The 64474-nt window shown below is 36.9% G+C and overlaps 5 protein-coding genes across 9 annotated transcripts in view; 3 read left to right on the top strand and 2 right to left on the bottom strand.

The window, feature by feature from the left end:
• The window catches only part of LOC127941685 (protein NLRC3), a 5048-nt gene extending 4711 nt beyond the window's left edge, over window positions 1-337 (bottom strand). The window contains exon 1 of the mRNA XM_052537035.1: window positions 77-337. The gene's annotated coding sequence lies outside the window, so the exon portion shown is untranslated. The remainder of the gene's footprint in view (window positions 1-76) is intronic.
• A 3433-nt stretch (window positions 338-3770) lies between these two features.
• On the top strand, window positions 3771-40195 carry LOC127941681 (connector enhancer of kinase suppressor of ras 2-like). Of its 3 annotated transcripts, none has more exons than XM_052537027.1 (22): window positions 3771-4226; window positions 14759-14922; window positions 19808-20010; window positions 25555-25642; window positions 27527-27568; window positions 28205-28324; window positions 28702-28761; window positions 28915-28983; window positions 29569-29715; window positions 30336-30469; window positions 31469-31659; window positions 31886-31975; window positions 32575-32765; window positions 32865-32916; window positions 33598-33773; window positions 33902-33975; window positions 34074-34145; window positions 34363-34430; window positions 34748-34851; window positions 35953-36466; window positions 38096-38295; window positions 39311-40195. In XM_052537027.1, exons 1-22 carry the CDS (start codon window positions 4163-4165, stop codon window positions 39359-39361), a joined length of 2874 nt encoding a protein of 957 aa, XP_052392987.1. In that variant the 5' UTR covers window positions 3771-4162; the 3' UTR covers window positions 39362-40195. The 3 variants fall into 3 exon arrangements, with proteins under 3 accessions (XP_052392987.1, XP_052392986.1, XP_052392988.1); XM_052537026.1 differs by having other exon boundaries at window positions 25537-25642; XM_052537028.1 differs by lacking the exons at window positions 3771-4226; window positions 14759-14922; window positions 19808-20010; window positions 25555-25642 and adding an exon at window positions 25992-26790.
• Window positions 40196-43958: 3763 nt separating this feature from the next.
• LOC127941692 (spermine synthase) lies at window positions 43959-49997 on the top strand. The gene is made up of 11 exons (XM_052537046.1): window positions 43959-44150; window positions 45399-45519; window positions 46080-46167; window positions 46852-46916; window positions 47043-47218; window positions 47324-47480; window positions 47576-47663; window positions 47975-48089; window positions 48176-48255; window positions 48337-48452; window positions 49081-49997. The coding sequence occupies exons 1-11, from the start codon at window positions 44105-44107 to the stop codon at window positions 49109-49111; spliced, it is 1083 nt and encodes a 360-aa protein (XP_052393006.1). The 5' UTR covers window positions 43959-44104; the 3' UTR covers window positions 49112-49997.
• A 2874-nt stretch (window positions 49998-52871) lies between these two features.
• Window positions 52872-59476, top strand: ppme1 (protein phosphatase methylesterase 1). 3 transcript variants are annotated; one of them, XM_052537897.1, is made up of 14 exons: window positions 52875-53170; window positions 54443-54537; window positions 54669-54760; window positions 55443-55500; window positions 55929-55980; window positions 56061-56215; window positions 56906-56996; window positions 57641-57706; window positions 57799-57955; window positions 58410-58539; window positions 58620-58664; window positions 58774-58838; window positions 58920-58986; window positions 59087-59476. In XM_052537897.1, exons 1-14 carry the CDS (start codon window positions 53088-53090, stop codon window positions 59095-59097), a joined length of 1167 nt encoding a protein of 388 aa, XP_052393857.1. In that variant the 5' UTR covers window positions 52875-53087; the 3' UTR covers window positions 59098-59476. The 3 variants fall into 3 exon arrangements, with proteins under 3 accessions (XP_052393859.1, XP_052393857.1, XP_052393858.1); XM_052537898.1 differs by having other exon boundaries at window positions 52876-53170; window positions 57817-57955; XM_052537899.1 differs by lacking the exons at window positions 58774-58838; window positions 59087-59476 and having other exon boundaries at window positions 52872-53170; window positions 58920-58992.
• Window positions 59477-61842: 2366 nt separating this feature from the next.
• On the bottom strand, window positions 61843-62849 carry LOC127941319 (odorant receptor 131-2-like). The gene has a single exon (XM_052536263.1). It carries the CDS (start codon window positions 62809-62811, stop codon window positions 61843-61845), a length of 969 nt encoding a protein of 322 aa, XP_052392223.1. The 5' UTR covers window positions 62812-62849.
• Between the last annotated feature and the right edge of the window lie 1625 nt (window positions 62850-64474).

The following is a 64474-nucleotide window of genomic DNA, read 5'->3' as shown; positions in this document are numbered from 1 at the left end:
AATGAGTTTTAAAATACAGAATGCTATTAAAATAGCATCAAAGAGAGACTGGAGTGTAGCTGTCTAATGATTTCACCTTTGTTTATTTCTGTAGCAATGCTTCTGACTCCGCAGTCCTCTCGATCCACTCCTGGCTTCACATAAAATCGCGGAAGGTGAAACAAAACCGGTTGGTTAACTTAAAGTTAATGGTTTTGCATAAATGCTTGTCCTTTATGATTAATTCCTGGGTCGGTAAGTCAACTGCAAACCCGTGTATATTAAACGTAAACAGCGAGCCTACATCTAGCTAGCAAACGCGCACCTACAGTGTCTGATCAGGATCAGAATCACTTTCGGTTTGAAGTTGTGTACTTCCCTGTTTTCTTAAAGAGACAGCAATAAGAATATTTAGTGACTTAGATTTTGTAGTTGTTAGTAGAGACCGTATAAAATAGACATCTGTCACCTGCTAGTCTACCTTAAGTGTCTCTGATATCAATGTATTATTACAATTATTATATTTACATTTAACTTGCATAAGTTTGATAGCCTGTTTGGGCTCCTTATTCAGTAAATTTGTATTCATTGTGTAATATTATAGTTATTTCTTTTATTTTAAACTTGTTTTCCATTTTTACTTACATAATTCTGGCACATGTTTGAAGAAATCTACCTATACCAGAAGTATTTAACAGAGATTTGACAATTATTTTTTTATGGAGAATAAAAAATGTCAAAAGCTACAAAATATTTGATATATAAAATCGGTAACAAGGGGTCCCTGGTCTGTCTTTCTATGCACTAGAGGGTCATTCGTTCTGAAAAAGCTAGAAAACTCTTGACATACCCTGGGTTGACTCTTTTTGACACTGCTGTGGTGAAGGATCCCATGTTGAGATTGTTTCTATGTTTAAAAGTCCTGAATTCCCACTCTGAAAGACACTGATCTCACATCCTGCAGATTTGTTGTAGTTTTTTAGGCCCCCGAATCTAGCTGCAGATGGTGAGTCTGAGTCTTAATGGAGCAGCTCTTGAACCTTGATCCCTTCTCCTCCCCTTGTCCCTTACAAGCCTCTTCTCAATACCCCCCTTAGGCTGTAAGGAATCTCAACATCTGTCAGCAGCATTGCACACTGCCCTTATGTTCACGTGAGATGTGAAATCAACATAAAACACTGTGAAATGCATCTCTTTTTATCTGTTTAGGTAATGATTTATTTTATGTCTTAGATTGATCCATGTTTAGTTTATAAGTTTGTTTTCATTAAATTAGTGCTATACATACAATAAAGATATTTTTTTTCCAATAATCACATTTCAGATCTGTAGTCTAATTTTAATCTAATGCTGTAATGTAAACAAACATACAGTCATGGCCAAAAATATTGGCACCCTTGGTAAATATAATCAAAGAAAGCTGTGAAAATGAATCTGCATTGTTAATCCTTTTGAGATTTTATTTAATTGGATAATAAGAATTTAAAATGGGGAGAAATAAAATTATGAAAGATTCTCTAATACACACTGGCCACAATTAATGGCACCATTTTATTCAATACTTTTTGAAACCTTCATTTGACAGTTTAACAGCTCTAAATGTTCTCCTATAATGCCTGATGAGGTTAGAGAACACCTGACAAGAGATCAGAGACCATTCCTTCATCCAGAATCACGCCAGACCCTTTAGATTCCCAGCTCCATGTTGGTGGTGCTTCTCTTCAGTTCACCACACTCATTTTCTATAGGGTTCAGGTCAGAGGACTAGAATGGCTATAGCAGAAGCTATATAGCAGAACCCATTTTTGTGTTGGGATTATTGTACGGTTGGAAGATCTAAACATGGCCCATTATAAGATTTCTAACTGAGTCAGCCACTTTTACATTTTTTTTCAGTTGGTATTTGATAGAATCAAAGATGCCATTTGTCTGAACAAGACGTCCAGGACCTCCAGCAGAAATATAGGCCCACGACATCAATAGTACAGTTGTATATTTCATTGTACACATGGGGTAATTTATATCCCTGTGTGCACCAAACCCATCTTGAGTGTTTGCTGCTAAAAAGCTCATTTTTATTTTCATCTGACCACAGAAGCCAGTTCCATTTTAAGTTCCAGTCATGTCTGATAACTGAATATGCTTTAGTTTGTTTTTAATGAGCTAGGATATTTTTTCTTGAAACCCTCCCAAACAACTTGTGGTGATATAGGTGCTGTTTGACAATTCTTTTAAGGTTTTCTGACCCAGAGACTCAACTATTTTCTGCAGTTCTCCAGCTATGATCTTTTGAGTCTTCAGCCACTCAAACCCTTCTTCTCATCGTGCATTAGGATGATATAGACACACGTCCACTTCCAAAATTGTGAATATGAATGGGAATATACTGTTTTACTCAAAATAATTTCTAGGGGCACCGATAATTGTGTCCAACATGTATTTGAGAAAAACATTCATTTCATAATGATATTTCTCTGCATTTTAAATTCTTAATATCCAATGGAAGTTTAGATTTTTGTGATTTTTTTTTTAAATAAAAGATTTTAATTTTCACAGCCTCCTTTGAACATATTTACCAAGGGTCCCGATATTTTGGCCATGACTGTAAATAAAAAAATAAAGGTATAGGCTCCTCCCAAAAATTATGTCATAACTCTCACCCTCTTGTCATTCTAAAATTGTATGACTTTCTCTGTTTCTGATAAACACACACACACACACACAAATATATTTTGAAGAATGTAACCAAGCCATTTTGGCTTTGAATGGGCAAATGTACACTATGATATATATATTTTTTAAATAACTTATTTTATGTTCTACAGAATATTTTTTTTATATAATTTTTAAACAACAAAAGGGTGAGTAAAGGATGACAACATTTTCATTTTGGGGTGAAATATTCTTTTAATGAATGGCTACATAAACCAAGCTGATTTGTCTGCACATCATGGGGATTTTTCTTTGTTGAGCACCGTGTTTCTTTTAAGAAAGAAGCTTAAATGGGACAAACTAGTGGCATGAAAGTCAGCCGACGGCATTGGATGTTTCCCCTTGAATGATCATGCACAAAGCCCTGACTATAGGTCACTTCAATTTTGAGGACAGCAGGCATTTAAATCACCTTAAACATGCATTTTTATGTACATTTTCTTTAGATAAAGATTTTTATCATGCATTCAATCAAATGCATATCTTTCTAAAACTAAATATGAATTAATATTTAGATTGTGTTAATATGTGTGCATCTAATCTCTATATGCATGATGGGTTAAAGGGATAATTCACCTAAAAATGAAAATATTCATAATTTATTCACCCTCATGTTGTTCCAGACCCATATGACTTTCTTTCTTCCATTGAAAACATGAGAGGGGTTTAGGATGGACAGTATTAGTCACCATTCACTTTTGTTGCATCTTATTTCCAGTAAGATGGCAACTGAGGCTGTTATTCTGCTCAACAATTCCTATCGTGTTCCACAGAAGAAAGAATCTTCACTATTGCTTTAAATAATGATTGGTCTTTTTTAAAAAAAATACTCTTCACCCAAATATTGAAACAAAAGATGCTTCCAAATAAACTGTGACTCGTTTGATTCTACAAACACAATAAAACAATAGAGCATTCCAGTCCCAATCATTTAATACTATTTGTAAGGGTGTATTTAGTAATTCTCTCGTTTGCACACAGCTCAGTTATGGAGATGTTTCCGCTGCTTGGCCCTCATGACGGCTTATTTACCAGAGCCAACGACTGGCGAGAATGGACGAGGCGCGAGTCATACGAGTGTGCGCGAGGGGCGCGCGTGCAGACCACAGTTTGCTGGTAACAGCTGCGTGAATTCACCGTTGTCTGCCTTCTACGACTCGATATAAATGGGATGAGAAACTGAAACAGTACATGCATCGCAATGATAAGGAGGATAAAACCTCGCGCGAGACCAAGAGAAATCTAACGTTATTCTGACAGCTTCTCTCTCAAAGACTACTGCGAAGGAATGAAGAGCAATGCTTTGAACTCGAAAGACCACCGACGCTTCGTTTGCAAGAACCAGAGCTGAATTTGCAGGGTAAACATGCAGCGGATGAAAAACGGGTAGAAATCTGCCTGAGTGGATCTGAAGTGTGCTGAAGCGCTTCTTTCGCACCTTTGTTTGGCACCGTCTGCAAAAACTTCCACAATGGCTTTGGTCATGGAACCTGTGAGCAGGTGGTCAACAAGCCAGGTGGTCGACTGGATGAAAGGTGTGTATTTTGCATTAGTATGTAGAATAATGGAGAAAATACTATATAGCCTATGCAGTTAGAATATCATGTGAAAAAAAATTAGTTTATAAAATGCAAATGTTACATATTTGTCCACATTTGCGAGCGTGCCAGATTTAATTGAACTCGTTTTAAAGAAACGTCACTGCGTATTAAGGCGCGCGAAGCTAGCGCACTTAAACTGTCATGCAGTTAAGATTGTGGTCTATCATATATTGAGCTTCTTGCAGTGAATGTTTTTGACAGATGTTGATGTCGGCAATACACGTAAAATAAAGATGATAGAATTCGTTTAAAAATTATAGGCCTATTCATGAATGAAGTTGGTTGAGTGGTCACGTCATCTCATCGAACAGAATGTAAAGTGACGGGTCACGTGGAGGCTGAGAGATCAGCTGGGGCCCCTCTGGCAGTCAAAAGGCTCAATGGGCCCTCCATGGTCACTTAAAGTTCACGAATGGGTCTTTTCATGAACGTTGGCTAAAGAACACAGTGTTGCTCACACACAAAAACTCACCACTATAATAATGCATGAACCATACACTGTAACATAAACACATTTCGTCCCCTTGGAATTATAAGGTTCTATCTGCGTTCTGAGTAGTTTTGAGATATTGAGCTTTAAAGTGTTTGTGTTCCATAGACTTCTGTAGATAGAACCTTTTTGTTTTTTCAAAAAAAAATCCCAAAATGTACATAACTTAAAATAAAACATCACATAATGTAAATAAATTGTCACAGAATAAGAATATGTGAATAACTCAATTTTGACAAAAATGTCAGATAGAACCTTATAATTCCAAGGGGACGATTTGTGTGCATACATGGTAGCAAAACTAAGAACGTAATTAAATAATACAAAATATAACCAAATTATTTTTACAATTTGTCTGTTGTTTTATTTTAGCTTTCACTGTAAAACAATGTGTATTTTCAACTATACACTGATTTTTTTAATATAAACAATTATCTGAGTATGTTTTACAATAAAATACTATTTTGTATTACTATTTACTTCAATATTTCATGTTTATATCGATGTGTTGCTTTTTACTTGAACAGTTACTTGTTTAACTGTTTACAAGCAATTTCTGAGTGAAAATTGTTTCTAGCCCAATTGTTTTCAGTGCATGATGATTGGAATATTTCATAGTAAAATACAAATGTTGTCCTGTTATATATATATTACACTGGCATATAAATTATGATTACCGTTTGGGTTTTTATTGTAAGATTTTGAATGGTATTTTGTGTTTAATTTAAATTAAATTGATTTATTTTTACAATTAAGCTTTTATGCTTAATTAAATGGCAAAATGGTCAAATCCATAATGCAGCCTTTTCTGGCCAAACAAAAAACAGCCAACTTATACAGACAGAAATAGACATGTCGACAATGCATCCACATGTCCCGTTTTCTGTTATACAATAATATGTGAGGGGAGTGAAAGGCAGTCAAATGATCCATTTACTATAAATTGGTTATACAACATTAAACACAGTCATACTGTCCTTTGGTTTCATTTAAGAGGATGTGATTGGAAAACAGTCTCATTATAGAACATGTACATTAGGTCTATAACAACACAAAAAATCTTTTGTATTAGATATGGTGAACCTCTTTGAGAAAGATCATTTGAGTGTAATTGGATGGTTTATTTAGCTCAGGAGTTTTAGATTGAAGTGAGAAAAGAAAGGATTCAAATGAGGAAAACGTTCCACTTGGATGAATGTTTTGCCTTTAAAGTAATTCTGTTTTTGAAAAAGGGAGATTAGCATCTTGATCTTATTACTCCCTGTGAGGATTCACAAGATAGGAATTCGGTCCTCAATGTATACGCTTGTGCAGGAATGACTGCAGGTGTGCTTTTCAGAGGTAACCAGCTTCAATAAACATAAAACAATGTGCACTTGTTTGCCTGCACGTGTTATCTTGTTGTGTGGATGTCTTGGCTTGAGTTTTGTTTGTGTCAGATGGCGTGTGATGTGTCCGGGAGTGTAAATAAGGTCATGGCTCATACGGACAATAACGTGCTTCAATGTGTTATTCACTTATTTTGCTCATACGCAGGAACATGGCTGATGCACATTAGATCACAGTTAATATGTGCAATAAACACATGTAGTCCAATACCAAAAGGTAAGGAACTGTTTAAAGTACAAACATCCTTATATTTGGGCACAACTAAACTGCTAAGGAAGGGTAAGCGAGATACGAGATGAAAAGGCAGTGTAGGAATCATAAAGAATTATAGCAAGGCGGCGTTCCTCCCTAAGGGAATGCCAGAAAGGCTTTCTCATGCTGTTTGTACACTAAAAGCATGCTCACAAGTACACACCGTCGCTGTAAGTTAATGTCTCCTGAGGGTCGCAAAGAATTTAAAGAATCTTCAGACATCTTGACATGGCCGATGCTTGGCTTCTAAAAAGCTGGAGAATTTTATCGGCATCTTGTCTGTTATGTGCCGAAAGGAGCTGTATCATCTGCTGAGACACACTGAGGAGCAGAAGATAAAATATTCATGTGTAAGGCTGTGTTAAAGCCCCTTTGGGCTATTGGTGTTTGTGTGATCATTAGAGCCTTCTGATCAGCGGCGTGCAATAATGTGCTCAAAGTTTCACACAAAGATATCAAACCTTGCACAACAACAACAACAAAAGACAATTCTGTTATCGTTTGACTTATTGGTCTGTTTCATATACATTTTATAATACTTTTATTGTGCTTTTTTGTATAGCTGGGTGTTTACACAAATTTCATGATTTAAAGTGCCCCTATTATGCCTTTTCGACTATTACCTTTCATTCACTGTGTCATGTAGCTGTATGTAATCATAAACTATCTGCAAAGTTGTGAAGCCGACAGTACACAATAGATAAATGTATTATCTGTCAAAAAAAAGAGTCGGCTCGTAATCACCAAAACGAGTTGTCAGGAATTTGAATCTTAATCTATAGGTCGCCAACTTGCCTGTCCAAAAACACAGTAAAATTTCTATGTGGTTAACATCATTTTGAGAAGACGCTGGATCCTGCGCTGTGAGAGTAAATTTGTTTGATCACATCTCATAATTACCACAAATTTGTCAACACTTGACACTTACCACTGAGAAATTAAGCACCTTTGGCGGTGATATATATATTATATATATATATATATATATATATATATATATATATATATATATATATATATATTATGAGGATTGTCAAACAAAATCGATTCAAGAATTTGAGTGAACTTCACAAGGAATGGACTGATGCTGGGGTCAAGGCATACAGACAGACGTGTCAAGGAATTTGGCTACAGTTGTCGTATTCCTCTTGTTAAGCCGCTCCTGAACCACAGACATCGTCAGAGGCGTCTTACCTGGGCTAAGGAGAAGAAGAACTGGACTGTAGCCCAGTGGTCCAAAGTCCTCTTTTCAGATGAGAGCAAGTTTTGTATTTCATTTGGAAACCAAGCTCCTAGAGTCTGGAGGAAGGGTGGAGAAGCTCAAAGCCCAAGTTTCTTGAAGTCCAGTGTTAAGTTTCCTCAGTCTGTGATGATTTGGGGTGCAATGCCATCTGCTGGTGTTGGTCCATTGTGTTTTTTGAAAACCAAAGTCACTGCACCCGTTTACCAAGAAATGTTGGAGCACTTCATGCTTTCTTCAGCTTTTTGAAGATGCTGATTTAATTTTTCATCAGGATTTGGCACCTGCCCACTAGGGGTGCTCCGATCACGATCGGCCGATCGTTAATGCGCATCTTGTCAGTAAAGCCGGTTCTCTAGTCATCGGTTAATCGCATCAGGTGCGTGGTTTCACACAGAGCAGCTGTTACTACACAGAGCCGTTGTTAATAGAGAAGATGCACCAAAAAACGCTGGAAATGAAGTGGATTTGCGCATCTTCTCTATTAACAACGGCTCTGTGTAGTAACAGCTGCTCTATGTGAAATCACGCACCTGATGGAATTAACCACTGATTAGAAAACCGGCTTTACTGACGAGATGCGCATAACGATCGGCCGATCGTGATCGGAGCACCTCTACTGCCCACACTGCCAAAAGCACCAAAAGTTGGTTAAATGACCATGGTGTTGGTGTGCTTGACTGGCCAGCAAACTCTTCAGACCTGAACCCCAGAAAGAATCTATGTGGTATTGTCAAGAGGAAGATGAGAAACAAAAGATAAAAAAATGCAGATGAGCTGAAGGCCACTGTCAAAGAAACCTGGGCTTCCATGCCACCTCAGCAGTGCCACAAACTGATCACCTCCATGCCACACCGAATAAAGCAAAAGGAGCCCCTACCAAGTATTGAGTACATGTACAGTAAATAAACATACTTTTCAGAAGGCCAACAATTCACTAAATTTTTATTTTTTTATTTTTTTATTGATCTTATGGAGTATTCCAATTTGTGGTTTTTGTTAAATGTGAGCCAAAATCATCACAATTAAAAGAACCACAGACTTATAGGTTTGCTCCACCCCAAAATTTAAATTTTGTCATTAATCATTTACCCCCATGTCATTCCAAACCCGTAAAAGCTCCCTTCGTCTTCAGAACACAATTTAAGATATTTTGGATGAAAACGTGGAGGCTTGAGACTGTCCCATAGACTGCCAATGAAATAACAGGTCCATAAAAGGTATGAAAAGTGGTCATCAGAATACTCCAAATGCCATCAGATGTGCAATCTGGGTAATATTTGAAGCGACGGGAACTCTTTTTGTAAGTGAAGAAAAGTGTATTTAGCTTTAATTTGAAATAATACAGTGCATTCTTACGGTGCGGAGGACACATAAGAGCACACACAGCATGGTGATATGGAGTGACACAGGAGACTGTTCACAAATTATTTAGTTATTTTTGTTTTCTTTGCTTACAAAAAGGGTTCCTGTCACTTCATATAACCTAGATTGCATGTCTGATGGCAGATGGAGTATTCTGACGATGACTTTTCAAACCTTTTATGGACCTTGACACTGTTATTTACTTGGCAGTCTATGGGACTGTCTCAAGCTTTCAAGTTTTCATCCAAAATATCTTAAATTTAAAATATAAAATATCTTAAATATAAAATATAAAATGGTCTAATCAGATTCCATGATCTATGCTAAGCTAAGTTAAAAGTGCTTCCACCAGACTCAGAGATAGGCTGAATAGATTTGAAAACAGTAAAACTCAACTGTTTAACTGTTTAAGGGGAGTTGGAAAATGAGCCTATTTTCAAAAAAAGTGGAGTGTACATGTGTGCTACCGCAGCACCACGGCTCTAGCGAAAGATTTGTTCTATATAGTAACTGTTGCGGTTTTGAATATTTCTGAAGACATATTCTTTGTGTAAATCCATGATCTAGACAGTGATTCCTGTACCCTTATTCACAGGTTTCCTAGAACACTGCAATTACTATGTTGCAGCTCTAACATTAGCATACGGTTCAGTGATGACCCCGAGGTGATGCCGCTGAGGGCTGGACAACAGCCTTCCCAGTTCAGAAAAGCCCTGTGACCTTCCCTCAATGCTCTTTTTTTTCTGCCCCCCTCAATGCCTCCTGTGACTCACTCCTATGCCCCCCTGAGAGTGGTGCCATGGGCTTTCTGAGCACAATAATAGCAGTAAATCCAATAAAACTGCAAACAATAAAGCTTAAATGTAGCCTTGATTAAATGCACGTTGTACTTATCTATTTAACTGAGCAGTTCAACACGTATTTCACACATATCGGCCAAACACCGACTGTTTTGCAGTTTGTTGACAGACACTGTAAAATAGCTACAGTAGCTGTGCAAATGTTAGACAGATTCCTGCATATTACCCCAGAGAAATTATCTGTCTTGAAATGGGAAAGCAGTGTGTCATCAATAAAGGGATAATTCATCCCAAAAATTACAATTCATGTAGTTCCAAACCTGTCCTGTAGTACTTTCCTTTGGACAATTTTGAACAAGTGTTATGGTCAATCAGGTTGTATTTTTGAGTTGGATGAATCAGTAAATTGGTTGATCCATTTCACAAAACCAGTCTGAATGATTAATTCAGGAATTAGAAGGATCTGGTTCTTGAGTTCAAGTGATCTGGTTGCATCAGCTCACTGGATGGGAAGATTATTAATGAATGACGTGGTAAATTTCGGTCTGTTCCTTACACAAGTACATTAATATATATAAACTTTAAATATGGTGTAAAAGTCATATTTAAGGGAAGTCGTGGCCTAATGGTTAGAGGGTAGGACTCCCAATCGAAGGGTTGTGGGTTCTAGTCTCGGGCCGGACGGAATTGTGGGTGGGGGGAGTGCATGTACAGTTCTCTCTCCACCTTCAATACCACGACTTAGGTGCCCTTGAGCAAGGCATCGAACCCCCAACTGCTCCCCGGGCGCCGCAGCATAAATGGCTGCCCACTGCTCCGGGTGTGTGCTCACAGTGTGTGTGTGTGTGTTCACTGCTCTGTGTGTGTGCATTTCGGATGGGTTAAATGCAGAGCACAAATTCTGAGTATGGGTCACCATACTTGGCTGAATGTCACTTCACTATATTCGACTGATTTTAATCATGCTTTTATTGTGCTACCATTTCGAATTTCCATTCAAGTGTTATTTAATATCATTGAGATGCTAGTTTTTATAAAAATTTTGAATTCATTTTATTATTGTTTTCTTCTGTTTTAATTTAATTTTAATTAAAACTGTAGTCATTTTTTGGGGTGTTTTGTCCTTTTTAAATAAAGTTTTAATAGTCTACATAGTCTATTAATTTTTATTTAGGTTTAGTTATTTTAGTACATCAAGTTAAAATAAATTAAAATGAGTAATGTTGCCTTGGCAACTGGCTGAAATAATAAAAACTAAATATTTTCAGTTGCCATTTTTTTTTCCAAGTAACATTTTTAAATGGTTTTAGTTTTAGATAACTGGTAATGCTTAAGATTATGGAACACTGTTCACTATTAACTATTTGCTGATTGTTTATTAGTACTTATAAAGCATGTATTAATGCCTTATTCTGCACGACTACCACTGCAACAACAACTTTACTTAATATCAAGCAGCAAAATGAGTTTATTGAGGGAAAACTCTCTATATCTCTAGTAAGCATGGCTTGCTTAGAGAGTTATGAAGCTCTTGATCCCTCTTTTGGTTCTGGGCTACACATTTTGCCAAAGGATGGATTCAGGACAGTTTAGAGGATTTCAGGTCACAGCTGAAGTGGACCAGTAAGCTGCTTTAGTCAATGTACTGTAAAGCTACAATCAGATTTTCTTCTTCAGCACAAGTTTGTCTCCTTACTATTCCTTAAGCTACTTCACTCTCACCCTCTCGCTGCATCTTCCTCGGTTCTGACTGTTGGCCGATCACTCGCTTTACTTGACAGAGATTAATGGCCCCAGATGAATGTGCGGTGCTCTTCTTTGTAGTATCTAATACAACTTAACCACAGCGGCTGCAATTAAGAGCAGATTAATGTCCTCCTAATCAATGAGTTTACTGTTTGTGTACACAGCCGCTGTGTGAGCTGGACTGTCTCGCTCAGCCGCAGGAAGAGCAACACTCTCTTAGTTCAACTGCTGAAAAGACAATTGATTTCATGTTGCTATTTCTAATTATTGGGGAAGTTCCTCTGACAAAAACAAACGCTTTGCCTTTCCTGACTTGTTTCTGTTGTGAATCGGTCATGGTGAAATATATCTACACCATTTCTACTCAGAACAGTTATTGAGAGTCTTGAAGGGGTGGTTGATTGCGATTTCACTTTTTAATGTTAGTGTGTAATGTTGCTGTTTGAGCATAAACAATATATGAAAAGTAGCAGGGCTGAAAGTTTATCAGAGATATCTTTTAAAGGTCCCGTTCTTCGTGATCCCATGTTTTAAACTTTAGTTAGTGTGTAATGTTGTTGTTAGAGTATAAATAATATCTGTACAATTCTAAAGCTCAAAGTTCAATGCCAAGCGAGATATTTTATTTAACAGAATTTGCCAATCTCGATCAGTTTAATGCCGGATTCACACAAAGATTGTTCTTGAAAAATCTCAGCCCATCGTGTATTTCTGAGGGAGGGGCTTCATAAAAACGGAAATAAATTGAGGCGCTTGTCAGAGAATGGACAGATTGGTGTGGAATAAAGGTAAATTATGTGAAAAATAATGCGTTTAAAAAAACAAAGCATAAACCCGTTAGAATGCACCCCATAATAAACACAAACAAGCCTAGAAAAAAAAAAACAGTCAAACACCGCTTTAATAATAATATTCCTATAATATTTCATTAGCATAACGATGCAAACGCCACACAAAAGCTGATATCTCTGAATAGTCCATTGATGTATTAGATGTTTCTTTCTTTATTTGTCATATATAAGCTTCTCATCTCATTGCCAGGTTTTTGGTTTTGGTAATGAGGTCCTACTTAAACGCTCTCCCCGTCCTTATAGTGTCTCTATGGCAACGTACAGCAATGAACGTGATGATTTCTTTCATTTGGAGGGAATTTAGATCAGCATGGTTAAGAAGCAGATTTGTTAAGCCCTCAAATTGCATGCAAAGCCTTGAAACCTTCGCTTTCAGCAGTTTTGAATCATGCCGATATCTGAACTTTCTCCTCACAATCCATTAGATGTATGCCACAGAGAGATGAATATCAGGGATTTGATGAAAGGGGCATATTACATGCTCTGCAGCCTTGTCTTTTGTTGTGAAATGAGCATGCAGATAATAATATAAAGGAGTCAGAAAAGGAGTATTACAAGTCTGTGAGGGAATTTAAGGGTGGTGGAGAGGAAATGAATAGAGCTGAGGACAGAAGGAGGGAGCTGGATGTAGTGAATATGGAAAACGCTGAGGTAAAGGTTCTTAATAAGTTAATTCGATTTAATAAGATTTAGGAGCCAAATTACATTTTAGTTCTCAAATGACCATTATTTAAAAAAAAAAAAAAACATTTGTGAAAGATTTATTATTGTTATTATTTAATAATTAAGTGTTAAAAAATAATTAAGTGTTCCTGTAGCTCAACTGGTACCAAGAAAGCGCAATGTTGGGGGTTCGATTCCCCAGGAACAAATTATATGTAAAAATTGATAGCCTGAATGCACTGCAAGTCGCTTTGGATAAAAGCGTCTGCTAAATGCATAAATGCATTAATTGATTTATTACACATTTTGTAATTATAACGAGTCAGTTGTGAACGTGATATTCAGCTCACTGACTCTGATCTTTTTAAACTGACTTACCAAAAATAATGGGCTCATAAGAGTCTTTTCATGAATCAGACATAACTTGCATTATGCTTTTTGTTTTTGAAATGCTGGTGCATGCTGACAATAAACCAGATCATACATGAAGAGACAACACGTGGATGTTTGCAAAGTTTTTCTGATGAGAGTTTGTATAATTTTATTATTACTTTTATTTATTCATTCATTAATTGATTCATAGCATTGAATTAATTGTTTGTTGCATTGAATTTGCAGCCTTGAGCCTTGGAGCCTTTCCAAAACAAAAGCCTTTGCAAAATATTTAATTAATTATTCTAAATATTATTTATTAATTTATTATATTTTATATCTTTAATTCAGTGAGGGAGTCAGTGAACCCAGTATGATTTACTGACTGAGTGAATCTGATTCAAATTGCTAGCTCATAAGCCAATATGAGACTTTTCGTGGATCTTTTTGCCTGACTCATAAAAATAAAAATAATTGGTTCATAAAAGTCTTTGTGAATCGGGTATTATGGTTGTTGAAATGCTGATTTATGCTGGTAAATGCCACTGTACTCTATATGGATGCTCACAATGTTTTCTTAACAATACTTTATATGTATTATTTTCAAGTTTTTTTATTTTTTCATCTGAGAACATTTTATTTGCATATTTTGCAGCCTGTAGTCCTAAGAATGGTTGAATCACACCATAATAGTATGGAAATAACTACCTGCTTGTTTGTACATAAATGATCTCAAAACAAAATGTATCTTTTGGTTAATCTGAATGTGTTAAAGAATTTCTGCCTCTCTTCTATAAATACATTTTGTTTTGTGTGAATCTGTGGGAGAAGAAAACAATTGCAAAGGATCAGTATAGAAGGGTAGGGGGCACGGGGGAGGCATGTGTTTCCCAGACAACAGCTAGCTCTTGCCAAACAGGTCTTCCCTTATTAGTGACAATAGTGCTTGAAGTCCACTGACGTCTGTTGATGACAGCAAAGCATTTCAAAGTTGTGTGTCTCAGTCCCTGCCGGTCCACAAAATGAGGCCTGTTTAAACAGCTGTGTGCCAAGACTTTCACAATCTCTCACTACTGTCCTTTAGAGATCTTTTTTTATTTGTGCTATACATACATAAACACGCAATGGGCTCCCACACTCCTATGTTGGGAGCTGCTTATAATGTCTGTTTTAGTCTCATTTCATCAGATTGTAACCAAACGTATTAATAAAACTGTTCTGTGAATGAATACATGCTATCCAAGATGCTTTAGCAACTTGATTGATGTTTGATTTAGCTGTGCGTTGCTCTTTTAAAGGTTTGGATGACTGTCTGCTGCAGTACATTAAGAACTTTGAGCAGGAAAAGGTGGGCGGTGAACAGCTGTTGAGAATCACCCATCAGGAGCTCGAGGATCTGGGTGTTTCTCGAATCGGCCACCAGGAACTCATTCTGGAGGCCGTGGACCTGCTTTGTGCACTGGTGAGCACATACGCACACAGCACACACACAGGTGCATTGTGTTCTCACCACACAACATTTTTCTGCTTTACCGAGTAAGTGTGTTTTATAACGTTTTGTTTAATGGCAGTGTATTCTTTTTATAATAACATAAATGAAATGGCATAATAGAAATTATAAAATGCATAGTTACAGTTCTGGATGCACCTGTTTAATATTCCATGGGTGTATTATATATGATTTATTATTTATGTTCACAATATATGACATCCACCTAGTTCTATAGATCAGGGTTTTCAAAGTGTAAAAAAAGTGACAATTTAGAATTATAATTTAAATAATATATAATAATAATAATCATTTATATATATATATATATATATATATATATATATATATATATATATATATATATATATATAAATCCTTATCATTGCGCATAACAGACTGTAAAATAAAATGTAATACAAACAAGGTGATAAACAAATCATGCATGCACATAAACATAAAAATGTTATACATGTGAGTTAATTATTATATGGAAAATATTTTGAAAAATATATAGGAAGGCAAGGGGCATTTAAGAAAGAGGATCATCATATTTGAGGGTCTGTGTCATCTCTCTTGTAGAGATTGGTATATTAAAATGCACAAAATGATCAAGTACTACATGTTTGTCTTTATTCCTGAAGCACCTGACCCTGCACGCTGCCTGTATATTTATGGTAATTGCATCCTGTGCAATTAATAATTGCCAAAACAAACACTTTAAATCCTTGAAAATCCTCCGGATTATCCCTCCATTTCCCACTGTCATCCTGCATACGGATTCTAGGCTGTTCTGACGGGGTACAAGAGAAATAAGAAAGCCGATGCAGAAGAAGGGAAAGAGAGGCGGACCAACCGAAAGATTGTGTGGGCAGAGTCAGTAGAAAATTGGCAGCAGTCGGGTGAGAGAAGGATAACAAATTAAAACAGGAGAGAAAGGCTCAGAGGGAAAGCGAAGAAAAGTGTGTCCTGAGCGAATGAAGGAAGAGGGTAGAAAAAGGAGGGCGAATGGGGAATGTTAGCCAATATATTTGCAAACTGGCCTCTTTTTTGTTCCCACCATTTGTTATGTCATGTGCTAAAGCCCAGCTAGTGCCTTAAAGCCTCTTATATAACGCTTCTCTGGGTTTGTCCAACATGGAGCCCTGCTGCATTTAATATGATTACTCATTTATCTCTCATGTGGGTTCTTTTACAAGACAGACCCTGATCCTCAAGACTTGTATATTTTCAGCATTGTAAAATATTGCAAAAGTATAATTTTACAATATTCCTGTTTTTAATATATTATGATCTAATAAATGCAGCCTTTGTGAGCATAAAGAAAAAAAACTTATTTCTAAAACATTTTAAAAATCTTACACTGAACCAAACCTTTGAACAGCATGTATATATTTATATATTTATATATTCATATATATATTTCTAGCATGGTATTTGGCCCTATGACAGTGGCTATGTTTACATGCACCCAAATAATCTGTTTGTAATCGGATTGATGGCTCAATCTGAATGAAAATCATTCATATAAAAGCCTTAATTGATCCGATTGAGCTCGATCCGAATAAAATTTCGATCAGATTGAAGGGGTTGGTTTATTCCTCTTCTAATACGATTGACCATGCATGTAAACACTCCATCGGACTGAACCACAAAACTGAAAGAACTGCGCATGTGCAATGATGCAAGAATAATGTAATGACATATGATACAAGGAGGATTGGCTCTTCCTTTTGAATATAATGTGGTATGAATGCGTGTCCTGTCATTATAAAATCTCACAAAAGAGAGCTGCATGTTTAGAAAGCCATGTAAAATTTATGTAAGTTCAACATTTTAAAAACATATCTCGATACTTTTTTTTTTGGGGGGGGGGGGGGGGTTTGTTCCCCATCCAACTGCATCTCATGTTTTTAAATTAAAAAATGTATTCTGTGTGACTGGCTTTCCGCCCTTTGTATTTAACTATGCATGCATACCTGACGCTGTTTTCTTTATAGATTTTTAAGCAACTTAATTAAAATTGGTTTATAAACATTATTGTAAAGATGATGTATTTTTTTTTCCACAGTCATGTTTTCTTATGTTTTAAATAAACGTGCATTAGTAATATTTTGCTCGATGCACTCTCTTGTGGCCTCAGGAGTGAAGCCAAAAGCTTTTCTTCACCCTAACTGAAATTATGCATTTTAAATTTGAATATAATTCGAATTTTGATAACATTTAAGTACAAAACTCTAATTTCATTTTTCAGCTATTTTGACAGCCCTACTGTGAAGTGAAGCAGGACAACCTAGTTTTGGATACTCATCCACAGGCAACCCGTTTTGGGCATGTGGAGGGGCTTTTTGTTTTGTTTTCTTTTTTTCTTTCTGTGATAAATATGAGCAGCACAGCACAGCGGTTTATATGTATATTTATCCATAAACTGTTAAATATTAATTCAGCTGTTTAAAACTAAAGAAACCGTTTAGGAGAGTGGTTATTACAGTATTGTTCAAAATAATAGCAGTACAATGTGACTAACCAGAATAATCAAGGTTTTTCGTATATTTTTTATTGCTACGTGGCAAACAAGTTACCAGTAGGTTCAGTAGATTCTCAGAAAACAAATGAGACCCAGCATTCATGATATGCACGCTCTTAAGGCTGTGCAATTGGGCAATTAGTTGAATTAGTTGAAAGGGGTGTGTTCAAAAAAATAGCAGTGTGGCATTCAATCACTGAGGTCATCAATTTTGTGAAGAAACAGGTGTGAATCAGGTGGCCCCTATTTAAGGATGAAGCCAACACTTGTTGAACATGCATTTGAAAGCTGAGGAAAATGGGTCGTTCAAGACATTGTTCAGAAGAACAGCGTACTTTGATTAAAAAGTTGATTAGAGAGGGGAAAACCTATAAAGAGGTGCAAAAAATGATAGGCTGTTCAGCTAAAATGATCTCCAATGCCTTAAAATGGAGAGCAAAACCAGAGAGACGTGGAAGAAAACGGAAGACAACCATCAAAATGGATAGAAGAATAACCAGAATGGCAAAGGCTCAGCCAATGATCACCTCCAGGATGATCAAAGACAATCTGGAGTTACCTGTAAGTACTGTGACAGTTAGAAGACGTCTGTGTGAAGCTAATCTATTTTCAAGAATCCCCCGCAAAGTCCCTCTGTTAAAAAAAAGGCATGTGCAGAAGAGGTTCCAATTTGCCAAAGAACACATCAACTGGCCTAAAGAGAAATGGAGGAACATTTTGTGGACTGATGAGAGTAAAATTGTTCTTTTTGGGTCCAAGGGCCACAGGCAGTTTGTGAGACGACCCCCAAACTCTGAATTCAAGCCACAGTACACAGTGAAGACAGTGAAGCATGGAGGTGCAAGCATCATGATATGGGCATGTTTCTCCTACTATGGTGTTGGGCCTATTTATCGCATACCAGGGATCATGGATCAGTTTGCATATGTTAAAATACTTGAAGAGGTCATGTTGCCCTATGCTGAAGAGGACATGCCCTTGAAATGGTTGTTTCAACAAGACAATGAACCAAAACACACTAGTAAACGGGCAAAGTCTTGGTTCCAAACCAACAAAATTAATGTTATGGAGTGGCCAGCCCAATCTCCAGACCTTAATCCAATTGAGAACTTGTGGGGTGATATCAAAAATGCTGTTTCTGAAGCAAAACCAAGAAATGTGAATGAATTGTGGAATGTTGTTAAAGAATCATGGAGTGGAATAACAGCTGAGAGGTGCCACAAGTTGGTTGACTCCATGCCACACAGATGTCAAGCAGTTTTAAAAAACTGTGGTCATACAACTAAATATTAGTTTAGTGATTCACAGGATTGCTAAATCCCAGAAAAAAAAAATGTTTGTACAAAATAGTTTTGAGTTTGTACAGTCAAAGGTAGACACTGCTATTTTTTTGAACACACCCCTTTCAACTAATTGCCCAATTGCACAGCCTTAAGAGCGTGCATATCATGAATGCTGGGTCTTGTTTGTTTTCTGACAATCTACTGAACCTACTGGTAACTTGTTTGCCACGTAGCAATAAAAAATATACTAAAAACCTTGATTATTCTGGTTAGTCACATTGTACTGCTATTATTTTGAACAATACTGTATGTGCAAACAGTGAGAAACTCGATGTTATCTATATGTCACTTTCACTTTTCACTTTCACTATTTGAGCCGTGTGCTCATGTAAAAAAAAAAATCTATTCCGATTTGAAGCTCGTGACATATAAATGCACACATCAACCCGATCACTTTATTTAGCTTTCATGTAAACACTACAATCAGATTCATCAATCGTAATGAATTCAGTCCATCTGAACCAAAAAGTGTGCATGTAAACATCGCCAGTGTGTTAACAGAGTGTGAGTTGTATGGCTCTAAATAATCCTTTTCTCCTCCTCCGTTTTCTTTCCTCCATTATTTAAAACCACTCAAGCAACTTTTTTCCCAGAGAACTTGAGGCTCTATCACAGAGTGCCTCTGACCTCCCTTTTACCCTAACTCTCTAACTTGCTAATACAATCCCTTTCATTGTCTCCCTCCGTTTCATTTAGTTCTGCATGTTTATTTAATCGTTCAGCAGATGCTTTTATCCAAAGTGAATTACAAATGTGGAACATCACAAGTAATTTGTAACACAAGACAAGAGCCAGAAATATATACAGTGCCACATTACAGAGTTTCAAATGAACACTACAGTATTACAGAAACTGGAGCAGAAATTAAACTTCTATAAAGTAGATAAAATATTTTTTTTATTGTCATAGTTTAGCCATGCTTAAAAAAAGTTGTCTTTAGCTGTTTCTTAGAGATCATGATGTGTTCACTTTCTCTTTTCTTATTCAGAACTATGGACTAGAAACAGAGAACCTGAAGACTCTGACCCATAAGCTGAACTCGTCAGCTAAGAACCTGCAGAACTTCATAATAGGCCGGCGGAGGGGCGGTCACTATGACGGCAGAGCCACCCGAAAACTTCCTAATGACTTTCTGACCTCTGTAGTGGACCTCATCGCTGCTGCCAAGAGCCTGCTGGCTTGGTTGGATAGGTTAGAGACACAAACACAGATATATCTACAGATACATTTTCAAATTTATTAAAATGTACAGCTGCATATATATAGTGGCCCAAATAGGATTTGAACACCAGTACTTTTCATTTTTTTATTGTGATAAATATTATTGTTTAATTATTGTTAATTAAAACTAAAACTATTAAAATAGTTTTTGTTAATTGAAAATAAAATATAAATATTCAATGAAAAATTTGAAATGTTGCATTGGCAACTAACTGAAATTAAAAAAAGTTACTAAAAATACTCAAATTACTTAAACTGATATAAATAGAAAATAAATTTGAAATATTAAATTTTTGTAAAATACAAAAAATATTAAAATTCAAGCTAATAATAAAAGCTTTAGCCACACTCAATTTTGGATGTTATTGCATTATTTCACAAAATATTAAATATTAAAATGCCATTTAAAGAAAGATAGCACAAGCTCATATTTTTTGCAAAAAAACAAAAAAAAAAACATTATTGATGATAAAACAATGGATTTATCATTATTCACAAATTCATTATTATTTGATGTTTTGAATCCATAAATTCACAGCGTCCAAAAGTGTCTTTCAAGGGCTCCTGTATTTAGCAAACACAAAGTTCCGATCAAAGCAGCCTTAGTGATCCCATTCCTTTATCTACCATGCGTACGGTCACATGACCCCTCATCTCATCTAAAAGGATCCATTGTTTTGAACTCATCAGTGAGGTCATGCGAGAGGCCACAGATGACACGATCACAGTGATTTCCTTATGTAATATCCATGAGCAATCAGCTGAAAAACAAAAGATGAGTAAATTGCTTACGTAAGTCTCTTCTGTTTCAGAAGAGCTGGCCCTGAAAGCAGCCAGCGTGCCTGCTAAGCGCTTCTGTTATTCTCTCAAGTGTGTGCGCGAGGTCTCATTTTGTGGGTTTGTGTTAATTCCTTCATCAGCTGATGCTTTTGCTGGCCACGCCTCCTCGTTAGTACAGTACGCCAAGTCTACTGTGTAACCGCACATTCATAATTCCAGAGTGCAATTAATCTGCCGTTGTATCTCCCTGGCCTCTGGGTCTCTCTCATTTATTCTCCCCAGACACGATGACAGCAGGAGTGCAGTCCTGGGTGATCCACTTTCATTTGTTACAGTCTTATTATAAAGTGTAAGATAACAACCCCGGAGTCAAATATGTGCGCTCAGTGCACTCATTAAAATAAAGGATGCTTATGTTCTTTCTTCTGTAGTAGAGAAGATTTCAGTGATACTGTTTGCAACATGTAGTCGACTAGTTGATTAGTGCTTTTGCTAGTCGATGTCTTAGGTCAATCACACTAGAAATATCAGAAATGGTTCATTTTGAAGTTTCATGTGAACCAATCTGGAACAAATTAAGTTGTTGACTAAAACTGTAAGCAGTAGATGGGTTTGCACCATTTATGACACTGTGTCATGACAAACATTTGGGGGAAAACACGCACATTTGTTTTTTCTGTTCTCTATTTTAATATATTTTCAAAACATTAATTCCCGTGATGGCAACGCTAAATTTTCAGCATCATTACTCCAGTCTTCTGTGTTGCATGATCCTTCAGACATTATTCTAATATACTGATTTGGTGCTCAAGAAACATTTCAATCGGTGTTGAAAACAGTTGCCATAATACATTTTGTCAAGATTCTTAAAGGGGGGGTGAAATGCTCGTTTTCACTCAATATCCTGTTAATCTTGAGTACCTATAGAGTAGTACTGCATCCTTCATAACTCCAAAAAGTCTTTAGTTTTATTATATTCATAAGAGAAAGATAGTCTGTACTGATTTTTCCCGGAAAAACACGAGCGTCTGGAGGCGTGACGTGTGGGCGGGGCTAAATAATAACGAGCGCCAGTAGGCTTTTGAGTTGAGAGCGTTTGGAAGCTGTGACATTACCGTGAGGAAAAAAACATCATCCAAAACAATCCACTGCTAACAGTCAGATTCAGCCATTTATTTATGATCCAGAATCAGATCCAGAGGCTGAAATTTAACAAGAGCAGCATCAGCAACGACCAGTGGTGGACAGTAACGGAGTAGCTTTACTTTGTTACTGTACATTTTTCAAGTATCTGTATTTTACTGGAGTAGTTTTATTTTGAGCAACTTTTACTTTTACTTCACTACATTCCAAAGCATAAAATCGTACTTTTTACTTCACTACATTTCATAAAACATATCGTTACTCCCTATAATATCATGTGCTCCGACACGCAGAAGCGGTGTCTGATTCATCATGAACGAGTCTTTTCAAAATAAACTTTTAAATCGGATCGCGAATCACACCAAACAATTCGTTTACGAATTAGAATGATCCGATTGCAGCTGTTCTGGAGTCGACCACTCACTGATTCAAATGAACTGTTTAGTGCGAGTCTCCAGAAGTAAGAACCGGGAGATCTTGTGAGCGCGCGTGCATCTGATGTTGCTAAAAGTAAGTTATTAATATCTAAATTTTGGATTAATTATTGTAACTGAAAATCATATTTGGGTCAAAACTGTCAGTTGTTTGGGAACTAAATCCATTGTAAAGAGTGATCTATTTAAGCCCACTCAAATGCTCGAGTGCAGACGATGCAGACACATCAATTCTAGGTAAAAAAAACCAACAACAACAAAAAAAAACATAAAATAACACAGATTAAATACAATAACTTGTGCACGTTCAAATTCACCGCTGCCGTAATGTTAACAGTTTAATTAAAATGTCCTTTGTGACGTCTGTTTTTATATTGTTTATCGTCAGTAACGTTATACATATGTATATTGTTTGGATTAACTAGACGAGTAGACAGACATGAATGTTCATCGTACTGAAAATAAGTAAATATTGTTAGCTGATGCTAACTGTCTAGCTAACAAGCTTGTTGGTGCTAAGTTGATGTAATTTTTATAAATAATGTCCAAATATTTTTATTCAGCCACCTATATATATATATATATATATATATATATATATATATATATATATATATATATATATATATCTGGTTAGAAAAGAAAGGATGTGATGTTCAGAACATGGTAACTACAGTAATTATCAGTGGGAAGAGATGCACCCCATTTGGCCATAGGTGTTTTTAAACCACAGACAAGATTTGAGAAGGAAAAAATCATTATGAAAATTCTTTTATTATTTTTTTCCTTAAAATGTTCTTTCTAACTTCAGGCCTTATTATCATGTCATATTTACAGTACAGACCAAAAGTTTGGACACACCTTCTCATTCAAAGAGTTTTCTTTATTTTCATGACTATGAAAATAGTAGATTCACGCTGAAGGCATCAAAACAATGAATTAACACGTGTGGAATTATATATGGAATTATATACATAACAAAAAAGTGTGAAACAACTGAAAATATGTCATATTCTAGGTTCTTCAAAGTAGCCACCTTTTGCTTTGATTACTGCTTTCCACACTCTTGGCATTCTCCTGATGAGCTTCAAGAGGTGGTCACCTGAAATGGTCTTCCAACAGTCTTGAAGGAGTTCCCCGAGAGATGCTTAGCACTTGTTGGCCCTTTTGCCTTCTGTCTGCGGTTCAGCTCACCCCTAAACCATCTCGATTGGGTTCAGGCCCGGTGACTGTGGAGGCCAGGTCATCTGGCGCAGCACCCCAATACTCTCCTTCTTGCTCAAATAGCCCTTGATGCCTTCAGTGTGACTCTACAATTTACATAGTCATGAAAATAAAGAAAACTCTTTGAATGAGAAGGTGTGTCCAAACTTTTGGTCTGTACTGTAACTTTGATGTTCTGTAAAACAACTAACTTTAAAATACTTTGTTCTTACTGGTAAAGATCAGATGGTCAGCTCTGTTTTCTCTCAGGTAAATCACAGTGTAAGCTTCACAGTGAACATTACTCTCATCAGCGTAGTCCATATCAACAACAAAAATATATCTTGACTCCATATAGTGGTTATTTTGAAAAAATCCAAGGTATTTTGAGCAGTAGGATTATAAAAAAATGTGCTAATATAAAATTAAATGAAGTAGCCTATATAAAATTGCAAACATCTATCTTGCAGTACTTTTTTACTTAAGTACATAAAAAATTGAGTACTTTTGTACTTTCACTTGAGTAAAATTGAAAAAGGAGTACTTTTACTTTTACTGGAGTAATATTTTACCATATGTATCTGTACTTTTACTCAAGTACTTGATTTGTGTACTTCGTCCACCACTGGCAACGACGTCTCTATGTGGTATGTACTGAAACTGTATAGATTTGCTTAGCGGTTTTGGAAAATGACTAAGTTCCACTTTGTCGTCTTTTTTTTTTTTTTTTTTTAAGCTGTACATGTGGAAAGTGCAGTTTGATGACAACATCTCATGTTGTTTACTTGATGTGCTTACACGCCGATAGCTAAGTTAACAACACAGAGATATTTGAAGCCGTTTTACTCACCGCATGCGGTTCCAACACACGATCGTGACCCTTTTTCGTTGGGACTGCATTATCCTTAAGAAATAAACGATGTGCAAATCCGGCGTCAAACTGGGCCTTGTTTGTAAAACAAGCATCTTCGAAATGCAGGGAACAAACAAAAACACTTGCACAACTCCGTTGATGCTCTGTAAAAATAAACTCCATCCACTGGTCCCTTAATGCTGTTTCTCTTTTGGTAATCTGTGCAGGGTTGTCTTGCCCTGGCAACCAAAAACACACTCCTTTTGTGACATTTCGCGACGCTCTCGCTCTGATCAGTGAAGTCTGTTGTGCTCTCAGTGCTCTGCTATACGGGAGCGTGCGCTCTTCCAGCAGAAGTGTCCTCAGGACCCATATAAGGAAATTCTGCTCCATCTAACGTCACACAGAGCCATACTCGAAAAAAACTTTCCGAAACTTGTGACAAACTGGAAGGAGTATTTTTGGAACAGAAATACTCCTTCAAACGTACAACTTAATTTTTGAAACTTTGTCCATGTTTAGCATGGGAATCCAACTCTTTAACAGTGTAAAAAACTCAGTATGCATGAAATAGCATTTCACCCCCCCTTTAACAAAAACATTTATTTGAAATATAATTATTTGCTGTAACTTTTGGACAAAAATGTAAATACATTACTAATATAGAAAAATAATAGAAAATAAAATTTTGATGAAAGATAAAAATTCAGTGCTCTATAAGTTATTATGGCCACAGAAGGGAGCAGCACGGTCTAATTGAAAGACTGTGGTAGTGATAGAAAGACAGTGATCTCTGCAGTCTGTATGATGAAGCACGTGAGCAGAGCTTCCTTCTGTGAATTAGTGCATTGGAGTGAGAAATCCACTCTCTCCTCTCGCTTTTAACTCTGTCTGTCTCTCTGTTTTTGTTCATCTTCATCTCCCTTTCTTTCCACATCCTTCTTGGGTCACCTCCTTTAAGCTCTCATTCATCATCATGAATCTCCTGCATTGCCTGATTTAGACACATTTGGCAGTGCAACGGAAGGAAGGTTAGACACAAAATGTGGTTGTGATTAGAAGTGATCTAATGGTTAATGGCAGGTGTTATTTCTTCATCAGGTCTCCGTTCGCTGCCGTGGCAGACTACTCCATGACCAGGAATAATGTGATTCAGCTGTGTCTGGAGCTGACCACAATAGTTCAGCAGGTATGGACTCAAATTTTTTATTAAAAATGTAAACAAATATTTCACTCCTGAATTTAAATTTAAATTTTCTTTCTTTCTCCCGTCTTGTTTTGCTTTCAATTAAGTTTCTCTTAAATGAAAGTGGATAGTGATTTTGTTATTTTTTTTATTTAATAATTTACAAAAGTCCATATCTAGGACTATTAAATATCTCACTCTATGTAAATATATATAAAAATATTACAAATATATATATAAAAAAATGTATGTATGTGTGTGTGTGTGTGTGTGTGTGTGTGTGTGTGTATATATATATATATATATATATATATATATATAGATAGATAGATATTTATAGTGGAAATCAGAACGACATGAAGGCAAGTAAATGATGACAGAATTTCAATTTTGTGGTGAACTGTCCCTTTAAGTCTATTTTCTTCATTTCACCCACACCAGTGTCACGCCATATTTTAGCACTCTAGGACTGAAATGTCTTTTTTGAGAATGCTTGGAAAGCAGGGTAAAGCTTCTAAGGCAGAAGGTTCTTTAGAATGAGGTCATGGAGGTTTTTTCACCTTCTCAATTTTCTGTCCTGGATTGAAATAGTGCCGCTCTAGCATGGGCCATTGAGGGCGAGGACAGACTCTCCCAGGTGGGAGAAAAGCGTGTCCCAGAACATATGAAAAACAGAAATATGAAGGCTTGTAGAATGTGCTCTTAAAGATACTTGCTGTGAAATTAGTCTGTGTGTGTAAAAATGCCACGACTTGCATGTCTCATGTTGTATCTTCTTCACTCTGAAGAGCCTTTCACACATTCAAACTTTATATAAAGTTATTCTCTCTTAATTAAACACTCAATTTCATATTCGCTCAAGCTATATTTACTCTCTTTTTAATCAGCCTGTGATGTGTAGGTTGCCTGCTGAAGGAGATTCCCAATATGTATAATATTAATCATGTGTGCGGCCAGTCGAGCTCCCCGAGCTCGTTCACCCACAGACTGGAAATCTACTGTTAATCATAGTGATGGAGGGTGGAGGAAATGAGCAAATGAGAGGAGGAAGAGGAAAAGCATTGCACCAGGTTCAATGTGGGAGGATGACTCATCTTCTCCTCATCTGTCTGCTCAAGACAGAAGATGCTGCCTTTGGCTATTTCAGACAGGTGCAAGACACGGTGCCAAAAAAAAAAAAAAACATGTTCCCTGTGTCCTACTAGCAAGGCTTATCTTCCCATTTGAGATATCCCAAAACTCTGCTTACCAATTAGAGCAGAAATGATATAACAAGCTAGTATAACATAACTGGGAAGCATTTTATCACTTTTGTTGAAATGCCATAAGCAAATATTATGTAATAGTACTGATGATTAAAATTTGAATATACTGTATATTAATCAAAGTTTCGTGACATGAATGCACATTAACTATAAAGCGTTATATAATCATTTAGTTTTATATAACACTACAGGGATTTTTTTTTATCTTTCTCGTTTTCCAGTATAAATCTAAACAAAATTGCACCAGGAGGCTTTTTTTAAGAGAATATATATGTTACGTTTTTTTTTTTTTTGTGTAGTTGTTGTTTTAGTAAGCATAAAGTGAAAATAATTTAGTGATTTTATGCTTAAAACAAAATCTTTTTGCATTGGAGTAAGAAATATTAAAAAATCATAGTAAATATAATTTTCATGTGAAATGCCATATATAAAATGTACTGTTAAAATATTTGAAAATATACAATTATTATAGTTAATATTTTAAGGCAATATAAGACTATGTATTTAAATCAAATAATACTTAATACTTAAAACGTATTATGAATTTAACTTCATATCTGCAATGTAATTAAAATGGTTTTAAAATGTAATTGTTAAAACAACATTTTCTCTTGTGTTTTAGGATGGCACGGTGTATGAGACAGAAAATAAGATACTGCATGTGGTAAGAGTGACATTTATATTTTCACACAACCTCTTTATTCATTTACATAAATCTCCTTATCTAGCTCCTCTGTTCAAATATAGAAATCTGTGTCAAAGTGAGAAAAAGAGAGCAAGCAAGCGTTTGTGTGTGTGTGTGTGTGTGTGAGAGAGAGAGAGAGAGAGAGAGAGAGATGTGAGAGAGAAATATTCATATTTGATTCATGATGCTAGCCCATGCTGCAGTGTCAGTCAGAGTACAGCTGGCTCTCTGCTATAAATACCAGGAAAGGCCACATTTCGTCTCAGAGAGAGAGAGAGAGAGAGAGTTTTAGTTTGCAACAGCCGGAACACATCTTCTCTGATTAGTCACCAGCAGCAGATTGAGGCAGAATTGTGATTGGACGGATGAATTCAAAGAAGACAGCAAGATCATAGAGTATTATGCTTATGAGACCTCATCATAATATTGTGCATGCTGGCGACACTCAGTCCCAATGCAGATGGTGTTTATGAAGCATCACAGTGAACATGCAACAAAATCATCAGCATACTGAAGCCCATTAGTAGCTTCAGCTAGGAGATGCTTACTGTGCCTTTCTTGGTCAAGATATCTAAAATTCTTTATTCTCGCTTTTCTTTTTTTCTCTGTCCTAAGTGTAAGACACTGTCAGGCGTGTGTGACCACATAATTTCCCTCTCTTCGGACCCCATGGTGTCCCAGGCCGCCCATCTGGAAGTAGTACAGCTGGACAACATCAGGTCCACAGAGGGACTGGTGGGTATCAGGATACCTAGGTCTCTCCTCTTTATGCATAAACCTCATGAGATTCAAAGCCATTTTAAAGGAGTTCCTATATATTTGTCTAAAAAAACGACTTAAAGATTGTGAAAAGTATATTATATATTATTATACAGAGAGACAGACAGATAGATAGATAGATAGATAGATAGATAGATAGATAGATAGATAGATAGATAAAAATAAACATTCACACACCCTCTCTCTCTCCCCCTTTATCTCTTCTTAATAAGACTGTGTGTCAGAGAGGATTTGTGCTTGCATTTCATGTCAACACGATTTTTCAGTGTTTTCCCAGAGTGTGTCCGATATTTTCAGGCAATGGCTCTAAAGTGTCTTTCTCCTTGCCCTAGGGCATGTACATCAAATCAACATATGACGGCCTACATGTCATCACGGGCACTACAGAGGGAGTGAGTGGTCATTTTCAATCTTTCAGTAGTATCTCAATATGACATGCATGGACAGTTCAGCTGAAGAAAGGACATTGGTAGTGCAAGTAATTATAAAAGCAGTTGTGTTTTGTCATGTGGAATCTAATGGCTTTCTTTCTCTCCCTCTCTCAGTCGCTAGCTGACCGCTGTAAGAAAATCCATGCTGGTGACGAGGTCATTCAGGTCAATCATCAGACAGTGGTGAGTGTATTAATTTTCACACAATAATTTTACCCAATGAGTGATAACATGGCCAGATCATTCCTGGTCAATGAGGGATCTCCTTGAAATTGATATGAAAAATAGTAATAATATAAGTTAGAATAAGCAGCACAACTGTTTTCAACATTAATAATAATATGTTACATAAACACAAAATCAGCATATTAGAATGATTTCTGAAGGATCATTCGCTGAAGACTGCAGTGATGGTTGCACAAAGTCAGCTTTACTAGCATGATATTTTAAAATATGTTCAAACAGACAATTTATTTGACATTATATTAATATTTCACAATATTACTATTTTTACTGTATTGTTGACAAAATAAATGCAGCCATGTTGAGCATAAGAGACTTCTTATTAAAAAATCTCACTGATCCCAAACTTTTGAATGGTAAAGTGTATAGTTTTCCATCTCTTTATTGATTTGACCAGTATATTAAAACGTGCAGTATAAGGTGGGGACATGAAGAATGACCCCGTTAACAAGACGACATAATGTTTTGAATTCTTTTCTGACTGTGTTGTGTTAAGAGGTGAACACGTGTGTTTGACTTGCGTAGGTGGGCTGGCAGCTGAAGAACCTGGTAAACTCTTTACGCAGCAATCCTGCGGGTGTGACCCTCACGCTAAAGAAACGACCTCAAAGTACTCTCACGTCAGCCCCAGCCTTACTCAAGAACATGAGATGGAAGCCCCTCGCCCTGCAGGTACTGATGGGATGTGTGCGGTACGTGGATTAAGTGGTGTGTGGGAAGTGATGATATGCCATGGCATAGTCCCCCGGTCTGTGCCTGTTCTTTTTTTAGCAGCATTAAGAGCACTCTTCCCCTCCCTCAGGGCTTTGACCAACTGTATTGCATGGCAAATTTTCGCTTCACTCTTCCCCCACACACCAACCTCCCTTTTTTCTCTTTCATCTTTTTACCTCTAATCGGGGGCTTATCCCTCTTTCCTCAATCTCCTCTGCTGCTCCACTGAAGCCCCAGCACATCAGGATGCTTTACTTGGGCCCTTAGAGGAAAATGTGGAATGTCATTTTAGACGCTTGACTGTGCAGTCTATAAATTGCACATATTTATTTCATCTTTTCCGTTTTGATTGCACAGCTGACATCGAACAAGACACACTGTGTGTCATGACAACTTCAAAGTTGAAGACACTGATAAGAAATTTTATTTACACAAAATCAAAGCCATGTTTGAGTTTTGAATACATAAACTAATACTAAACTTTTGAAAATGGCCTGCATCAAAACGCAAAAGCATATTTGAACAACTTTCCTAAAGGATATTAGAAATGCTAAAGCTAAGTGTACCACTGTTTTTAGCCCATCATTCCTCCCAGCCCCAGCAGTGGTGTGGCCACACCATCAAGCACCCTCAGCACCCCATCCAGACGGGACAGCTGCGCTCTACAGGACCTCTTCATCCCCCCTCCCCCAGATGACCCATACACACCCAGGTACAGTATTACAACACAAACCAGTAAACAGATGCACACTGTATACATATGTTAAATATATGTATGTGTGTGTGTGTGTGTGTGTGTGTGTGTGTATGAAAACACTTCAACATGCACTTTGTCAACATGTCAGTAAGACTTTATTTTGTTTTTTAATAAGTATCTGATGCTCACAGAGTTTGCATTTATTTAATCAAGAAAGTAAAATAGTAATATTGAGAAATATTATAATTTAAAATATCTGTTTTCTTTTCACTTAAACGTGTCAATGAACACACACAAAAACAAAGATAAAGATAAGCTGTCTTTAATAAATCCATGTATAGGTAAATTCAAGCAAGAGAAGGCAGGAGACACTCATAACTTTGAAGATACCCGACAAAGTCAAACTGAACAGGCAGGAACTTAAGTATACAGACCAAACTAGAATTAACATACTAAACACACCTGAACACAATGAAGAACTCAAATCAGAAATTATGACAACTAGACAGAAAAAAGGTGCAAAACAAAGTCTAAAAAATGTGATATGGTGATATGTCTATTTGAATATATTTCAAAATGTAATTGATTCCTTTGATGGCAAAGCTGGATTTTCAGCAGCCATTACAGTCTTCAGTGTCATTGATCATTTTAATATGCGGATCTGTGCTCAATAAATATTTCGTATTTTTGTCGATGTAAAAAGTTCAAATTAAAAGTTTTTAATTAAAATAGAATTTTGTGAAATATTTTAAATGATTTTACTGTCACTTTTGATAAATTTATTTCATCCTTGCTAAATTAAATTATAAACTTCTTTAAGAAAATCTTACTGACCCCAGACTTGACCATATCATGAGACCATTTGGAGAGGGAACTTTTTGGTTTAACCAGTAAGCAACCAGAAACACCTTAGCAAATGCACTGTGGTGGTAATTTTTGCACCGGAAATCATTTATCTTTTTGGAACAGTCAAAATCTAGTTTGCATTTAAGATCATTTCACTTACCATTGCAGAGACAACATAGGAAATCTTACCAGCAACTGCCAGCAGGCTGCTAAAGGTTCTGATTCGCCCAACTCCTTCCTGGATCAGGAGTGCCGGAGGCAATTCCCCCTGTTAGATGAGGATGCGGTCCTGTACTGTTATGAGTATGATCAGAATCAGGGCCCTCCACCCTTACACAGGGACAGCACTACTACATATGGTACATGCTTTTTTACATGATGATGTTTGGTCTTTGCAGGCTGTTTTTATCTGCAACACAGTATATGCTGTATATACAGATATACATTGCATTCAAATGGCCATAAATCATTGCAGTAAACATAAAAATTGAGTTATACTTAATCTTCTACTCTTGGCCCAATATGTGTATTGTGCTGTAATGTATTATTTGATTTTGTTTTGATTTCTCTGTGCATGTGTACTAGGACGGCTGAGGCCTATTTCCATGCCTGTAGAATATAACTGGGTTGGAGACTATGAAGATCCCGCCAAGCTGACAAAAGAGATCAGAAGAGGTGTGTGTGTGTGTGTGTTTGTATGTGGGTGGGTGGATGAGCATTGAGTAGGATGTTGCTTTAATATATTTTCCTTAGGTTATGCTGAAGCAGTGATTTCATCACTTTAGCCCTGACCTTCCCATTTGCACATTTTAAAATATTTGGCCATTGTTAGGCCAGATTGTCCCTGTCTCCCCTACATTTACCTCATTTGTGCTAGGAACTCTCTGCCAGTATCTCATGGGCTCTTTGAGATTTTGTGATTTTTGGGTTTTGCATTGCCATGGTAACTCCAACATAGAGGTCTTGCCAAGATGCTGGCTTCTCATTGGTTGAGGCCAGGCTCTGTTGCTGAAGGAGTGGGAGCAGAGAGAATGTTTTCTTTAGTCACGCTGGCAGAATTTATATCAAATTTGTACATGTGCAACGCAGCATCTTTTAGCAGTATTCTTTGAGACCTCTGAATAATTTGTTTTCAACTCTAACCATTATATTATTTAAAAGACAGAATCAAAACTGCTTTATTAAATTTTAAAAACAGCCAGTGTATTGAAAATGTGATTTGTCCTGTTTTATGAACCGCATGTAGTTTCATAATCCCACATGTTTATTAACAGAAAACTCCCTGCTGCGATATGTAAGTGAGGACAAGGCAGGGACAGAGGAGTACCACACTGGACGTCGCAGTAGTCGGCGTAGTAGAAGGAAAAGTGAGAAAGGTGCTAGCCCCGCCCACTACGCCCTAGTCCCCACCCTTCAGCAGGAATCGCTGGCCACACCCACATCTGAAACCTCATCTGTCTATCTTGTGAGTGTGCTGAAGACAACTTAATGTAGATTTAATTTAAGATTAAGGGACGTGGCATGAAATAATTTAAATCTTGTATTTTTATTTAATATCTTTCAGACATTTGATCGATCGTCCATACTTTCCCGGTCTAAGAAAGTGAAGTTAAGAGGTAAGATGGCAAATGTTGAATTCTGCTAGCTCTGAAACCTCATCTCTGGATTTTCCTCTGGCATGTAGTTATTACATTAAAATGCTTGACACATTGCAAAAATAATTGTATTAAAAAAAGTTTGTTTTTTTTCAGGAAAAATATTGAATCATTTTTCAAATAAGACATTTGTAAACAGTAGGTTTTGATTTCAGATAATCTAAAAGAATTCGGGGTAGGAAGAATTTTTTTTTTTAAGATGTATTATTTGGTATTTGAAATAATAATTGTTAAATTAGTAAATAAAAAAAAAGATATATATCTACATATATATATATAAAACATTAAAGATTATGTTATCATATTTTTAATGAAATAAAGTGTTATTTAAAGAAATGTAATTTTGAATCCATTTAAAGTAAAATGTCATTTTAAGAATGTTTTTCAGAATCTTTCATATATATATATTATTTTTTTTTCTCAAAATTCCGATTGAGAAAAGATTTTTGCAGTGCAGTTTTTTTCCCTACAGAAATCCAATCACAGATTCTCCCTCTGAATAATTGTTATGTCAAGACATTTCTCTGCCATTGTATGGCAGTACATCAAAAAGTCCCTGTTTTGATACTATTCCTGCCAGTCCTTTCATTTATATTGCCCACGCTGACGTCTCTGATCTCTCTCTCTCTTTGTCCTTCTCAGCTGGATCCCTGCCCTCCATTAGTAAGCGGCGAATCTCCTGCAGGGACTTGGGTCAAGGTGATTGTGAGGGTTGGCTCTGGAAGAAGAAGGATGCAAAGAGTTACTTCTCTCAGAAATGGAAGAAATACTGGGTTGTGCTGAAAGATGCCTGCCTATACTGGTACACCAATGAAGAGGTGAGGGCACGAGGTCATTCATCTTCATGATGTAAGCACAAAATGGCCCATTAGACTGCCTGCATAAACTCACTGCTTACCTAGAACACATCAGTATATCTAATTTTTTCATCTCTGTTCTTTCTCAGGATGAGAAGGCAGAGGGCTTTGTCAGCCTACCTGAGTTCAACATTGATCAGGCCAACGAATGTCGCAAAAAGTTGTGAGTAGTGGAATAAACTAGAAGTGAAACAGTTCTCATAAAAAAACTTTAATGCAGCTTTGCATACAATGCTGACTTTTTCTCTTGCCTGTTTTCAGTGCTTTTAAGGCTTGCCATCCTAAAATCAAGAGCTTCTACTTTGCTGCGGACAATATGGATGATATGAATAGGTAAGATGAAAAGAAACTTCCCAGGATGCCTACAGAAGCAAAAAAGACTCATAATGTAATCTGAAACATTGTGAATTCCTCATGAATGCATCTCATTTAATTTTCCATGAGCTGATCAAAGCTACTAATTTTAGCGACATCCCGAAAGACTATTTCAGCTTTGCATTTCAGCAGCTTGAAGAGCTCCCCAGGTAACTTTTGGTTTGTTTTTTCGCAGGTGGCTCAGTCGACTGAACATGGCGGCAACAGCTCACTCGGAGCAGAAGAGGATTCGACAGGATCATGGTGAGAAGATGCCTTCATGCTTCGCTAAGCCTGTCGGATCAATTACTCTCCCACTCTGACTTTGTGTGGTCTGGTCTGCAAGTCCTAGAAATATATGCATATGAAGTACATGTTGGATGCATGTATGGGGCGTTTCAGTAAAAATAAAGGAAGTAATTTTTTATCCTTTGATGAATAAATGCTAAAATGAAGACAAGAAATGTACCCAAACATCTTTCAAATGAATTTACTTCTACTGCCTGCTTTCCACATCATTCAAATGTCATTATTATTGGACTCCTTATGTGTTTAATGGATATTTGCTGTCATTTCCTCAGATTACTGGAGCGAGAGTGACCACGAGGACGCTGATCAGATGTCCTCAACACCCAAACAGGATAGCCCTCCACCTCCATATGACACTTACCCTCACTCCACCTCAGTAAGTCTTGTCTGTCTTTCTTTTTTTGTTGTTGTTGTTTCTTGGGTTCCTGTGTTTGCACTGTGTTTAAGGTGTGAGTTCTTGCTGACATGTAATTGTATTACTAGCCAATAAGTGTTACTCGCCCCATATCGGACTCTCTGATTTTGTTTTTGAATGATCTAATGCTCACAGATTGTATTGGGACAGATAGTAATTTGCATGAAAGACACTGGGGAATGGCACACCCACTACAGTAAGCAACATATCTCTGAACTCTCAGGATCTGTTTTAGCTTTTAGTCTGCTTATTGCGAGATTGAGACCATTGTACCAGTCAGAGAGACAATTCAAATGATACCAGACTTGCATCTTTCATTTTCTGCATCTTCTCCCAGTGAGATTGGGAAACAGATGTCTTTATGTTGTTAATACACTGTTCTTTGTATTGTCCGTATCTCATAAGATCAAAGTGTCTGAGGTTCTTCAAGTATAACAAACATTAATGTACTTTTTAAAAATCTTTGATCAATAGAAGTTCAAAAGACCAGCAGTTATTTAAAATAGAAATCATTTGTAGCATGACTTTACTGTCACTTTTGATCAATTGGATGCCCTCTCGCTGAATAAAAGTTTTAATTTCTTCATAAATAAAACTAAGACTGAAGGAAACGAATGAGGGGAAACAATAAAGGGGAAAAAAGGGAGGGAGAGCAGGGTGAAGAATGAGGTGTGAAGGGGTGGATAGAATGGAGATGGAGGACACATGAATTATTTAGACCCAGGGGATGATTGTGGCCACTGTAAATTCATAGTCAAAAGGCACTTTTTTTAAAGTGGTCTTCTGGCTCCAGCTCTCTGTAATCTTAATGAAGGGAGTTGTGTGTGCATAATGTGCTGCTGTCTTAGATAATTCCTTCCAGGCAGAGCATAACTAAGGGTGACAGCGGTGAGTTTGTAAAAGAAAACAGCAGAGAAAATGGAAAACAGGGATATAAATGCCCCTCTTGTTATAGTTGTCCTTCGTTCTGGATTTATGGTTCTTGATGCACCAAACTCTAAATGTCGTTAAATAAACAGACTACCAACTACTGTGCATGTTGTCCAACCCTATTTGTTACAGGCAAGTCCGTTCCAGGAGTCCCAACATATCCGCCCACCCTCCACAGAGACCATCCAGTCCCGCTCTCCCCTCTACGAGACACATGGGGGCAGCGTGAGCAGCGCCAGCTCCCCTGGCCGAAAGTCTGCTAGCCAGCGGCGTTCATGGCAGGACCTCATCGAGACACCCCTCACCAGCTCTGGCCTCCATTTCCTCCAGACTCTGCCATTGGATGACTCCGTGTTTGTCGACCCCAGTCGATCCATGCCCTTCGAGCTCCGCCGCCAGTCGACACTCCCTGCCCAGCACGGGCTGCCGCCAGAACACTACATCCAACCCACTACACCCACCCAGCCCAGCCAAAAGCCCATCACAGCTGTAGGAAGAGTAGAAGGTGGTGGAGTAGGAAGCAAGCACCGCAGTTTCACCTTGCCCCGTGACAGTGGTCTTCATGCCATCCTGGCTGCCACCAACACAGCTGAACACACAGATGCACAGTGCTACCACCTGGGACTGGCCCATGCCAGACACACAGGTCAGGAAACTGGGAACTAACTTTGACCAGATATACAGAGACAAAATAGTGGTTGGGTTAGCATATGTAGGAATATAGGTTATGAGTAGTTTTATTAAGGGGTGCCTGTTTATCATGACATTGTTAATTTCCCTCCAGTTTCAAACATGTTTTTGATAGTGGTAAACTGATATGCATTTTGAATACATTTTATGAATACTATAATAATAATAATAATAATAACAACAACCAAGTTATTGTTTACGTTTTTTATCTCTTAATAGAACCAATATGCATTTTTAACATTTAATTATTATAATAATCATAATCAAAATATTTTAATAACTACTGTGATTTATAATTATTCATAATTTATCCCCAAAATTTAATTATTTTTAATTAGTATGCAGAATTGGTTTTAGCTCTGCTTAATAATTTAAAATAAATATTTTATGATGATTAATAATAATAATAACAACTTATTATTTATAATAATTTTTTGAATCATTAATAATTTATCTGATACTGATTATTTTAACACATTATTTTAATTCTGTATTGATATGAATATTATTTGAATAATAATATGAATATTTTATTCAGTTTATTATTGTTATTATTTGAAAATGCATCTTGTTTATTATTTAATAGTAATAATAATTTTGTGAATAACTTATAACTTTTAATAATTAATCTGATATCAATTATCTTAACAGGCCATTTTAATACAGTATTAATAATAATATTAATCTAATAATACGTATTTTATTCAGCATTAATGTTATTATTATTATTATAAGTACTATTATATTTTTTTGAAATTTATTAATTTATTGATTGTAATTTACTAGAAGGCATTACAGTCACAATGAGAATCATGCACTTTAAAAAAAAACTTGTAGTTTAAAAAAATGGCTTGATAGCAACCTGGCAATATCTCTATTCTCATTATATTGCTTTTTATTAGGTATTATGTTAGATTTTTTTATTTTATTTTTTTTGTGCAAAATGTCATTCAGAGGATGCTGCATTTTGCTCCAGTCATTGGTATTTGTAGCCTGTAATGCTGAACATATTGCTGCTTGATTCAGAAGCACTATAGCTGCAAATCTCAGCTGAATACCCATCTCCCTTAAGACCTCCAATAGCCTCATATTAGGTGCAGTCCTTCTAATCCAACATGACAGCTTTCATCCCTGTCTATCCTTTTTCATCCCTCCGTTCTGTTCCACACATTCACTGTTCCTCAGAACACAAGTGTGCCTCAAAGCACACGAGGAGGAGTCCCTTCAGTCCATGTTAATGTCGTCTCAGGATGGAAACAGAGTTATTTGGCTTTAGGGCTGCTCTTTCTCTCTTTTTTTACCCTTGGATTCCTGATAGTCATTCTGAAGTGTAACTCCTTAATGCAAACAGCTAATAAGATAATTACAAGTTGTACTATAGCAAGGGATTTCAATCCTGAAAAGACAGAGCTTGATGAACAGACAGAGCTGAGAATTCCTGTCATATACTGTACAACTGAGTGTTGTAGAGTTACCATTACTAATATACTAAACCATATAATTGGGAATTTTTTTAATCGTCAAAATTTGAGTTGTTGAGAAAATGATGGTGTGATTGTAAGTAGCTCTTCACTGCCCTCTGTAGGTCCAGAGCGGGAGCGCAGGCACCAGGCTGACTCGTTGGTGGATTTGTACAGGGCTCTGGAGAGGACTAATCTATCACCTGTCAATGAGCACAGGTCCTCTTCTCGATTAGAGTACAAGCGATCATTCGTCCGCCGCTGCAATGATCCGTTACTTAATGAAAAGCTGCACCGCCTGCGAATCCTTCAGAACTCATTCAAGGTACAGTTTATAGCGGTTGATGACCACAAAACATAGTTCATAGCAGAAGTGTAAGATGTTTTTTACATTTTTAAATCCCTAAATCCTAACCTAACATTTATAGACTTCCATTCAAAAGGGTCTTTTTTAAAAGAAGTCACTTTTTGTTACCAAAGCCGTATTTTGATCAAACTAAGTAAAAACAATTGCTTTATATTGCTATAAATGCTTTTTATTCCTGTGATGGCAAAACTGAATTACTCAGCATCATTACTTCAGTCTTCAGTGTCACATGATCCTTCAGAAACCGTTCTAAAAAAAGGATTGGCTGCTTCAGAAGCATTTCTTATTATTATCAATGTTGAAAACAATTGTGCTGATTAATATTTTTGCTGAAATCTTGTTTTATTTTGGTGAATAGAAAGTTCAAATCAACAGCATTTATTTGAAATAGAAATCCTTCATTATTATAAATGTCTTTATTGTAACTTTTGATCAGTTTAATGCATCCTTGCTAAACAAAACTTCATTCGTTTTTAATAAACTAATCACAGTCTGAAATTTATTTAACATTTCAAGTTAGTTCATTTTAATTAAAGTATTATGAACAAAAATATACAGTACAGTATATAAATGCTGTTAAAATGTTGTTCATTCTTAACTCATGATATCTAATCCATTCATTAATGTTAACAATTTAAACCATTTCGTAAAGTGTTCCCAGTTTTTTTTTATATACTAATCAAAATCTGAACCTGAAAGCAAGACATCATGAGGCAGTTTATCTATATGGGGAAAAACCATTTTGTCTTCCACAGAAAAAAAAGTATTTAAACCGACAAGCCAAAGACAGACATTTTTTTTTTACTTTATAATCAAAGATGCCAATATTTTTTGAAAGATGCCATGAAGCTTCTGCTTGGCAGCTTGAAAAAAAAAGTCTGTCTATGCTTTCAGCCTTAAAAAAATCATTATGATCATAGGTGTGTTGCATAATTTAATGCACATCATTAATCGTGGTGTCTTGTTTTGACAGGACATCCCACTTCAAGAGGCAGAGACTAAGATCATCCATCGGGATGTGTAGCCAGAGATGGAGAGACACAGCAGCAGTCATTTCATATCTGCTATAAAAAAAGATTCGCTCTCTTTCCCTGGAGGGTTCATCTTAGAATCTTTTATCAAACATCTACATCTTTCCTAAGAAATATTTCTCACTCTTTGACTCTTGTTGTTTTTCGTTGCAGCATTCACAATTGTCCTCTCATTGCACTCACTCACTTTCTTTGCTTTGTTATTGCACATGATATTGGCATTATTTTGTATGTAAACTTCTTTTCTTTTGAATGATTTGTGTTTGTAATAATGACTTTGGCCTCCATCAGAGACCAAATAACTGCACTTCCAATGAACTCTATCCTACAGCAGTCTGTCATGTTGAAAAACAAATTTAGGGAAAGAATAAAACTACTGATGTAGAAATCTGATTTGCATGGCCATTGTCTGGTTAATAGATTTTCTGTTTGTGATGTTTCTTAACTGAGAGTGTTAATTCCAGTTTGACAGGATGCAATGATTGCGTGTCTGTGTGTGGTTGTGTGTTGAAAGCCTTGGTTTGTTGTAAATAATGTATGTTGTAATATTCTGACCGTTTGCACCCTAGCAGCAAGGTTCTTGCAATAATGTTGAACTAAAACGATTAGTTTAACACTGTCTATTTTTGTAAGCATGATATTTATTGAGATGTTTGTACATCGTTTTGTATGCTCAAATATGTTTTATCTGAAGATAACTGCAGGCGTAAATTCCTTTTCATGTGTTCCTGAAAGATCTTTAACAAAATGAAACTTTCATGTGAAAGTGCCAGTGTTCTAGTATCTCCAAAAAAGTAATTTTATCAATAAATTGTTTGATGTTTTGACATTATCTTAAGTACCAATTAAGTACTTGTTTAGTACACTAGGTGTTTTTTTTTTTTTTTTTTGAGGTTATATATTTGGAGGGTTTGGCCATCAGGACAGTCCAGTGGATTCAGTTACATTATTTCTAAATTATAGATGACAACAAAAGAAACATAATTTTCCAAAAAGTTTAGGATTTGTGTATTTTCTTAGAATCACTGCATAATCATCTGAAGCTAATATACTGATGATGACAGCTGGGTTGTACTTACAGTAACTATATTTATTCTCTGGTTAGATCACATGCACATGCCCCCAAAAAACGTGCTACTCATTCTAGTTCAGTTAGCAATTAAAATGCTTGGATTACAGCCAGAATTATAAGGGAAATTATGTAATGGCTGGAATCAGGGCGTTCCTGTAGAGAGTGGTTTTATGAGTGCTGTGGACCACAAACAAGAACTGAACAGGTTTGGTCTGTAGTAAGACTAAAGAATTGAGCGCAGACTCATGCTAAATCAAATTACCATGGTACTACCATGTATTTTGCACATTATATTCTATGAATTTTCTTGGAGAATCTTAAAAACATTAATATTGCAATCATTAGTCACATTGTTCTACATCAATATTATAGTATTATTACCATCTGAAACTGCCACAATATGAGAGGCAGCAAAAGTCATAAAAAATGCACTGATTTCTCTTCATCATGAAAATCTCAGAGAACATGTGAACATGTTATCTCCATACTTGAAAGTGTATAGGTTGGGGAAACACTTGCAATTAATCTACTACTATCGGTTAGGAAGAATAATTCACAAAATATGCGATGATTTCATCTGATAACCCAACGCTGCACCCTGGGGAACCAGATTGCGCTACACGTGTCAGACTGGGTTTGAGCGCTTCAGGGCCACTCTACCCACGAGTCGATGTTATTGAACGAATCATTAGCATTCACGTCAATGTCCAGAACATGTTCATCCCCTACGAGCCGACCTCCTGCCTTTACGTTTCAGATTTCAGTTAAAGGCATGATAACTACAGTCAACGTACTTGCAGCTAAGCTGTATACAAAATGCTTTTAGTAATTCAAATAGTAATTATTAAAACGTAGGCATATGGCTACAGCATAAGCAAACAGCATCTGAATAAAGGAACTGATTATTTGCTCAGTGACTCAATCTTGTTCACAAGAAAGAGGGAAAGATATTCATCATACATAAGGCTTAACACAGTTAAAATGACATAAGGGTGTTACTATTATTTTTCAAGTGTCTGCTGTTGACAAAATGACACCATAAATAAATAAAAATATTCCAGGCTACAACACATTAAAATAATAAATGCCTTAATGCCATATGAAGTCAAGGCAAACAGATTTCTGGAATTAGCAACAATTTTTGAGCATAGCTCCCATAAGGAGTTTATTTTAATTGTTTTATTATTAGGTCTTCTTTCTGGCCCTAGAAGAGGACAATCATCAAGGCTGGACTGGCCCACACAATACCCTAAATGTTTTGCATGGGGTTAGGGAAGTTGGTATAAATACATTATTTATCAATAAATAACAGATTAAAACAAATGATATTTTTTAATAATTAAAATGCATTTAACAATATTAATATTCAATTATATAACTTAATTATTTAATTCATATTTTTCTGCAGTTAAAGGGGTCATATAATGCGATTTCAAGTTTTCCTTTCCCTTTGGAGTGTTACAAGCTGTTCAAAAATAGATAAGATCCCTAAAGTTGCAAAGAATAAAGTCTCAAATCCAAAGAGATATTCTTTATTTAAGACTTGGCCACGCCCTCCTTAAATGCTTTGTTTAAACACGCCCCCACATGTCTAAGTCACGATGTGAGAAGATTTGCATAATGCCGCCCAAATGTTCTCGCAAAGAAAGAAAGCGGAACTTTGATACTCGCTGTTGGCGCAGGTGCCATGTCGTGGAAACGCTGTTTCGTTGTGAAAGTGAAAATACTTTTTTTGGCCTTTGATGGCCTTTGATTCATATGTGTGCAGTGCATTTGGAGGACTGTTTCCTGATCCTGAAAGAGTAGACTACATTGAGGCAGTTCTGAATCTCAAAGGATTTGCCACAGATGATTCAAACGTCAGTTTTGAGCAGTGTAGAGTAGCGCTTGTTGTTTGTCATTTCTCAGATCACAAATGCAGACATGGTTTTATGTTTATATGGCACGATGCAAAGCAATGCATATAAAGACTGTATAAGTCATTATAATCAGTAATTATGTCCCCACTGGATGCAACAAATGCCTCGCTTATAATGTTGTTGTTTTTTTTTGTTTTGTTTTTTTTGTCATGTCGGGTAATCATGTGGGGTCCCCTCAATCAGCAGGCCCTGGGGCTTCAGCCCCGCCTAGCCCTTATGTCAATCCGCCCCTGAATAGGCGTATAATGTTCACACAAAAAATATAATTCTGACTGAGAACAGGGGAACAACAGAGATATTCAAATACATACTCTTCTGAGTTTTATAATGAAGTCTTATGTTTTATTGCAATTAAAAATGACTGATATCTCAAAAAGACATGCACTTGTGCATGACGCGAGCTCCTGCAAACTCATGAATGCAACACAAGATTTACATAAATGTAATAACTTGCCATTTTGGTTTGTTTTTCACCAAACTACAGTATACCTTCAGTAAATTTGGAATATACACCACGAGATGCATAGATTATTTTATGACAGATTTGCATCCACTTATAGAATGAAAAGTGAAAGTCACCGTTCCCTGATATTAAATGGGTAAGTGTTAGCAGGACATTTTTTTGTGTGTGTTTTGACAAAAGAAGGTAGGCCAAATAAGCCTTTAGAGCAGTTCATTTCAAACAGGTCCTCTAAGCACCCCTAACACATCACATTTTGTATGTCTCCCTATATCTGACACATCCATTTCCGGTCTTGCAATCCTCCAATAACCTGATGAGTTTAATCAGGTGTAATATACGAGGCAGACACAGAAAATGTGGATTGCTGGTGGTGCTCGCAGGACCGGTTTGAAAACCACTGTTCTGCAGTTCCTCAAGGCAGAATACCAGTCCTCTGCTGCTGCAGTTATAGGGATTCTTAACCCGTTTTATGGCAACTACATTTAATATTTTTCTCATCAAATAACCAGACTAATGAATAGCTCGACACAACCCAGTTTGGCTTCCTGTTTCCCACCCCGAGCACTGCACATTTTCTGTCTACCTCATCTATCACAGCTTATTCAACTCATCAGCTCATTAGTAGAGACTGCAAGACCTAAAATGGGTTTGTCAGGTATAGGGAAACATAAGCAAAAATGTGAGGTGCTGTAGGTTGCTTGCAGGACCGGTTTGAATACTGCTGCTGCAGAAGACCTGATGATGACGGGCGGCACGGTTTGATCTTTGACTGACCAATCAGCAGAACGCGGCGGTTATTTCCCGCCCACGTGTGTAAATCGATTATTCATTCATTTCTCTACCCCTGAACAACAACAAAAAAATAAAAAATAAAAAATAAAAATAAATAAGGCGAATTCTTGTTTTTGAAACAAAAATAAATAAATAGATAGATAGATAGATAGATAGATAGATAGATAGATAGATAGATAGATAGATAGATAGATAGATAAAAATAATAAAATGACCAAAATATACACTGACCGTAAACGAATCTTATGTGAAGCAATTAGTCAAAAGATTCGAATCGCTGATTTGAATCAACCTGCCCAGTGCTACCACCCACTTCCGAGCTCGACTAGAAAGAGACAGACGGACAGAGCGCAGCGCACTAGCGCAGCGGCAGTGAACACAACACACCTCCCTCCGGCGTGCCCGTCATCTACCCCTCTGTCACCACAGACTCTCCACCGATTCACCTCCGGCTGCCTCATCCAGGCATGGCAGACGGCTTTACCCCATCATGGCAGTGCTACATTACACCCTTGACTTCAAACTCCGTGCGCCAGGTAAATTTCAGTGAAGTGAATGAAGGGGGCGAGTGGAAGAGGAGAGGAAGAGGAGGGCTCGTGTTGCACTGCAGACATGCGGGCCTCCTCGCAACTGCTCCGTAAGCGTTTTATTTTCTTTATAATAGCAGGGAGGCTGTAGTCCCACTGCTGCATTGCCGAGATGGCCACGGGATGCATGTGTTCTTGTATTCGTATGGCTTTTTTGTTGTGCATGTCCTCCTGACGTTTGCTCTGATAATTGACCTTCTGGGGGTAGCATAGCGGTGTTAGCAGAGGCTAATGTTGGCTCTGTATCATGTATTTGAATGAAGCTCATAAATGAACATACATATGCACTGACTACCAGACGAATTATATTAACACAGATATTGCCTTTTGCATATTATCTGTTTTTATGAATGAACCGCGCGTGACCTCGTTATAGGCACTATTCCCGTAACGTTACATATTTTGGATCTAGCGGGTTTTATTTTTTTTTATTTTTTTTGACAGCCGTGCCTCTATTTCACTGTCTAATAATATCGCAAGAAGATAAGATGAGAATTCATGCGTGCATACCACATCGATCATACTTCGATATACACACAAGCATGCCATATCTGTTTTGTGATCAGTGTGACAGGTGCAGACTATCATGTACTATGTTTTGGATTAATATAAAATAAATTTATGGCTGCATAAGCATATCTGTACGTTGCAGTTCACCCTACTTTTATAAGCTGTCGAAATAATAGGAATCAATATGAATCGGCTTGATTGGGTAGATGTGCTTAACTAGGTTAAAGGTTACGAGGATTTATTCAAGCGCAATTTGAATCCTGGAATTAAATTAATTATCATATAAAATGAGAATTATGGTGGAAATTACGAAATATAATTTATTTGATTCCATTTCATTCGATTATTAAACGTATTTTATTCAAAAATGAAAATGATTTGTTCGCTGTCACTTTACTATACACTTTAAAAGTAGAAAAGTTGCATTAAAGTGAATGGTGACTTAAGCTGTCAGTTCTTAAAGGGATAGTTCACCAAAAAAAGAACAGAAAATGTCCTGTCGTTCAAAACCTGTAGGAATTTGTCTTCTATTGCATGTAAAAAAAAGAAAAAGAAATCTTAAATCTGCAAATGAGTTGAGCCGCATGCAGTAAAATTGGCCTTAGGGTCAGTTTTTTTCCTCTCAGTCAAAAGATCTTCTTTATTAGAAGTTAAATTAATCTGTCTGTTGTCCCTCTCTCTGTTTAGCTGACGTCTCTGCGACTGTACGTGGCTTACAGTCTATTTTTCAAGAGCAGGAAATGACAGAGAATGTCCACGACTCAGAGGGACACGGGTATCTGGCAACGTTTCTCGGCAAGAACGGCAGGTGAGCAGCTTTGCCTCAAAGCTTCAGTAGAACATCAGTGTCTTTCGCAACATGGCGCAGTATGCAAAATCTGTTCAACAGGTTTTGTATAGCTGAAAGGAGGAGGAACCAGAATTTAAAACCCCTCTCATTACATAGAGTTTTTAGCAATGACTCATCAGCTAGGAAAAACAAGAGACAAGTTTCCTTTTGATCAGGACATTCCATGGAGTTTTTTCATGTTCTCCGTAACGGCTAAGTGTAATGTTGAAGCTAACTGACAATAATGATGCCTGACCACACAAACGCCCCACTAAAAACACCAGGTGTGCTCCTGTGTTCAGACACTGTTTAGGATGACCGTTGATCGGCCAGTTAAGTGCAACAAAGGAAAGCATTTAGAAGAGTGCACGGTGATTTTTAGTGGCTTTGTGCATCGGATTTAAAGGCTTTGGAACTCACTTCCTGTTTTATTTGTGACTCGCTGTAAACACAGCTGTTTGGGCTTTGTTTTACTTTTTGGCAAAGTGTTTGACTGCAGTTTTGAGGGTTTAAATTGCGCTTCTATTCCTTGTAATCAGGTTTGCCATCTTACGAATGCACTCCCATGGTCTGGTGACCTTTGACCTGCAGTGTCTTGAAGGGGATGATGTAGTGCAAGTGGACAATGTGAGTTAACAGAACGTAGGTGCTATCAGGATTGATAGAGATGCATGATAACTTAATGTTCATCTTAAAAGTACTAATAAAACCCTGTTGCATTAATTCTTCAATCTCAAAATAAATATTCACCCCCCCCCCCCCCACGTTCACTTTTAGCATTTAAAACAATTGTCAAATTATTTTCACATTTACCATCATTATATTGTAGCTTTTAAAACTGGGATATCTGATTTTAAGAAAGGAGTCATTTGCACTTGTTCCTTGTCACTTGATAACAACAGGACACAGTCGTTACATTTAATCACATTTAAATGTAGTTAGGTAAAGCTGAATATTTAGCAGTCATTACTCAAGTCTTCAGTGTCACATGAACCAGATGTCAATCTAATAGGCTCACTTTTTATTATTATCATCAGCTTTATGCTGCTTAATATTTTTGGAGAAAGTGTGATATAATATAAGAGTTAAGAAATAAGAGTTAAGATGAATAGAAATTCAAAAGACTTCAGAAGCTTTTATTTGGATAATGCATGCTTCCTGGAAAAAAAAAAACTGTTTTGTATTGTACACCTTTCTGACCTCTAAACAAATCAGCCAGGAGGCGAGAGTGATTCAACCATTTTAAAATGTGTTTACTTCCTGTTTCTCTTTATTCGGAAGGTCATAATTAAGACAATGTTTTCTTTGTAGCTGCTGAATGCACTGGAGAAGAAATTGAAGGCTCTCCTGGATGGAAAAATCCAAAGGATCAAGAGGTATTTTCATTCTGAATCGGTTGCCTTTAATGAAATTTCTTCATTGTTTACTCGCCCCCATGACATTTCAAGCATGTGTTCTGTGGAACTTTATCTTGGTCTGTTTAACTGAATGTGTTCTGTCAGACTCCCTGTGCTGATTCGAGGCGGTGATGTTGACCGATACTGGCCCACCGCTGACGGCAGGTTGATGGAGTACGATATCGATGAAGTTGTCTACGAGAAGGATTCTGCCTACCAGAACATCAAAATCTTGCACTCGCGGCAGTTTGGCAATATGCTCATTCTTAATGGGGATGTCAGTAAGTAAAAAGGTTCTTGTTTGTTTACTAGTTTCAAATGCATTACAAATTTCAGGGATGTTGTGTCATGTGAACACATGGTAATTTAGTGTAATCAAATGACAGATCTGGCAGAAAGTGATCTGCCCTACACTCAGGCCATTATGGGCAGCGGCAAAGAGCACTATGCTGGGAAGGAGGTACTTATTCTGGGAGGAGGAGACGGTGGAATTCTCCATGAGGCGGTGAAGCTCAAACCAAAGATGATCACCATGGTTGAGATATCCTTTATGCTAAGACTTGACTGCAGTTAAATGGAAAACTACTTCATGTTTTGTAACTTGTAGATATGTACTTTCCTTAATTAAATTTTTACATTGACGAGTTGGTGATTGATGGATGTAGGAAGCACATGAGAAAGACATGCGGGAATGTTCTAGATAACTTGAAGGGAGATTGTTATGAGGTAAGAACTGAATGATCTGTGCAGTGACATTTTATCCCGGTCCCAGTTCTAAACGCACCTGCCCAGCTTCAGTTTATAACTATAATGTCATACTATAATGACTATATTACACATTCTTATTCATTTATAAGTTGCTAAACATATTTTTATCCTTGAATTTACAATGAGGCCCATTTCCTGCTTTTGAAACAAGTGCAATGTAGACAGTTGAGGGAAATTGCCCAAACTCTGGACAACTTCCAGCTTTTTTTTGGCTAACAATGAATGAATAGCATTCTTTTTTTATCAAATTTTCCCCTTTTGTATTTCAGATATTGGTACAAGACTGTGTCCCCGTACTTAAAAAGTTTGCAGAGCAAGGGAGGACATTTGATTACGTCATAAATGACTTGACGGCTGTCCCTATTTCTACAGCACCGGAGGAAGGTTAGTGCACTGTATATGCAGCTGTGTGTTTCTGACTGAGCCTTACAAATATAAAATCTATTCACATGATCTAAATTTTTCAATAGATTCAACATGGGAGTTCCTGAGACTCATCCTTGACCTCTCCATTAGAGTTCTGCGGCCTGGTGGGAAGTACTTCACACAGGTGAGGGGGGCAGGTAGTTCTGCTCACTGTAAAGTTTTGCTGTTTTTCATTCCTTTTTAATGCATTGTTTTCTGCCTGCAGGGTAACTGTGTGAACCTGACTGATGCGCTCTGTGAATACGAAAAGCTTTTGTGCAGACTTTCGTGCAAAGTGGACTTTTCCAAAGAGGTGGTGTGTGTTCCCTCATATATGGAGCTGTATCCTTTTTAAATGACCAAGTTAGTCTTTCATGGTGAAATACATTTATCATGGGTGAGAAATACAGTATGTCGGTGAATAAGGCATTTCTACAGTGCAGGGCCCAACAGAAAGGATTATGTTTTCAGAAATAATTATACATTTTTAGGAATTTATATTTAGAATTATTTAAATGTTAAATGGTTAATAATATTGTTGAACAAAAAGTTAAAAAAAATATTTAAATTATATGTATTTATATAGATAGATAGATAGATAGATGGATAGATAGATATAGATATAACATTTAAAAGAAAAATAAACATTAATACATGTACCTTTTATAAACAAAATTATACATGAATATACATGTATACACACACACACATACACGCCAAGAACCAAGAGAAAACATTACCATCTACAGCCGCGAGAGGACGCTATATGCTGCTCAGTGGTAGACTACAGGAGCACTGAGCAGCATAGAGCGCTCTCTCGCGGATGTAGACGGTAATGTTTTCTCTTGGTTCATTTCTCTTGGTTCATGTCAAATTAATTTTGATAAATACTTTGCATATAAATACTCTCCCCATCTTCTTGTTGTCCTCACATCACATGTATTGACTGTTCCTTAACATGTTGACTCAGATGGGTGTTTTACACCATCTGGAAGAAGTAATGTCTCTTCCTCCTTCACTCTCTCCTCCAAGTCCTGCCGGAATGTGAAGATTTCTCCCTCACCCTCTGTTGCACTGAGGGGAGACGTGCACATATCTCTTCAAGCACTGTTTCTGTTTCTACTGTTCCTTCACGTCCAAAAATGAAAAGCCTTCCCATTTTTGACATGGCTATTAGAATTTGTTTGTGTTTGAAGTTTCATAGAGATTGTTGTTTTGTTTGTTTGATGTTGTGTGTTTGGAGTCGTCCAGGGAGTGCAGTGTGTGAGTGACACTGCTGATGATACTGAAGGCTGGACGGCAGCAAAGCATCCAGACACATTCTGACTCCTGCCTTTGGGGATTTACTCTTATGATACAGATTTTACAAAGTTCTTTGTGTTTTACTGTAGTTCCAGACATTTTCCTTTCGTTGGCCTTTGTGTTGGAATTTTTTGCATCCTTTTGTACCTGTGGCTTGAGTGTGATTTGATTCATGGTGTTACATAGAGAGTTTATTGGCAGTGTTGCATTCTGGGAGTTCACTGAATAGTCTATTGAAGCCTTTTAATATGTCTTAAAAGGGAAAAATGTCATTGCTGTGGCAATTTTCATTCTGGTTTTCTTTTTTTCTGAGCTGTGAATATTTTTTTTAATGATTAGCAAAAAACTAGGTCCAAAGTAGGTTTCCCTGCTTGAAGTTGCAAATATTATATTGCAATTATAATAAAAATTATAACGAGAAAGAAGTTTTTACTGAATGTAGGCCACTTAGATTCATACCCTTTTATCCATACGGTGCTTCATTGATATTATTTATTTTTTCAATATACCAGTGATCCTGCCCTGAAAAGTAACTTCTGTTAATGAGAGTGATAATCAACTATTAAAGCGATTTAAGGTGAAAAATGTCTAATCTCTTTTTTTGTGGCTTCTCTGATTCTGTCTCATGAGAATAGACTGCACAGTTATTATTACTGTCATAGTGCGAACTACGGGGGAGCTAGGGGGAGCTCGGCTCCCCTTAATAAGACATGGGCTCCCCTGAAAACCAGAAATCTGAAATTTTGGGGGGTCTCAAAAAATACTGACAATGTGAACTGACAAACTGACAATTTTAAGTGCAATTTCAGTTTTGTAATGTGATTATGATGGCAAAAATATTATTCATTCATGCACGACGGCGATTAAAACCTAATTAACTTCAATAAAGATTACAGACATCACAGCATCAAGGTGTGGGGGCGCTGCGCTGCAAATTCCACATGTTAGTATGTCATATAGATTCGTAGAAAAAAATAAACGTTGGAGGCCATTTATCGTGCGCAAAGTCCTTCCATTATGCAGATAGGATCATAGCTAGTGCAAAAAGAAAACAAGGTAGTTCAATTAATTTTGGTTTTATTAAGAAATTGTGTAGTGATAACGCACGACTGATTCACCTGCTGCAAGCACTGGTAAACCTCAAGCCTGAAAACGCATGAAGCTGAAGAAAAGTAATCTCTGGGATCCTAACGCCTCTTGCTTCGAGTCCTCTCTCGCGTTAAACTGGAACAGCCAGCAGTGGAGAGACTGGAAGAGCCAATATACATGGCTGTGTGTTGAGGATGGAAGCTTGGGGTGCATCACTTTGTAACGCGTTGTGTCAGGAGGGGGGAAAAATATGGATAGCTCACAAAGTTATTAGGCCAGACAAAACTCACGGAGGCGATTGACATTGAACAACGACTCGCGTTTTATTTCTCCAATCGAACAGGCAATTGTCTGTCCCATGTTCCACCGTCCACAGTGTAACCAAAACAAAACAAACAAGATTAAAACAAAATGATTTCCAAACAGAGATTACCCGCATACATGGGGGATTCGAGTCACGCTTGTATACATTATCATACAGAGTGCATACCGTTTTACAGGGAGCGCGCAGCTCTTAAAGGGGCCACATTTTTTTCCACTCGTTAGAACTTGTAAGGACGCAAAAAACCTTCTTCTGTCTGAAAAGGTACCTGGCACGTACTTGTCTGATAGTGGATTAATGATTAATGCTCAGAACCAGTCGCGAAAAATTATATATAAATACAGGGACAGCATTGCACACAAGATGACCATTGAAGTGGCATTGACTAAGCAAAAGGCAATTCTGCCAGATAAAGTAATTGAGGTGAATTCTTAATTAATGGAGGAGACCGCAACATCATTCAAGGCTGTCTTCCTGACCTATCAATTTGTGTAGATAAAGTATAATAGTGCATATTGTAGCTGTTATGTATCTTTGTAAGTCATTATAAGTCCTTTTTTAAGGCACTCGTGTAGATAATGTATAATAGTGCATACACTTGTAGCTGCTGTAAGTCCTTAAAGCATGCGCATGTGCAGGACCTCTACCCCCCCCAAAAAAAAGGGGCTCCCCCAAAGGACACGGTATAGTTCGAACACTGATTACTGTGATAGCCATTTCTCATAGCTTTTCACAATCATAACTGATGTTATTTATACAGTTTTTATACAGTCTGGTCAAGACCAATAACTAGTGTCATAATAATAATACCTGTAATGCAATACATCTTTACACTGCTGTGCATTAGAAGTTGGTTTTCAATTACAATTGAAAAGTTTGATGATAATAATTCTCAAGAAACAATGATTCCAAATCTCTTTTTAAATGTCAATTTATTACTAGATATGAACCAGTACAAAAATTCAATATTCAACAAATGTGGACATAAAATTAATAAATATAAGTTTAGCATTCACCAAGTCAAAATTCTAAGACATATATATATATATATATATATATATATATATATATATATATACCGGTATACAGTACAGACCAAAAGTTTGGACACACCTTCTCATTCAAAGAGTTTTCTTTATTTCCATGACTATGAAAATTGTAGATTCACACTGAAAGCATTAAAACTATGAATTAACACATGTGGAATTATATACATAACAAAAAAAGTGTGAAACAACTGAAAATATGTCATATTCTAGGTTCTTCAAAGTAGCCACCTTTTGCTTTGATTACTGCTTTGCACACTCTTGGCCTTCTCTTGATGAGCTTCAAGAGGTAGTCACCTGAAATGGTCTTCCAACAGTCTTGAAGGAGTTCTCAGAGATGCTTAGCACTTGTTGGCCCTTTAGCCTTCTGTCTGCGGTCCAGCTCACCCCTAAACCATCTCGATTGGGTTCAGGTCCGGTGACTGTGGAGGCCAGGTCATCTGGAGCAGCACCCCATCACTCTCCTTCTCGGTCAAATAGCCCTTGATGCCATAGTCATGAAAATAAAGAAAACTCTTTGAATGAGAAGGTGTGTCCAAACTTTTGGTCTGTACTGTATATATAGTACTTAATGATTATGCATTAACCTTATTATTAAGAAAGGAAGAAAAAATTATGCATTAATATGAGCTTAATTATAGATATATGAATATTAACAGGTATAGGTATATGACATTTTGGGGTAAAAATAATAAAATTATCATTTATTTGAGTGACAATAATGGCTACACCAGGAAGATTTTACATTAAAGCTATGAAAGAGGTGGTCGTGGATTTCAGAAAAGCTGCAGATATCACTTCATAATATTTAGAACGCTGTCCATTAAAAGGCACTGACGATGATCAATCCATCACCCTTTGTATTGCATTACGTCATATTTTTAAAGGCTGGTCTACGTGCAAAGGAACCGAAACTGGTGTTTTCTGTTAGTTGTAGTTCTTTCCGTGCACTATGACGTGGGCGTCAGCGATAAGAACCCGTTAAATGACTACATTTCCCATTATGCACGCTGGGCAAAAATACTGGTGTGCGGAGACTACTTGTGTGAACATACTCACCATAGATTTCTGTACCTGTCTGCTGATCTACTGTTATTAATTTGTTAATTTGTAAAGTGTAACGTTACATCTGTTTTGTTTATAGAAGAGGAGTCGTATGGTGCAAAGAGGGCTAGACGCTTTACGTGCTCAAAGGGTTTTGTTTGTTTTCCTCACACCATGGAGAAACAGTTGCATTTGAATTTGCTAGCCTGCAAACCCCCGATGGCAGGTTTGCAGTCTGGATCTAAAGTAAGAATGGGGTGAGTTTACGCTTTAATCATATCTTTTAATCATAATCAACAATGTGTTTTAGCAACCCTATCACTGAGCGCTGTTAGCTGTCACGATCTAGAAGTTCCATACAGTGACGAGTCATTTTACAGAATCTGTTGCTTTTATATGTCTTTAACTATTTCCATATTCGTTGCACGGATTCACAAACGTGTTTTGATTATGCTAAAAGCATCCACGATTGATTTCTGCTTGTCTTACTGTCTGCGGTCCCCTCCTGTGTCCCTGTGTCTCGCCACCGCGATCACGACTCACTTGATAACAATGTACGCATCAATTAATTCAATTAATCGATTTAATAAATCTGCTCTCAGGCGGTTCTCGAGTCAACAGCCGTCTATTTTGTACATACACTACTACTCGTATGAGCTGAAATCCAGTAAGGGAGCATTCGAAAAGAAAGTTGCTAGAAATGTTACAAATAAAATGTTTAATACTTGATGATCGAAACACAAACGAAAGAGAGTTGGTAAATATCACCTTACACGATAGATTTGCTTAAATGACCTCCCAAAAATTAAATAACAATTGCTTAAAGTTTTTGCAATCTTAAGTCATCAAAATGTAGATGAGTTTGTTTCTTCATCAGAACAGATTTGAAGAAATGTATCTTTACATCACTTGCTCACTAATGGATCCTCTGCGGTGAATAGGTGCAATGACTCCACATAGCTGATAAAAAACCTAAAAGTACTAGACAAGTAATCCACATGACTCCAGTCCATCAGTTAATGCCATGTGAAGTGAAAAGCTATGTGTTTATAATATAAACAACTATTTTTAACTTCAAACATTTGCTTCCTGCTAAAATACGAGTGTCCATATCAATAATACTGCTTCCCCCAGTGAGAAAGTCATATCGTCGGAATCAGGAAATAAATATGTACAGAGCAAGTGTACAGGTAAAAAAACAGTCCAGAATAGTTCTAAACAAATATGCCAGTTGATTTTGATTTGACTTTTTCACTGGAGGAAACATTGTTATGGACCATGAACTTGTTTTTTTTGGTCAGAAACAATAGTTTAAAGTTACAATGTCATGATGGATTTTGTGTCTCATTTGTGAGCTATTGCTTTGAATGAGATGCTTTATCTGAGCTCTGTATTCTTCTGGTCAGTCATTTAAACCGTGGCCACTAGGATTCTTTGACATTTACAAGGATATAGAAAATATATACAAAGACAAAAATGCACACACTTGGATTATACTCACTGTATTTTGTTCTCCTCTCGCTTTGCAGACCAGGAAGAAAACGAGATTTTTCTCCTCTGTCCTGGAGTCAGTACTTTGAAACCATGGAGGACGTGGAGGTGGAAAATGACAACAGCAAAGACATATCTTTTGTTTAATTGTTATGAGGAATCTCTGCAAATTATGGAATATTGTCCTTTTTTGTACCTCATGTGCTATGACATTTCAAATTCTCCCATAATATTCTGTGAAGCCTTCCTTTACTCCTTTGCACACATTCAGAATTTACAGCAGTGGCTCTCATGGGCCCGTCCTGATGCTCCTTCATGGAGGGGGTCACTCTGCACTGTCCTGGGCAGTCTTCACTGTGAGTTTCTTGCACCTCACAGAGCCGTACCTCACTACTTGACTTCTAGTGCTTTGTTTTTATGGTATATCATGCACATCAAAAAGACATGTGACATGTTGTCTGTACTGTGCATTAATATTGTTAATAGTGTTCCTGTGGCTCAGTGGTAGAGCCTTGTGTTAACAGCGCAAAAGGTTGTGGGTTCGATTCCCAGGGAACACGTTAGCCAAAAAATGTTAGCCTGAATGCACTGTAAGTCGCTTTGGATAAAAGCATTTGCTAAATGCATAAATTCATATACAGTATGTGTATTAAATGCATATATACATTTACATTATCATTCAAAAGTTTGAGGTTAGTTAGGAAAAAAATTCTAAAGAATTTTTGAAAGAAAAGTAATAGTTTTATTTAGCAAGGATGCATTCAATTGATCAAAAGTGACTGTAACTACAAATCTCTATCTATCTATCTATCTATCTATCTATCTATCTATCTATCTATCTATCTATCTATCTATCTATCTATCTATCTATCTATCTATCTACCTACCTACCTACCTATATGTAGATAGATAGATAGATAGTGATAAATATAGACTTTTATATGATGATTATATTCAATATAATTTATTTAGTTTATATAATTATTAACATTAATCAAATTTATATTATCTGATACTATCTTATGTTTGTATTTTCAGTCTGTTATATGCAGCCGGATTAACTGCAGGGTTGTAGCAATGGACCTCAGAGGACATGGTAAGGGATTTCATAGTCTTTGTTTTTTTGTTTTTTGTGGAAAACAAAAAAAAGTGAGGTGTTTCCACATATGTTGACCCATACTCATAATTCGTGCTTTGCATTTAACCCATCCAAGTACACACACACCGTGAAGACACACTCTGAGCAGTGGGCAGCCATGGTGAGCAGTGAAGGGTTGCTCAAGAGTCTCACCCCAAGTCGTGGTATTTTAAGTTGGAAGAGAGCACTGGTTATTCATGCCCCTCACCCAGTCCAATGCTCTAACCATTAGGCCGTGACTGCCCACACATAACACATAGCTGATAACAAACCATAAGCTTTTGATTTTATAATAATCACTTAGATCAGTAGCTTGCATGTGATAAACACAAATGTATGATCTAACTGACCAATTTACAAATAGTAAATTCTTTCATATAATTCAGGTGATACTAAAGTAAAGAACCCTGACGATCTGTCTGCTGAAACAATGGCCAAGTGAGTGCACACTCATCTCTTATGGTCTGTACAAAGCAGGTTGTCACAGCATTTAATTTAGAAATGTTTATTTTTCTCAGGGATGTTGGAAAAGTGGTGGAGGTACTTTACGGTGAAAACCCACCTCCCATCATGATTATTGGTCACAGCATGGGTGGAGCAATAGCGGTTCACACGGCTGCATCCAATCACGTGCCATCACTGCTTGGCCTTTGTGTTATTGATGTAGTGGAAGGTAAGTTTTCACCCCTTGTGCCTATTTTACTCCACACAAGCAACAGTTGATGTCAAGAGAAAAATATTTACTAGTGCATACATTGAAATCACTTTCAAGCTGTGGAGTTGTATAGTTATTGCTTTTTGTGCTGCATATATATACACACACACACACACACACACACATATACACTGTATATGACCCTGGACCACATAAACAGTCTTAAGTCGCTGGGGTATATTTTTTAGCAATAGCTGAAAAAACTATATGGGTCAAAATTATAGATTTTTCTTTTATGCCACAAAAATATTGAGTAAGGATATTGAGTAAAGATCATGTTCCATGAAGATATTTTGTAAATCTATAAAAATTTAATTTTTTATTAGTAATTTGCATTGCTAAGAACTTAATTTGGAAAACTTTAAAGGTGATTTTCTCAGTATTTAGATTTTTTTTGTACCCTCAGATTCCAGATATTAAAATAGTTGTATCTCGGCCAAATATTGTCCGATCCTAACAAACCATACATCAATGGAAAGATGATAAATTCAGCTTTCAGGTGCTGTATAAATCTTGATTTAGAAAAATTGACACTTAAGACTGGTTTTGTGATCCCGGGTCAAATATGTTTTGTAACCGATTTAAATGCAGTTTGACTATGTTTGGATATTTATAGAAGGATTTAATGCTGTTCTGCTCATTCTTTAGGTACAGCAATGGATGCCTTAACCAGCATGCAAAACTTTCTGAGGGGTCGACCAAAAACATTTAAATCTGTGGAGAATGCAATCGAATGGAGGTACACAGTTTTGGGTGATAGTTGTTTAAAAAATTGAATTGATCCTGTAATATATCAAATCTATGAGTCTCATTCATTTAATTGCACACAAGTCTGTAATTATAAGACCTAACATTAAAATTTGTGCACTGTAATTTGTGCTAAATATGTTTTCGCAATACATTTCCAAATGAATGTGGAAACTGCAGCATTTTTTTTTAAATCTTAGAATTTAATAATTTGTTAAAAGGCATCTTTTTAATAAGTACTATGGTTGATACCTCTAGATAGATACCTCTGTTTGGATTTTTAAAAATTTCTCTGGGCAAAATTAGGAATTATAGCAATTCATCCTTACATTATAATTGAAACCCAGGCCTAAACTGCAAATTATCATGTTGTTATTATTTATAATTTATCAACAATTAAAAACAATAAAAATAAAAAAGAAATTACTTAAACTTTCATTTAAGTGAGCTTAAAATAATGTCCACTTAAATCTGTTGTAATAAATGTAAGTTTTAGCTGTGCTTTATATATAGTGGAAATATTAATTACAAAACATAATAAAAGTTTATTCAGAATCCAGTTATTTTGCAAAAAATGGTACAGGTCAGTATGCCTCATACATCGCAGCTGGTAACTTTTTTTTTTTTTTTAAACAGTGTGAAAAGTGGTCAGATCAGAAATGTAGAGTCTGCACGCGTGTCAATGGTTGGACAGGTGAAAAAGTAAGTCTTCCCTAGTATTGGTTCATTTAACTAGCTCCAGGAATTTATAATTTGTACAAATATTTAGCTACGGTATATACTGCACTGATTAGATTTGTTGGGATGTTTAGATGTGAGGAGCCACTGAGTAGTCCAGGGGTTTCCAAGAATATTAGTGAAGGCATTATTGAAGAAGAAGAAGAAGAAGAAGAAGAGGAGGAGGAAGGAGGCGAATCCAACCACAAAAGGAAGAAAGAGGATGACCAAGAGGTAATACATGTTTCAATTCTGATCTGATCACCTAAAAATATTTAAAATATTTCTATTCGACATACTTTAAATGCTGTTCTTTTGAACTTATATATATCTTTGACCATCAAATCTGCATTGTAGAATGATTTCTGAAGGATCATGTGAGAACTGGAGTAATGGCTGCTAAAACTTTAGATTTGCCAGCACAGGAATACATTTCATTTTAAAATATATTAAAATAGAGAATGTAATATTTCACAATATTACTGACTGTTTTATCTGTAAACACCTGATAAGCATTAGAGACTTTTTTTATTTTTTTCAAAAATGTTAAATCAAATCTTGCCAACCCCCTAACCTTTGACCTTTAGTGTACATTATCCCTTACTTCATTGTACCTCTCTGCACAAGTATGTTTGAACATTAAGTGTTATTTTCTGTACAAATGTTTGTTGATTTTCCCATTTGGCAGATAAAGAAAGAATGTCTGTACACTTGGCGTATTGAGCTCTCAAAGACAGAGAAGTACTGGGAGGGCTGGTTCAAAGGGCTCTCCTCTCTCTTTCTCACCTGCTCTGTGCCAAAACTCCTCCTGCTGGCTGGTAAGAACGCTTAGACATTTGTCTTTTAGACATACACAGTGTAAAAAGATGACTCTTAATGAGTAATCTGTCTCACATAGGTGTTGACAGGCTTGATAAAGATCTTACCATTGGGCAAATGCAAGGTAAAGCATTTATATTCTTGCTCTTAAAGCTAGACTTTATAGTACATCACAAGTCACGTTGCTGTGGCCAGAAGGTCCTTCATGTCTTTTGTGGTTGTTATTGTTATAGGGAGGTTCCAGATGCAGGTTCTGCCACAGTGTGGCCATGCTGTTCATGAAGATGCCCCGGAAAAAGTATGTCTGTTTTGTATCCTAGTGTCACACAATTATAGAAAGTCATATTCGATTCAGCTGCATTTGCTTCTTCTGATCCAGGTAGCTGATGCTCTAGCCACCTTCATGGTCCGTCACAGGTTCACTGAATTCAAAGAGGGTTTCCCCAGTAAGAAGACACATGATTGAATCGTATAAAAGAACATTAATATTTTTTTTGTTTTCTAATCTAATCTTTTGCTTTGTGTGTGTGTTATTTGCTTCAACAGACGACGTGTAGCCTTCACTCGTAGTCTTCATCCAGCGATGTGTCGTCCCTCTCTGCTCTCCACTGGAGATTACAATACAAGCAAAACCATGATGACGCCTCTGATGTCAACTCATTCTTAGCACTTCATTCTTAAATTATATTCATTTTTGTTTGACTTCATGTATGTTTGCTGTAATCATTAAGATTATCTCGTCTATTTTGGAAGGAAATAATACAATATTACTTATAATTTCAAATCGATATGCATATTTACATTTTTATTTTCCCCTTAACTGATTTCTTTTGCATTTCCTCTGATGCCTTGCTTGTTTGTTGTTGTAATTAGGATGATTGCATCATGTTGTGTTCAAAGTGTTGGTCTTGGAAATAATAAAAAAAGGTTTCCGCAGTCTGTGCTCATTTATAATTCACAGTATTAACAGCGAGAAAATTTTATTCAGTGTAAGCAAAATGGAAAATAGAACTGAAATATACAAAAATGAATTGGAATCAGATCAAGATCTTCTAAATCTAAATCAAATATGGAAAAATATATCAATACCAAGACCTTGTTTGTTCTGTGCATGACATAAAATTATATTCCTTGATCTTTATTTCTGATTTACAGGTTAAATCGCTTTAATTACAGAGTTGATCCAATACCATCTTGTCTTTTTAAATCATGTTTTGATTCCCTGTCTCCTGTTGTTTTGAGAATTATCAATAACTCTTTGTGCACCAGTGTTGTGCCAGCAACACTTAAGACTGCTGCTGTCACCCCTGTACCAAAAACTAACAACATTGACTTTAATAATCTGAATAATTTTCGTCCCATCTCTAATCTCCCATTCCTCGCCAAAATTTTAGAACAAACAGTGGCTTCTCAGCTGCTCTCTCATCTTTCCTCTAATTATCTTTTTGAGCCACTTTAGTCTGGATAACGTAAACTTCACAGCACTGAAACCACGTTAGTTAAGGTCACAAATGACTTATTAATGGCTGCTGATTCTGGCAGTCTGTCTATACTGATTCTTCTTGATCTTACTGAAGCTTTTGACACTAGATCATTCCATTTTAATCATCTGTTTAAAGACAATCTTTGGAGTTTCTGATTCTTGAATTAAAGTGGTTTAAGTCCTACCTCTCTGATCGCAAGCAGTTTATTGTGATGTGTGATTGCAAGTCTGAGGTTGGTGTGGTGCACTCTGGTGTTCCCCAGGGATCAGTTTTGGACCCTTTAATTTTTAGTATTTCAATATTTTTAACAGTTTTAAGAACTCTTGGTTCCAACTTTAACTTTTATGCCGATGACACCCAGATCTATATACATTCAAAACCTGATGTCAATATGCATGTGTGTCTTCTTTTTCAATGTTTTACTGAGATTAAAAAATGGATGTCTGAAAATTGTATTTGTCTAAACAGTGACAAGACTGAAGTGATGCTTCTTGGTTCACCTCATCAGTTGCCTAAAGCAGAGACCATAACCTTAAGTGTGGTTGGCTCTGCTTTACAATACTAAACTAAAAAATCAGGGGGTAATATTTGACACCAATTTAACATTTGACCATCATGTTCGTAACAGTCAAAGCATAATTTTTTCATCTCAGAAACATTGCCAAATTACGTCCCATGTTGACTTTCTCTGTGGCAGAAAAGTTAATCAACACTTTTGTTTTTTCACACATTGTTTATTGTAATGCAATGCTGGCTGGAGTTTCTAAAGCCACCCTAAGTAAATTACAGTTAGTACAAAATTCAGCTGCTAGAATTCTGACTAAGACCAGTGCAAGGGAGCACATCACACCTATCCTGGAAAAATTGCACTGGCTTCCTGTTAGTTCTCATATTGATTTTAAAATTCGCATGCTCACTTAAGGCCTTGAATAATTTGGCCCCTCAATTTTTGTGTGAGCTTTTAACCCCCTACACTCCTACACATGCTCTACACCCTTCTGAAGTTGGTCTTTTAACTGTCAAAACAACACGGCTAAAAACTATGGGTGATCATGCTTTTTCTTCTTTGGCTCCTAAATTGTGGAATTATCTGCCCTCAGAGATTAGGAATGCAGAATCCCTTAGTGTTTAAATTGTCCCTTAAAACATACTTTTTAGGATAGCTTTTATGTGATTCATGTAATTACTTTGTTATTATATTGGTTTTCTATTTTATTTTATTTTTTATTTTTTTGTTTGATTAGTTTTTACTGCCTGCATTATGTGCATCTTTTAATTTCATTAAGTGCTTTGAGATGCTACTTTTAAAGGCACTATATAAAATAACATTTATTGTTATTATTATTATTATTATTTATGCCAACAAAGAATCTTAAAATCAGATTTGCCTTATGGTCAGTGGTGTAAGTGAAGTGGTTCTGTCTTTTATGCATAAAAGAAGATATATTGCATTCAGCTTACACATTATAAGAAACATGTTTGTATACATTTAAATCTCAGGTAGGGGTGCTTTGTATTCATTTTTATATAAATAATGTATGATCTTGGTACATAGAATAACTTAAAGGTATGCTCTTTTTACAGTCCAAAGTGTATATGTGCATAATACAAGATGTTCTGTTAAGTAAACAGAGGATGTGGTATTTTAGCAGCAAGAAATGAAAGCATGAAAAATACATTTATTTTTATTTTAAACAACAGAACGGTACAATTTAAAATAAAAGTATATGGTTCTGTAACTTTTTCAGATAAACATATTGAAATATGGCATTAATCATGCATTGTGCAAATTATTATTTCATATCATCACACATACATTTAATGTACATTAGCAGAGGGCCTCACTTTGCCTGAACGATAGCAGAAATAATATTTGAATAAAGGCCACACAGCTTCATCTCTCATACCGTAGATCAGAGGACTCAAGCAGCGTGGCAGCATAAGAAGAATTAGAAAATTCAGATATCTCAGATTTATGAAGAGAGAAGAGCTGTCAGACACTGTGTATAGTGCTTTGTTTATTGTAGCATAAAGGAAAGAGGTGAGACACAGTCCCAGCTGAATCAAGTGCAAGAGCACCGTTTTGAGGGCTTTCTTAGCAGAATCTTTATCAGAGGAAACAGACCTGGCAGTGATCATAATGCTAACATATGTAAAAACAATGATCACTGCAACAGACACAAAATAAAGAATATCAAACCCTTGAGTTTTATCCAGCTGCCATTTGAATAAATACAATTTTTCTTGTGTGCAAAATAAAACATCTACAAACAAACTGGGGTTGATAATTAACACAAAAATGATGTCTGTTATAATATTTATAGAACTAAGGAGCCAGATGATCCCTATGGCAATTCCAGTCCTTTTTGGTGTGGCGATGCTGCAGTGTCTCAGAGGGAAGCAGATCGCCACGTACCGCTCCAGAGACATCATTGCTAGTGTCAGAGGAGCGTTACGGAAAGTGCAGTAGGAGATAACCACTAACAGAGTGCAGATGGCTCTGGTTACTTGAAGGTAATATGTACCCATAGTGTACATGATAGTTGTGAGTAGCAAAAGTACAGAGTCATTCATAAGCATGTGGCCAAAAAGAATATAGCGCGGTGTCTCCTGGAATATGCGCTTGCTTCTTAGAGCAAAGAACATCACACAGTTTAGAAAAAAGAAGAACAGAGACATTAACATAAGTACTGAAATTTTTGTACTGGGCCCAGCATCCATTTCTACCTTAAAGATTTGCTGATAAATGAAAGGCACATCCTCAGCTGTGCCATTAGAGCCTGCCATAAGCTGAAAACAAGAAACAGAGAAACAATGCTGATAAGAGCAAGTTAAACAGTGTAAATAATGCAGTGAGACTCATTCTCCATCTATCTGTTGTGCCCTGGGGTGAGATTTGAAGTTTGCAACATACCTCAGACACAAACGTGATGTTATTCTGCAGTCAATAAGTCAGACATCAGCCCTTCATCTGCTCCAGCAGCAGAATCCACAAACAGTTCTGCTCCTGAACTTATATACATAGCTGTTACATTGTGACAGGACCACATGGGGATATCCTTTGTGTCACTGGGAGCAAAAGTAGAGGTGTAGGAAGAAGTGTGTGGAGGTCATTCTAAAAAGTAATCCCAAAGACCTGATATCACTAATGAAAATGCTTCTATCAATTTAGAATTTATCCAAAACATAAAAACAATGTGAGTGAAAAGTATGCTGTAGTTGAAAAATTATCATGGTAGTAATTCATCACACACACACACACACACACACACACACACACACATACACACACACTTTAGTTTCATTTATGAAGACTCACCATAGGTGTAATGGTTTTTATTCGGTAGGACCTGTATTTTCTATTTTCAGAAACAGAAGACACAGGGGAAACAGCAGAGACTAAACACTCAACATGACATGAAACGACAAAAAGATCCCTTAGCCCAATCAATGTGAGGGTTATGGAGCTCTAGCCAAGGATGGCCCAGAACAACCGGAGTTAAAGGAGAACGAAAAGTAAAAAAGGATATTGTCTCTCTGTGGTTACCTGAAATGGTAAGAGTCAATGGAATAGTCTCCTGCTGTACTCTAGGTAGGGAACTGCCATCAAGGGCAAAAAGAGGAGTGGAGTCTCTTAAGTGAGTGAGAGGAATACCTTGCTGGAGCGCCCACTCCTCATCCACAAAGTTTCCCTCTGCCCCAGAGTCGATCAGGGTGGAGCAGAAGACTGACGACCCAGCCTAATGGAGTTGCGCCGGTAGTGTATTGCAGGAACTTGAAGCGATGATCTTGTTGGTAGCTGCGCCAGTAACCCTCCACCTACTGACGAGCGCTGGCTTTTACCGGACATGCAGAAACAAAGTGCTTGGCGCTAGCACAGTACATGCAGAGACGATTCGAAATCCTCCTGTCGCGCTCCTTAGGCGAGATCCGAAGGCCTCCCAGATGCATAGGCTCTGGATCCTGTACTGTGGTGGGGGGAACAGAGTTGGCAAGGGGCGAGGAAAAGAGAGCGTCCTCCAGGCTTTGAGCTCGGCGCCGTTGGTCGAATCGCCTCTCCACTCGAATGGCTAGGTCGATGAGATCGTCGAGCCGATTGGGGATCTCGCGGGTGAGGACTTCATCCCTCACTTCAGGAGTAAGGCCCTCCAAGAAACGAGCAACCAACGTGGGTTGATTCCAGTCGCTGGTGGTAGGTAGGGTCCGGAACTCGATTGAAAAGTCAGACACGGAGCGCCTGCCCTGCCGGAGTGTGGAAAGCAGTCTAGAAGCCCTAATCATGTCCTCCTTTAAACGCGCAAAGCTGGAGATGCAATCCGTCTCCGTCTCCCAGTTAGCCATTCTCCATTCTCGAGCCCGACCAGTGAGCAGAGAGAGAACGTAGGCGACCTTGGCTCTCTCCTTAGCATACGTGACGTGCTGTAGGGAAAACACCACCTCACACTGAGTT

The sequence above is a fragment of the Carassius gibelio genome, chromosome A21, assembly GCF_023724105.1.
Source record: "Carassius gibelio isolate Cgi1373 ecotype wild population from Czech Republic chromosome A21, carGib1.2-hapl.c, whole genome shotgun sequence".
Classification (NCBI taxonomy): domain Eukaryota; kingdom Metazoa; phylum Chordata; class Actinopteri; order Cypriniformes; family Cyprinidae; genus Carassius; species Carassius gibelio.
This window is presented reverse-complemented; position numbering and strand designations above follow the sequence as displayed.

What these genes read in the sequence shown, in the direction of transcription:
- LOC127941681 (XM_052537026.1), top strand. Translation starts at nt 4,163, where the DNA reads ATGGCTTTGGTCATGGAACCTGTGAGCAGGTGGTCAACAAGCCAGGTG. An exon ending in GGTGGTCGACTGGATGAAAG is followed by an intron (nt 4,227 to 14,758) that starts GTGTGTATTTTG and finishes GCTCTTTTAAAG; the next exon opens with GTTTGGATGACTGTCTGCTG. An exon ending in CTTACCCTCACTCCACCTCA is followed by an intron (nt 34,852 to 35,952) that starts GTAAGTCTTGTC and finishes TATTTGTTACAG; the next exon opens with GCAAGTCCGTTCCAGGAGTC.
- LOC127941692 (XM_052537046.1), top strand. Translation starts at nt 44,105, where the DNA reads ATGGCAGTGCTACATTACACCCTTGACTTCAAACTCCGTGCGCCAG. An exon ending in CTTCAAACTCCGTGCGCCAG is followed by an intron (nt 44,151 to 45,398) that starts GTAAATTTCAGT and finishes CTCTCTGTTTAG; the next exon opens with CTGACGTCTCTGCGACTGTA. An exon ending in AAAATCCAAAGGATCAAGAG is followed by an intron (nt 46,917 to 47,042) that starts GTATTTTCATTC and finishes GTGTTCTGTCAG; the next exon opens with ACTCCCTGTGCTGATTCGAG.
- ppme1 (XM_052537897.1), top strand. Translation starts at nt 53,088, where the DNA reads ATGGAGAAACAGTTGCATTTGAATTTGCTAGCCTGCAAACCCCCGATG. An exon ending in ATGGTTGGACAGGTGAAAAA is followed by an intron (nt 57,707 to 57,798) that starts GTAAGTCTTCCC and finishes TGCACTGATTAG; the next exon opens with ATTTGTTGGGATGTTTAGAT. An exon ending in AAAACTCCTCCTGCTGGCTG is followed by an intron (nt 58,540 to 58,619) that starts GTAAGAACGCTT and finishes TGTCTCACATAG; the next exon opens with GTGTTGACAGGCTTGATAAA.
- LOC127941319 (XM_052536263.1), bottom strand. Translation starts at nt 62,811, where the DNA reads ATGGCAGGCTCTAATGGCACAGCTGAGGATGTGCCTTTCATTTATCAG.